The sequence below is a fragment of the Chenopodium quinoa genome, unplaced genomic scaffold (genome assembly GCF_001683475.1).
Source record: "Chenopodium quinoa cultivar QQ74 unplaced genomic scaffold, ASM168347v1, whole genome shotgun sequence".
Classification (NCBI taxonomy): Eukaryota; Viridiplantae; Streptophyta; class Magnoliopsida; order Caryophyllales; family Amaranthaceae; genus Chenopodium; species Chenopodium quinoa.
Window position 1 is genome coordinate 3,171,114 of NW_018744616.1, and position 72,089 is coordinate 3,243,202.

Here is a 72,089-nt window from a genome sequence, read left to right on the forward strand (position 1 = left end):
TTGAAACATGGCATTCATTTTTTCTTAGAAATTTGAGGAGAGAATAAATAAGACATGAAAAGCTTGAAAGAAGAAGAAGGGAGTTGATTTGGTGTAGAAAGGAATGAATACCACTTTTTTTTTATAGGAGTGGTGGTAATAGAGCCAGGGAGAAAAGGCCGAAGGAGTTTACTTTTCCGAGAACTCAGTACAAACCACCTGCTGTTTTTGCATCCGAAATCCATAAATTGTGTTTTTTTTTTCAAGAATGATTGTTATTTTTTCTTCAAGCTCGTGCAAATCGGAGTTTTAATCTTCTGCAAGGTTAAACCAGTTTTTCAACTACACCCAAGCCAACATTTGTGTTGCAACTGAGTGAGAATTTCACTCTATGTTTTTTTTTTCTCTTTCAGCTAGTTTTTCAACTGCACCTAAGCCAACATTTGTGTTGCAATTGAGTGAGAACTTCACTCTATTTTTCAGCCAGTTTTTCAACTGCACCTAAGCCAACATTTGTGTTGCAATTGAGTGAGAATTTCACTTTATTGTTCAGCCAGTTTTTCAACTGCACCCAAGCCAACATTTGTGTTGCAATTGAGTGAGAATTTCACTCTATTTTGTAGCCAGTTTTTCAACTGCACTCAGGTCAATGTTTAAATGAAGATCAATTAGGATTTCTTTTTTTTTAACATACATCAAAATTTTGTGTCTTTTCTCAAACATTGATTATCGTTTTATTTAAACTCAATCAATGTGGGGCAATCTGTAGACACCAAATTTTGATCCTACCTCTTTAATTATCACTATTAATTATTTTTTATTACTATAATTATTGTTTTTTTTTTCAAATAATAATTATTATTTTGCTAATGACGTTTGTTTTATTACATAAAACGAAGGAAACGAGTAATAATAATGATTTTTATTCATAATTTCCAAAATACATGTTACAATTTGTACTTCTAAATTACTAAATTACAAAATATTGAAGTACAACTGACACTACATACATTTCTACCCTGCTCCACCGAAGTAGTTTTCGGGTTTTTACTTATGGATTAACAAGTAAATTAATACAGCCATTAGGAGGACCACTAGCCCCACAATGTACATGAAGTACACCCTTATCATCCTCATGTCTTCCTCAAAGGTCAAGCCAGGCTGATCTTCCTGGTTTTCTTGAAACATGGTGGTTGAGTTTAATGGTGGTTTTTGTTTGATTTTTTTCGAGTAAGGAGGAAGATGGAAGAAGATAAGAATTAAGTGGTGAGTGGAGATTTTGGATAAGGGTAATTTCTTTTTATAGTAAAAGTAAGTATTTTAGACCGTATTTTTATACGTATATGTATAATAATCGTATAGTATAAAGTACAATAATTTTTGTTTCGCCAGGGGAATATGTCATTTTCCTTATAAGCAAGTATCGTTTAACCCTTTAGGGTATAGTAAGTATATTAATATGTTCACTTAGACTGTTAGAGTACTTTTTTATTTTATCTAGTGTTTTTTTTTTTTGTTGTTGTGATTTGTGCACTACCCTATTATATGACAAGTTTACCTAAGCTATAAGGTCCACTACTCTAAAGACTCATGTCCAACCAAGGTAGGGAGATGACAAACATTCTCTTTCTTGAATGAGCACTTTTTACCATTATGAGCTATGGACTAAGATAATACCACTTTATATATATATATATATATATTCCTTCAATCTATTTTGGATCCGATAAATTTCAATTCGGGTCAATTGTACCAATATTATCTAACATGATAGATACGTGGATGTGAGTAAATTACGGGACAGTGGGATTTTGATGGTTAATATTACGCGTACAATGAACGGTGCAATACGTATTTTAGTAATTATGTTGAAGCAATCATATATTGAATGCAGCGCATACTACGGATCTTGTAGTATACTTTTCATCTTATCTTGGTTGTTTTGTGCACACCATACCACCGTAGGCCATGGTGGTATGTAACTTTTTTTTTTTTCTTTTCTTCTTTTTTTTCTTTCTTTACTTTTTTTTTTTCCAAACATTTTGTTTTGCTTATTTAGTCTAGTTTGTGTGTTCTTTTGTCAATGTTTTTTTATGTATGATTGTCAATAGTGAATTAACGTTACTTTTTTTTAACCCTCGCGGTTAACATTGTATCCAATAGATTTCAATTTGGACCAATTGTATCAATATTTATCTGACGCTAATTGGGACAATTAGATTTCATACGCGTCAAAACACTATTTGACACTATGCAGACACTATTTGGCACTATTCCAAATAGTAATTTCTGTTATGATAATTTACTTTGCCGACATGAATTTGGCTTCCGTTTTGTTTGTTTTCCTGTTGTTTTGATCTAATTTTGTATCTTTTGTCTTTTTATTTACGACTATGATAAATATAAATTTGTATTTTAGTAGAGTAAAGCAAGATAAGAGTTCACTTTTTTTTAAGGTCATTCGGTCAAGGGAATATTTTACTCTTGACCACCTTAAATTTATGTTGTATGACTTAATATTGTATGATGTATTTTTCACGTTGGTCATGTCAATCTTATAACCTACTTTTTTAGTAAGGGTTATTATTTGAAATGCTCATATTTATAAGGTTTTGTCGTATGTTTAGATGTTCTTGAGTAAATTTATATGTACTATCTAATAAGGGCAGGGGTTATTTTTCTTTTTACTTTTTTTTACTTACTCTGAAATATTTTGTCCAACCCTATTAATATTGTAACCTAATGTCTTTGTGTATTTTTTAGAACTAATGTTTATTTTATAAGTGTTGTTTTAGTATGATTTGCTAGTGGAATTATGATTTGCTAGTGTCAAATTTTGAAGATAGGGACGTTCGAAGCATACTAGCTGTTCCTTTGAGCTCTCGTAATCAGGTGGATGACTTAACATGGGCCTTCTCAAAGGATGGCTATTACTCGGTGAAAACAGCTTATATGCTGGGGAAGTCGTGCAATTTGGATGAATTTCATCGGGTTTGGGTGGATATCTGGAGCTTAGACACAATACCGAAAGTTAAGCATTTCCTATGGAGAGTTTGTACAAATTCTCTTGCAACTCGTGTGCTTCTTCACAGCAGACATATGCTGGACACTAATGCATGCCCATGGTGCCCTTCCTCACCTGAGACTTTGCATCATACCTTCTTCGAATGTCCAGCAGTCAGTGACTTGTGGCGTGAGTGTGATTGTTTGAGCCTCCTTGATTTTGATCCTACTGAAGACTTTAAAGATACCCTGACACATTGGAGGAAGACGGACGCCAAGAAATGTGCAGTGGGGGTGGCGCTAATGTGGTTCATTTGGAGTAGGAGGAACGAAAAAATTTTCAAGAACAAGGACATCCCTCATCTGATTATTCGTGAGAGAGTTATGAAGTTGGTGGCTGATTGTGGCAAATATGCAGCTAGCATTTATGGTGCTAATCCTTCTCGAAAGAGTAGGAGTCCGAAGAAGTGGCTGCCCCCACCTTTAGACTTCATCAAAGTAAACTGCGATGCAAGCTTGAAAGACGATGGCTGGGCTGGTCTTGGTACAGTAGCGCGAAACTCAGCAGGCGAAGTTCTTTTTGCAGGGGTCAGACGTACTCGTGGCTTTTGGTCCCTGAAGATTGCTGAGAGTAAGGCGATTTTGCTTGGTGTTAAGTTAGCTCGTCGTTATGGCTACAAAAAGGTAATAATCGAATCCGATAGCCAGGTTATCATCTCTCGTCTCTCGAAGGGTGCCACTTTCCTCTCTGATTTAGATACAATCTTGGATGATATTTTATTTCTCAGCTCTAGTTTTGAGTTTTTGTCGTGGTCTCATGTATGTAGGGATGGAAATTTTGTTGCCCATCACCTCGCTAGTTTAGTACCATTTGGGGTAGAACAGGTTTGGGAAAACTCTTGTCCTTCTGTAATTACTCTGTATGTTCTCATGGACAATTTGTCCATTGATTAATAAATTTGGTTCTAAACTTTCTTTCAAAAAAAAAAAGTGTTGTTTTAGTACCTTGGTGAGTATAATAGTCATTAAATAAATTTAGGCACTCTGATATTGTATACCATGTGAGTATTATTTTATTTTTTTTTGAGTTGTCACATGACTTGGTCATATAATTTCTTTTTTTTTATCATGGCATTTTAGAACCTTTTTTTTAATATGTGAATATTAGAGTTGATTTTATTACGGTTTTCTTTATTTTATCAGTTTAAGTGTTGCAAAACAGATTAGCAAGTTTGTTACATGTAAAACAAGAGAATTTAATATCAAGATTCTCATTATTACCAAAATCTTGATATTTACCAAAATAATCCTTGAATTTTAATTTATTTACTTTCTTTTATTTACAAATTAACCCCTTTATTTTCCTATAAATACCCCCTAATTCTCAAATTTTAAGGATATCAAAAAATTCTTACAACTTCTCTCTCTAAAAATTCTCTCTAAAAATTTCTCCTCTAATCTTTGTTTTAGTTAAAATCTCTCTAATTTAGCTTTATTTTTAAGTTATTAGCTTATTAAAAGCATCTTATAATTAAATTGCTATTTTTTTTATTTAAGTATCGTTAATATCTTTAATTCCTATAAAAAAAACACAAAAATATTTCAAGTTCAAGTATTGTTGTTATTATTATCTTTGTTAAAAATATTAGTTTAATTGCTCAAGTATCCTAGTCTATATTAAAAAAAACCAAAAAAAATTTCTTTCTTAAGATTTAGTTTTATTTTTCAAGATTATTTTCTATAATAATAAAAAAATAAAAAAAAAGGTTCTTTAGCTTTATTTTGCATTAATTTCTTTTAATATCTCAAAATTCCAAAAAAAAATCACTTAGTCTCTTTATTACACTTTAACTAAGGAGTAATCATCTTTTCATTCTTGATAAGTAAGAAGGGTTATCCAAAAAATTGCTACATCTAGTTCAAGGTATTATCTTTATTCCTTTCTTAATTTCCTTAATTATTATTATTATGCTAACTAATGTGTTTGTTTTCATGTGGTGTTACCAATAGGGGTAATGACGATATTAGGTGCTAAATTAGCCCTAAATCTTTCATTACTCCACATTAGAAAGCCAAGCCTATTGGTGAGGTGATAGGTTACAAAAGAGGGGGGTAATTGCATTTTGCATTGCATCCCTTTCTAATGCATTTTAAATATGAAAGGTCAATAAATTCATGTGTCTGCCTAAAGAATATTTTTTTAGAATTGTTTATTTCTTAAAGTGAGCTTAAAGACCTAATGAATTAAGAGTTTATGTAGAGGATGTTCAAGAGTAAGGAATTACTTACCACGTCCCAAAGATGGCCTATGAAAGAACCTTTACGATCAGAATCAGTTCCAGTTCTTTAGCTCAAGTAATAGAACTTTTCAAGAGATTTCCAACCATATCTCACAATAATTTTTTCGATTTTTCTATGATTTTTAATGATTTTTTTAGTTCAAACTATCAAAAAGATGAAATATGCACGTTTTTCTCTTAATTGCTTTTTAAAATTTTTATTAATGGTGGTATGAAACCTATATTACACTATATTATATATTTACTTCTTGACTTATAAAGTTTTAATAAATTTTTTTTTTAATCTTATTTTAAAAATGATTTTAGAAATAAGAGTTTTAACAAGCCTTAATTCTAAGTGTTATTTTAAGAAACTTTAATCTTATTTTAAAGATGACTTCAGAGATAAGAGTCTTTAATTCTAAATGTTGTTGTTTTTAAAATCTTTAATCTTAGTTTATAAGATACCTTTTGAAATAAATGATGTCTTAAGGACTTTAATTTTCTTTTAAGACTTTAGAAATAAAAGTTTTAACAAGCATTATTTTCTTTTATAATTTTGTGAACCTTCTTATTTCAAACCCTTTTGTGAACAAGAATGAATCATAACTTTGATTGTTTATTTTTTAAGGTAATGATAGTTAATATGAGGTTATGGCCTCATTTCCAAACATGAGGTTAAGATTAATTATTTAGTTGTATAAGGTTGTAACAATTATCCATCTCCATAAAAATAAACTTACATTCCATTATAATTACCCGATGGATTAATTGACAATCAGATATGATTAAATAGTTAATTGTTCCCTTTTATTTGGAAGTAAGGCTTAGACAGGTGTCGTGTTTTGTTTGGTCAATTCCATTAAGCCTAAACACATAACCCTTAAAACTTTACAAAAATTATCCTTGAGTGAATTTAAACCCAAAGTGACATTATATAGTGAACCCTTACAGTTTCGCTCCAAAAAATACCTTGACCCACTAAAAAGTCGTCAATTGGGACGCATTTGTTGAATTGTCTTATTCAAAAGACATTTTTGGTGATCACTAATCGGGGTGATTTTCCTCAACCAAGGTGGTTCATTTTACTTTTATGAGTGAATCCGTCAAAGATCACTAAAATCCCACTTACGAAAATGACATTTATGTCAACAGCCCAAATTGAAAACCCAATGGAATTGGTTATTTAAAACATGGCATTTGTCCGAACTACGAAGGTTTTGATCCGTGAGTGAATTCAAAATCTCACTATGATCGGTACGTAGTGCAACTTTGGTGCTCAAACCTACCTTGTATTAATTTTTTTTTTATGTAGTTAATATGTCTTAAAACTTGATTTTTGACAACGCAATAGTAAGAGTCTGTTCCATATAACGGAAGAGAAGACGAGTTCCAGACGTTCGATTCTCTTAACCTAAACCCCGAACCCTGTGCCTTATTTCCTATTATGGAGTTAGCAGTTGATTTTTATTAAGTTTTAATTTCTTAAAATTGACTGTTCAAAAATTCGTCCTTATTCGGATAAAAATAAGGTGGCGACTCTAAGTTTTGTTTATAATTCTTATCAGACACCTAAGTGGAACCTTTTATAGACTAATTTATGTCCACTAAAAACCAGGTACCACACATACAATTTTTTTCTCGTGTACATAGACACTTACTTAGATCATTTCTCATGCTTGAAGCATCGATAAAAATTATATGAACAATAATAACATTCCCTTTTAATATTCTAATCTAAATTAAACATGTAGTTTAATTAAACATGTTTTCTATCATGCCATAAATAAAAGTATTGTTCATATTCAACATTCCAAACTATTATTTTCCAACCATTAATCCATCACAAATAAATCATGCATCATAATTCAATCACCAATAACAACAAAATTACAATTTCCATTCCAAATCTAGCATGATACTACTTGTAATCAATTAATCACATCTAGCATGCTACTACATCATAAAAAAAAATATGCTAAGTACGCGAACGTACCTTGAATACGATCTTAACATCGCCACAACTAATCTAAATCACTCACTTCGAAGTCTCCTACAATTTAAAATCATAGAAGAGTATTAAAATCCTCTCTACACGAATTTCCACCAATATATTCTATTATTAAACCCCTCATAATTTAATTAAAATAAGCTGAAATAATATTAAAAATATCATATTTTAATCCCAATTATGGGTAATTAAAATTCCTTAAAGAAACTTGATTTTTAATGTACTACCAAAAATTCCAGCACTATATACTAATGAAAACTTGTCGTAATTAGGCTTTAAAACACTTAAATCAAAGGTTTAAACCATCCTAAATCATAATCCTTCAATAATTAATAATTTATGAATCTAGGGTTTCAAAATTGGGGCTTTTTAATTAGAATTAAAATATGAAAATTAAATTACATACTACTTATAATCAAACATCATATTACTAATCACAAAACCCGTATTTAATAATTAGATCTAGGATTAAATCAAAATTTAAAACAAAGATTAATTTTTATTTTTTTCAAATGAAGAAGGGCAGCCGGACAGCAGGTCGGCGCCACTGCTAGTGGCTTTCGCTGCTGTCGGCTGTGGTGAAAGCCGAAAAAGGGGAAGGGGTAAAAGAAAGAAAAAGAAAAGGAAAAATAAAGGAGAATGGAAAGAAAATTTACCTTGGGTTTTTCTCCACTATGGGCAAAGTTCGATTTGCCCCAAGTGTTGAATATTTTTACCCCTTCTCTAGAAACCCTTCTTTCTAAACTTTCCTTTTTTTTAATATTTCCTAATGCCTTTCCTAATAAAACTTTACTAAAATAAAACTTTCTTAAATTAAACCCAACTTAAATAAAATTACTAATTAAATAAATTTTTCTTTTATAAAATATTTCCAACTTATTTAAAATAAATAATTAAAATACTATAAATAAAACATTTCAAATCATTTAAATACTTCACAAAATACTTATTTTGAATAAAATACGTATAAAGATACGAGGTATTACACGATGGATCTGGGTCTGGGTTGGATCTGGGTCCGCCTCCAAAATTTCGGGTCTGGGTCAGGGTGGACTCGACCCATTGCCATCCCTTCTTAAGTATTGTCCTTGCAATAGTTAGGACGAGCACACAATATTCTATGGATCTAATCACAATCGGGGTCACCCCTTACACTGAGTTGTCTTACGAGTGGGCCAAGTATTCTATTTTTTTTTTTTTCAAATGCAATGATCATCACACAAGGCCAAACAAAAGTCATATCCATTACAACACATTAGATGCAATAGCATTATAACCAAAGTTATCGAAATCGAGATTCTACTTTAATTTGAATCGAAAGGATCTCTTTTAATTGAATCCTAGAATCGTACAGACATGCTTAATCAAGACGTCATATCCAAATTTAATTGAATATATATTTGAATTATAAGTTAAAAACCTAATTATTAATATAATAGAAAATAGTTGTTTATCCGCTAAGCAACCAATAATTGACAACATATATTTATAAATAACTTTGTAGATATGTTTTAAACTTCAAGGTTTTCCCTAGTTAAGAGAAGTATATAAAATTAAGTAGAATCGTAAATCAACTTGAAAGGGAAATACATAAATCGTAAAATCGTAAGATTCTAATTTTAGATGGGATTTTTTTTTTTTTTTTTTTGAAAACCTAGATGGGATTTTTATAATTATGATTATAACAAAAAAAAAGATGTAAAAAAAAAATTCCCAAAAAAAAAAAAAAGATGACTATTTAAATAAATTTGAAAGATGATGGAAAATTTTTAAATTACCACCCAAAAATGTAACCATTTTCGAACTACCTACCCGTTTAATTTTTTTATTTTAAATTACCACCCCTTAAATTAAATAAATGCTCAGATTACCATCCATTTCAAAAATCCGGAGGATTTTCCGTCTGTGGACCCGATCTAACGTTTATTTGACCCTTTTGACCGATTTTTTTCCCCCGATTTTTCTCTTTAAAAATGCTCTCTTAATTTTAATTCACATTTTTCGCTTTGAAATTTGTTAGAATTTGGTGAAGGAAATGTGAATTAAAGTTTAGAGAGCATTTTTAAGTGAAAAATCGGGGAAAAAATCAGGCAAAAGGGTCAAACTTAGTGTTATGCGGGGCCTACAGACGGGAAATCCACCGAATTTTGTAAATGGGTGGTAATTCTGAGCATTTATTTAATTTAAAGGGTGGTAATTTAAAATAAAATATTAAACGGGTGGTTAGTTCGAAAATGGGTACATTTTTGGGTGGTAATTTAAAAATTAGCCTATAACTTATAATAAAACAAATATAATAGTGACAATACATAAGTTATTTAAGTGAGAAAGACCTCTTGAAGCAGTGGTCCAGAGGCCGCCTCACATCCTTAAGGTGCGAGGTTAGATTATCATCAAACACAAATCCCTTCACCCTACCCCCTCCGGGCTTTTCCAGCCAGACTTCTTGTGATAAGAGGATTCGATTGGGGTCCAGTTGACCTTACTGTTAAAAAAATACGTCTTCAGGAACAAGAGTTTCCGCTCTTTTAAAAAGGGTGCCAAAAAGAAGTTATTACCATTATTGCCTTGTCATAAAAATTTCATATATTGAAACACAAAAAAAATCACCCATCTCTTTAACTTCCTTTATATCATTTTAGAGGTTCTACAATTTGGAAAGATATACTTGTACTATTTAGTTGGTGGTATTGATAGTTCGTCAACCTCGATAGACATTTTTAAAATATCTATACAAGCTTGAATGTCAAATTTTTTTTTTCTTTTGGCACTACCAACACTTCCCTCACTCTTACGTTTTTCCTAAAGATGGTTTTAAGGGGACTTTTTCTCGCTTCACCTTATTAACATTGTTCCTAACATAATTGATAGGCTGTCATCGAGCTTTCCAATTAAGATAAACCTATCTTGGTCTAACTAAACTAATAGCAAGGGTAAGAAAAGGGTTGAACCCAAGAGAGGTATTGAATCATCCACCGATATGTTATCATTTGAATAAGCTAAATCAAGTTAAGTTTGGTTTGGGTTTTTTAATAACTACTAGTTCAAATCAACTAAAGGCTAGGAGGAGATTAACAATATTAAGAGAGGCCTAGGGATCAGGCTACACCACTCAACCTCATCACAAACCACAATAAGCATGCATAATAAGGTAAATTGGGGGATAGATTAGGGGAGGTCATCTACGGTAGAGCTGATCATTGGGGGGTAGCCAAGGCCAAAAAAATAAGCCCATTTCTCGAGTCGGGTCGGGCCAAGCTTTGGGCTAGAATTACGTGCCTAAGCCCACCCAAAATGGCTTGGTTGTATGGGCTTTTTTGGATCATTTTTGGATCGAGCAAAAAATAATCAACTAAAATTGCATAAATATCCATTCCCAAGCCCCCCCCCCCCACACACACACACACACAAAGTTCCCGACTAAAAGTTCTTATTCTCATGGTATTTTAAGTCAATTAAGCACAAGGTATCTAATTCAATTTCATCTCTCGATCCTTCGTTAAGAAAACTTGTATTATTAGTTCTAGCAGTGAACATATACAGAACTAATAAGGAAACCACTTAAGCTCAACTAATTAACACCCAACAATAACAAAATTAACATATGCAACAAATTATCTATGACTACATTGAGGGTTTACCCAAACCTTAGAAATTAGACTACTCATTATCCATGGAAGAGAAAGAAATTAACAATCATCTAGAAGTTCATGAACAAAATCAAAATTAATGCTAAGGAATTTAACAATCTAAGAAATTAGTAGCAATTAAAGTACAGAGAAGATAGAAGAGTAAGGGAATAAAGTATTACTAGAAGGTTCAAACTTGAATAACAATGATGGAACTTGCTTGTCATCTACAATGATTGAAATTGAAATTAACATTTCTAACACAACTAAGATCCAACCTGGTTACGTCTAAATGGATGAAGGTTTGTCCTGGTTCTCACATGTTTTCAATCTCCAGGAAATTAGAAGACTTGAAACGCTCTCTCCTGTCTTGGTGTGTTACTCATAAGAAGCAGTGGGGTATTGATTGGCAGGATTTACGAGCCTCTATTGATGTTGACCTTTTTCCTTTATGTGACTCTTCTAATCGAGAGTCGTTTCTACGTCTTCGTCAGCAGAAACTAGATCAAGCTCACACGACCTTTCTTTTTTGGAAACAGCGTTGTAAGACGAGATGGGACGCGTTAGGGGATACTCATTCTCATTTACTTTTTCGCTCGGTTCAGACTCGTCATCAGAGGAATAAAATTATGAGCCTTAGGGATGAACAGGGTATTTGGGTTTCAGACCATGCGGGTATCTCGTTTATTTTGGAAAGTCATTTTTCGGGTATTTACAATTGTTACAGTTCGTCCCCTCCACCGGCTATCTGTGATTGGGACAGTCTGGATATCCCATCTTTATTGCCGTTGGATTGTCAATTCCTGTTGGAACCTTTTTCTGCCTCTAAGATTAGGAGAGCTATGTTTAATATTGGTGATGACAAATCACCGGGCCCTGATGGTTACACGGCGGGCTTTTTTAAAGCCCACTGGAATGTAGTTGGTTCTGACATTGTTGCGGCTGTTCAATACTTCTTTGCTCACGGTTATTTACTAAAAGAATGGAACCGCACTTTTTTGGTTCTTCTGCCAAAAGTGGAAAACCCAGAATTTCCTTCTCAGTTTCGTCCGATTGGTCTTTGTAATGTGGTATATAAATGCATTGCTAAATGCATGACAAGTAGACTTCGTCGTGTTTTGCCTTCATTGATTTTAGAATCTCAGTCAGCTTTTGTTCCAGGAAGACTATTGTCAGATAACAGTCTCTTGGCTCATGAATTGTTATCTTATATGACTAATTCATCGTCTAAGTTATGTTCTGCGGCTTTGAAACTGGATATGAATAAGTCCTTTGTTCGCTTTATCCCGAATACGCCAGATGATTATAGGGAGTTTTTATCTTCTGCTCTTCAAATGCAATCTAGATCATCTATTGGTGATTACTTAGGTATGCCAGTTGATTTGGGGCGGAGTAAATGTAAAGCCTTCCAGTTCATGGTAGATAAGGTGGTTAAGCGCTTGGCGTCTTATGCTACGTATCAATTATCAGCGGCAGCGAAATTGGTTATTATTAATTCAATTGTGGTTGCTTCTTTCAACCATATCCTTTCAGTTTTTAAAGTGTCGGCTTCGATTTGTGATCGTATTGACTCCCTCCTTTCTCGGTTTTGGTGGAAATCTGCTAAGGATTCTAAAGGTTTAGCTTTGTCTTCTTCTTCGATACTTCATTTACCTAAGGGTTTGGGTGGTCTTGGGATTCGTCAATTTCGAGCCTTTAATTTGGCCTTGATGGGAAAACAGACTTGGCGGTTAATGCATAATCCTCAGTTTCTTGTTTCCAGGGTGTATAAGGCTAAGTATCCAAGGCTTCTTAATCCTCGGCCTAGTCTTTCTTGTTCTCGACCGTGATGGGGTAGTCGGGGTCTGCTGGATGGGGGTTTAGTCATTTCTACACGTACTGCCTGGAAGATTGGTCAGGGTAATCAGGTTAGTATTTTGGGGGATTGTTGGCTTCCTGGTGTTGATGTTCGTTTCAACCCGGATATTCCTCAGGCTGTTAGGCCGTCCATGGTGTCGAAATTAATGTTACCAGATTCTTGCTCTTGGGACTCTTCTTCTGTCAGGCATCTTTTTCCGCAGCATGTAGCTTCGCCTATTTTGGGGCTTGATCGGCCGAGACAGAAGATTGATGATTTTGTTTACTGGAAATTCACTCGTGATGGTTCCTTTTCTACAAAGTCGGCGTATTCAAGCATTTGGACCACCGTGCGAATTTAACTTCAATGCTTCCCGGTTCTTGGTGGAAGCGTTTATGGGGTTTACCCATTCTCCCAAAATGGAAGTTATTTTCTTGGAAACTTCTATGTAATTCTATGCCAACGTCGGCTCTGCTTGTTTTAAAAGGTCTTCCCATTGATCCTGTGTGTGTGCTTTGTGGGGCGGCTTCTGAGTCCAGGGAACATTTGTTCCGAGAATGCCAGGTTACGACTTTTCTTTAGGATGCTTCACCATGGGCTCATCGTTTGAGATTGGGAATTGCAACTCCCTTTCATGTTTGGTTTACAACCTTTGTGTCTGAGGCTGCGAAGGTTAAGAATTGGGGCCTTTTGGATGATTTCTTTGGTCTATGTTGGGCTATTTGGCTGACTAGGAATAACGTCAAATTTCGTTCTGAGGTGTTTTCTCCTTCTTCTGTTCTTCATTTAGCTTCGAGTTGGAGTGTCCGTAGTAGGGAGGCTCGGTTGCTGAAATTGCCCCATTTAGTCCTTCCTCTTCCGGAGTCTGGTCGTCAGTCGATTTTTGCTCTCAAGGGTAATTTACAGGATATTTGTGAGATATCCTTGTTTTTTGATGGTGCTTGGGAGCATAGGAATCTATCGGCGGGTACAGGTTGGTGTTTTCAAGAGCCTGTTTCTTCCCAGATAGTGGCTGGTGGGGCTAGAGCTTGTATGGCTTCTTCAGCTCTACATTCTGAATTGCTAGCTTGCTTTTGGGGGCTTAAACATGCCTCTCATTTGGGGTTTACGCGGGTTTTGTTGTATACAGACTGTGCAGCTATTCCTGACATGCTTTTAAATTTGGGTCTTAGGGATATTTCGATTGCTTGGATTCTCGCTGCTATCCAGGATATGTTTGTGGGTTTTTCTACGTGTCATATCAGAAAGGTGTCTAGAAGTTCTGTTGCTGATGCTCATGCCTTGGCAGGGGCTGCTCGTCGTAGGGACTTACTTTGTTATTAATTTTAATTGTTGTTTGTTTTTTTTGTTGTTAGTCTCCTTTGTCAAAAAAAAAAAAAAAAGGATCCAAGTAATAATTTGAAATTTTTTTATAAACTACAATTGCTAACTAAGAGAAAAACAATGAGAAATTGGATATCCGTACAAAAGAAGCTAAAGAAGTATTTATATCCCTCCAAATTACATACTAATCTTTGCTCAAAAGTTCGCTTGAATCAACATAATAAAAAAAAAAGAGTGTCGTTGGGAGGGCTCTCAACCACACGGATAGTTCAATGTGCCCATCAACGCCTAACCTTGAGATGTGGATCATCCAAGGCACATTAGCGCCCCCCGCTCGTTTAGTTCAACAAATGTTGTCATCCGGCCTGGACAAAGCCATATCTTTCAATCTTGTATCTTACGAAAGTGCATGAACTCCTTCTTTGGTTTGGAGCAAAATTCCCTCCCGGGATGAGATTTCCCGAAAAAAAAATTTAGTGCCCATTTCAAGAAAAGACGGGCGCAGCCACGCCATGTGGAGAGGTCGTGCCACTTTAGGTCTAGTATAAGTCAAGAACTCCAGCTCTAGAGTGGAGAAGGCTCTCCAAATAGGTAGAGAGAATACACCTCCAAATAGGTAGAGAGGAAGTGTGATAAACCGCACTATACTAATGGAGAGGACGCGCCACATTCTAAACATCAAAATTGACTTTGGGTAGGAAGGTTAGTATTATGTGTGAGAGGCCCTCTTCACTAATCAGGAGAGATAGTGCCCAATGGAGAGGCAATGCCCTTCAATTCTTTGATGAAAAGTTTATTTTTGATCTTTTGCTTCTTTTCATTGTCTTCTTGTTTCCAGCTTCGGTTCTTTATCCATAGGCTTTAGTTGGTCGTCTATGGACCATAAATCTCCAAAAAAAAAAATAACCATGAACATAGGATACACAAAAATCGTATAAAAGTAGAGTAAAAGTGAAGCAAAACGTTTATTTATCAAGAAATTAAGGTTCAAAAACACTCTAAAATCATGAGCAATTAATAAGGAAAATTTGCCAATTGCAGCCTTTTAAAATTAATATTTTGCAAATTGCAGCCATTTAAAAAAAATATAAATTGTAACCCAAAACTACTAATAAATTGAAAATTGCAACCCAATTCAATTATTTAATTGATTTGCGTGTTGAAAATATTTTGGTGAGGTTTTAGGAGCTAATTTAGCCCTAAAATAACCAAAATGAACTCGGAATTGGCAAAAAATTAACATAAGGGCCTCGTTTAAACATCAAAAAATAGTTGCACACATTTATACAAAAAATGAGACACTTACGTAATTTTTTTGCAAATTTCAAGCTCAATTTAGGTCTTTAAAGGAATGAAAATGACCCCTAAACCGTAACGGAACATTTTTCGACACAAAAATCAAGAAAAAATTGACTTGGGTTGCAATTTATAATTTATTAGTACTTTTGGCTGCACTTCCCAAATTTTTTTAAATGATTGTAATTTACAAAAATCAAAATTTAAATAGCTGCAATTGTCAATTTTTTCTTTAAATAATGTGGTTTTTTATAATCATCACCAACTCTTTTGTACTAAAAAATACACAAAAGTTGAAAAAATAATCTAATTTTAAAAGATAGTATTTATTAATTTATTTTGAAGGTAGTAATTACTGAGGTGCCTAATTTGCAAGGTAGTAAGTGACAAACAATTTTCCTTAAAATGTGGACTAGTATAAAATATACATTACCATTTTCAACATCAATTGAAACAATTTTATTCAGTACAAAACCATCATCATTAGGAACACTTTTTCAATTAAAATGAAAACGCATTTACACACAACCATCATTATGAAAAAAAATATATATCATGGTTTAGAAAATAGATTTCACGTTTTAGTAATGAATCTCATCACAACTACAATAGTTGCTTTTTAATCAGTTAAAAAATGACTAGAAATGCATCTTGTGTCTTAGACAACTTAGCTACTTCAATTTTATCTAATTTCTATTAAAATTATTATCATTAACATCACATCAATATCAACAGGTTATCAGTTTTCTCAAGTCACCAATTAACCCTAACTCCAACATTAGGACCACAACTCAGTTTACTTGCAATTGATTTGAAATAGCCAAAATTCAGACTTTAACACCTACACCAACTAAAATGCAACATAAAACACTTCAAATTGACATTATTATGGACGGCAATCACTCAAAATTCACAATTCAATCCATCATATGTTTATACTAAGTTAGGGAAAAAAAAAACTGTACCGTATTTGCGCAATTAGGGAAGCAATTATTGTCACTTTCATCATTCACTCCATTGCAATGTCCTTGTCAAGATGACGGGGTTCTTAGGAAATGTGGTTGAGTCTTCTTTTATGGAGAGAGAGAGAGAGATTTCACTAAGAAAAAATTAATTAGCTTAGGAGAAAGCATTTACTAGTAAATTAAGCTCACTTGTCTTACTAAACATGTACCCATTATAAAATTGTCAAAAACAACTTTTTAAAACTTTTTTTTTGTGGGTAAGAACACACCTAAATCCAGATATTTTTTACGAGATAACACCTTGTACCAGTTTCAAGGCGTTGATCTTGCTTCCCGGGTTCCCCATGAGGGTCACGTGCTCAAGCCCTCCCTTTCTTTTTTTAATTTTCCCTTTTTTCTCCAATTACTAACACCATCACATATAAACCTAGCCTCCATCATCGTCCACCCAAACTCTAAACCCACTCGAAAAAACCTCCGCCCACATCCAAAACCACCCACGTCCTACCCGAAACCACCCAAGTCCACTCGGAAAAAATCGTACCCTCCCCCCCCCCTCAAATCCACTCGGAAAAAACCGTACCTCCCCCCCCCCCAAAAAAAAAAAAAAAAAAAAAAAAAAAAAAAAAAAAAAAAAAAACCAACCTCACTTGAAATTAACCCCTCACCCCCCCCCCCTACACCATCCATCACCTTCCAAAACCAGTAGACTAATCGAAAACACCAAATTAAAAAGCCCTTAGCATCTTCATAAACACCACCAACCACCTTATTAACAACCCTAAACATCCCGAAAACAACCCTTTACACCTTAAAAACAACCAATAAAGAGGAGAGAAGAGTGTTGGTAGCGATTTTTTCCCCCTTTGTCCCTCCAATTAAAAACCCAAACCTACGGTAAATTATAAACCAATTAAATCAACAATGAATCAATTTCATTCATTCTAACAACTTACCTACCTCAAAAGTAAGTTAATTAAAGTAGTTCTTTGCAACAATTCCAACAAAACACTGGATTTGCCCCATCAATTAATTGAATTCGAGGGTTTATAGGAAGAACAAAGGAGAGAGAAAGTCTAATTGGAGGGAAAAAAAGAATTAAATTGGATTATTTCGGGTGGGTTTAGAGTAATTTGGGTGGGCGGTGATATCAACTAGGTTGATGGGTGATGGTGTAGAGGTGGTTCTAGTGGCAGCTAGTCAGGGGCGTCGGCGGATGGGGTTGGTTAGGCTATGGTTTTGGTGGTTTTGAGGAGAAAAATAGTAAATGGAGGTAAAAGGGGAAAAAAGGGAGGGGTTGCGCACTGATACTCATGTGAGAATCAACGCCGGGAAACATGGTCAATGCCCTGAAACGGCCTAAGGTGTTTTCTTGCAAAAAGTATTGTGGCTTTAGGTAATTCTTAAAAAATAATAATAATAATAATAATAATTAATAATAATTAATAATAATAATGATAATAATAATTATTATTATAATAATAATAATAATAATAATGATGATAATAATAATAATAACAATAATAATAATAATAATAATAATAATAATAATAATAATATCTTCACTAGGGTAGGATTTGCTATAGCTAGAGGAGTGGGGGCCCAGATTGTATCTCGGCTTCCCACTAATTTATTGTAGGTTGTATGACTTTTGTTTTTGAAATATAATAATAATAATAATAATAATAATAATAATAAAAATAATAATAATAATAATAACAAAAGTGATATAAAAGGTGGTTTCTTTCAAATTCCTCAACTTAAGCGTCATTATACAATGGTTACATACTAAACTAATATAAATCTTAATTTATGAATGTAACTTATAACTTAACACTTGAAATTTTAATAAACTCTCTAATCATATATGAATTATTCAAAACTATTGTGAGAGATTAATTCATTATAATAATATTCATTTCAATATTCGCTCCGATTTTTAAGTACAATAATTTGACTGCAAAAATTTGTAAACGTTTGATTTGAATTTATTAAAATAATATGTAAGTCAGGTTGTATGGAAATTAAAAAATATAGAGATAAAGGGGTAGATATTTTCAAAACCATTTACCCACCACCACCGTTACACACCCTCATTATAAACATTACCTCTACAAAAAAAAAAAAAAAAAAAAAAAAATCCAACCCCAAGGCATGAAACAAAAGCAAAAATAATTAAATAAATAAATAAATAACTACACCTAAATGCGGAATATTTTAACTTTTTTGCTTCTTATTTTAGTAAAATCATGGGAGCAAAATGTAGGTTGGTAAATTAAAGGGATGATAGTTAAGATAGGTAACCATTACTAAATAAATATGAAACACTCTATTGGTTGTTATTACAAATTACAACTGTAACTGGTAGTGTGTGGTTACTTAACATAAGTGCAAACTAATTATTTCTAGTATCAATTCGAGTTCCCATGTACACAAACTCTCTTCCTGATTCCCTCTTAAATTAAATATGCATATTCAAAACAATAATAATACAGATAAAACTCATAGCCGCTCATATTGTTAAAATCTCCCTTCTAAACATATCAGCAAAGAGTAAGCGTAAACCTGATAAGGAGAGCACAAGAGCGCCAACCATGCATCTGCAGCAGACAAAAAGCTGTTAAGAGTCTAAAGTGGGTCACCAAATAAAGAAAAGCAGGGAAGAAACCCCGAACGCTAAAGCCACAAGACTTGCAACGATATGAGTAATAGAACTTACAAAATCTGCAACAGGTTACTCCCGTCTATCAGCGAAAATTGGGATGTTCCCAACTACAAATATCTAACACAAGTTGCTGCAAGAGGCATACAGAAATGCAGAACCAGTCAGCAGAAATTCACTTAACAGAAACCAGATGATAATTTCCGTGCATATGCTTAAGGAAAACGGGGATAAAGATACATAATTAAGTTCCACAATTCCAATAATATCTTAAAAAAAAAAAATACCATAATTCCTTAAAATACATAATCAATATAAGGAAATATGAACTAACTACTGACTTCCTAATTCTAGCAGCCAACAGACTAAAGGGGCAGTGCGATGAACCAACTGCCTGCACAAGCACAGTTCAAAATGCAGCTAACCCATGTCATGAAGGCATATCAATGTCTCGGATAGTAAATTATACAGTTAGCATATATATTTCTTGGTATCACCAGATAATATAATGCCAATATCTTAGACAAATATCTTTTATAGATTATTAATGTATCTTCTAGTGAATGAGTTTAAATCTCCTGTAACGCAATTTATAGTTGTAGACTTATACCATCTCAACAGTATTATTAATCTTTCTCATAAATCTATTATGATATCACAACCTTAATCTTTCTCCATTTTTCCCTATCCTCCCCATTTATTCAGCTGGTAACCCCTTCATTATCTCTCTCCATCAATGGTAGTCGTAAAATCTTCACTATCAAACTAGCCAAGCTAACGAGCGTGGTAGTGAAACACTTGTGACCACCAAACGAGCCAAAATGGGGAGAGCTTCAAACTCAAAATTTCGTCTTAAGTCCCTTTCGACACACTGTAGTTAAGGCCTACTCGCCTCACCTACCGGTCTAATAATTCATACAAGATAAGATAAGATAGTGTTAATAAAGGCTAATATGTTGGATAAACTACTAAAAAATAAACAAGGATAGAAGAAATTCTAGTATAGAGAAGAACCTAAGTGTTTGTCAACCACTTGTCTCCATTCTATAAAACCTTTAAGTTTATATATATTCAGATCTATAATCTATAATATTATAAAAGAAACATCTTAACTTGTGTCATCCTTCCCTCAACATGACTTGATGCCACATGACCAATGACATGGCCAGTGGCGGATCCAGGATTTTACGGGTGCTAGGTCACCGTTACCCATCGACCGATACCAATCATAATTAATGCATTAATATTCTAAAAGTTAATTAAAAAAAGACATTCCAAAAATATTAAATGTTACCGGGAAGGAGAAGGATATGACAAGTCACTAATGAAACTACCAAAAAAATTTCTATAAAAAGACATTCCAAAAATATTAAATGTTACGGGGAAGGAGAAGGATAATGACAAGTCACTAATGAAACTACCAAAAAATTTTCGAACAATGACTTTAACAATGTACCAGTTTGACAACTAAGTAGGTAGTGGTAGATATATGTAAAAAGGAAAAAAAAAAAAAAAAAACATTGTCCTTAGGAATCATACCCATAACCTTTGGCAAAATTTACAATGTCTCCCACCATTACAACACTAAGCACTTACTTGTATAATTGCATTGTTAAATGTTTATATATTACATCTTCTTAATGCAAGAAAAAAGGAAGGAAAGTAGCTTCCCCTAGGAGTCGAACCGGTAACTTTAGTCTAAAAATATGAAGCCTCCACCATTGGACTACGGAGTACCTATCATTACTAATTGCAATATTTAATATTTAAACCTTCTCTGTTTTTGTGCTAGGTCACGTGACCTACCGTGCACAAGGGTGTCTCCGCCACTAGACATGGCACACAAGTCTTGTATTCCCTTTCACCTTGCAATAATTGCTTCATTCTCTTAAAAAAATAAAAAAACAAATAAACTAATATTACACTACAGTGCTGCATTTTATATTTGTTTCCTTTCCATACAATCACCCTAATTTTTATTATCTCTATTTTTCTAAATGATAATCAACTATGTTCATTAAGGCTGTTCACTTCATCTTAAGAAAATAATATTAAGTAAACATAATTTCAATTAAGTAAAATAATTTATATACAGTAAAAATAAATCTAGTTTGGTAAAAATTATTCCAGTTGAGTATAATTCAGTATCTTTAAAGAAGAAATATAGTAGAAAACCTGTAAAAAAAAATAATTTTGGTTCAACCAAAATAATCTCGGTTTCAGCAAATATAATTTAAGTTAGCATTACAGTAAAAATAAGTCTAGTTCAGTAAGAATAATTTCAATTCAGTAAAATTCAGTATATTTAAAGAAGAAATTTATTAGAAAATCGGTAAAAATAGTTTCAGCCGGAAAAAATAATTTCAGTTTCATAAAATTAATTTCCGGTCAATAAAAATAATACAAGTTCAGCAAAACTAATTTCTATTTGGTTAAAATATTTCAATTTAGGAAAAATAAGGTGAAATGAACGAAGCTTAACACAGTCTTTATTTTCTACTTCGTATTATTCTTCAAAACGCTCAGAATTCATTTTTTGAAGTAATTACATCTCTCTTTTAAAGTTTGGTTATATTGTGTAATTTCATGATTGATATAATATCTAACCATTATATCGCTAATTCATTCATAATTCAGATACTTAATGACGATTTTGATTTCATGTACAATGACTCAAGACATCGTACAGGCCAAACACTAATTATTGGTAAAACATAATATATAATTTTAAAAATTCAATTTTAGATTCATTAGTGACTTGTATAATTTTTGTATATATATAATTTTTTATGTCCTGAATTCCAAGAGTGGACTTTCCCTTTCTTCAATCATGCATCTCCTCTCTCAAAAATCATCAACTCAAAACAATATCATCGTAAGCCACCAATCAAGCAATCAATGAGTATTCATCTTGCAACTCAATTCCAAGAGTGGACTTTCCCTTTGTGTCCACCTGAAATTCATGTAGAAGATATACCTCACTCAAGATTGATATCAATAAAGTAATTGCATTATAATCACCTATATATAGGCAATATACCTTGGATAAACCATGGTGCTTTCTTAAGTACCATAATTATTCAATGAAACTCACTAATATAATAAAGGCTTCTCCAATTCCTTTCTACAATCTTTAGCATAAATCTATTATGATATCGCAGCCTTCATCCTTCATTTCCCACCAATATTCTGCTACCCAACTCTCACTTAATATCTTCTCTATTTATGGCACTAATCAAAATTGCTACCCCCTATAATGGCAATAATTTGGTGGTTACACGTATCAAAGCAAAACTTTGACCATTAATATTGGCAAATATATATTAGTAAGAAATATTAAAAGTTGATATGATGAAAATATAAATAAATATTGATCCAAAGAATACCAAGTATATATATGAACAGTGAAAAAGTTAAACTCTTGCGATTAATGAGGTAGTGCCTCCAAAGAAGCCAAAAAAAAAAAAAAATAAATAAATAAATAAAAATAAATAAATAAATAAATAAAAATCCCTTTAAAACACAAAACTTTTGCTCTCATCTTGCACCCCATTTTTTATCAATCATGTGGTGCCAACCTTTAATGTATTTGTTTAAACTTTTATGGAGAAACTAATACTTCAACAATGTCTTATTCTCCAAAACTAAGATAACCTTTAAAATTTTAAACTACCATCACCACCATAACATATTTCTTTTACCTTTTATGTGATGAAAGAAGGAATTGATTCACTTACAAAAAAAAACCATAAAAGTAAAGTGATACACTTACAAAAAAGGCCGCAAAAGGAAAGTGTTGTGCTTACAAAAAAAAAAAGTAACTATTAGTGTAGTGGTTAATAGTATGAGTAATTGATAAAAGTAGTGCTTAAAATATTAAAATACAATAAAATCGGTACATATTGTTTTAAAAGTAACCAAATTTGATAAACACAACCTACAAACTTTGAACACTAAAATTTTTACTTTCAAGACAAGCTAGTCACATGGTATCTCTACCATTAACCCCGCTACATGAACCACCACCTTGCCATACACTTATTTTATATTTCCTCCGTTTTCCTAATCTACTCACTTTCCGTTTTCATCCGTCTTTCTAAGTTCTCCTCACTCTTACTTTATTCCTTATATGTCAATAATTTATGCATTTTTTATCATATAAAGCCTCACTTCATGGGGGTCCAGTTATATTAAATCAAACTTCTACTCTTTATATCCAAATATATTTAATTAAACTCCTACTCTATATCTCTCCTCCTTAAAGTAAAATTATCCACATAAAGGATCTTCTATTTCACCTTTCCATAGTTTGCGTAACTATAGTTTCGCCGAGGAAAATGAAGGGAGCAAAACTTAATCTACTATCTAGAATGTTGTTACCCAATAGAGCCTATATTCTCACAAATGAAAATAAAGAGTTCAAGATAAATAAATAAATAAAATTATATTTTGTTAAAAGATGTCATCTAAAGTTTTCCAACAAATGAAAACAAAAGATGCAATTTATTTCGAAAATAAGATATGCATGTGAGATCTAATTTTTATTAATTAAAAAAACGAATAAGACTGAAGTTTTTTTTATCTAATTTCATGGATCAATCAAACCACAACATAGCAATTAAAATGAGATTAGAGATTTCAATTATATGTACATATATATATATATATGTACATGTACATACATACATATGTACATGTACATATATATATATATATATATATATATATATATATTTGTGCATAAACAATCATTTACTAATAGGACATAAAAAAATTATAAAAAATAATAAAAAAAAAAAAAGATGTATATTATTTTAGATTAAAAATTTTAAAAACTAGCATTTTGGGACCTTAAAGTTACGGTTATTTGTTAACTAAGACCTTATCAAAGATCATCCTTGTGTTGGTATGTGAAGCAAGTTGTGAGTCCTCCTCGATGCACATCAAGTCGGTGGTTGAGGACCTTTACCAAGATCGATCTATTAACATAAATATTCCAACAAAAATTATTTGTGTAAAGCACATGCCTTGATTTACGCCTCCTTGCCTAAACACACCACCAATTACGCCTTCTCACATTGCAAATAATCGTTGATGCCTTCTAAATTCTAATGTCACCATGAACCATGAACCAAGCCTAGGTTAGTCAATACTCTATAGGAACAATTATTAGTTCTAAAAACAAATTTAGTTACACTATACTCCACCAAGGGATAAGGTGTTACAAATGGTCCCACATCAATTTGTGACAAGTTAGTCGCCTAACCTAGAGGTGGGTATGGGGTTACATCATAGGCTATGGTCGAATATGTGATTAATTTTCATTACAAGGCTATACCATTGGCTTCGACCAAATATGTGGGCACTTTTTAAGCGCAACGAAGTTATCAAGGTCACATATCATAGCTTCAGAGATTTGATGTACTACACATAGTATATACATATGACTATGGTTGGGCCGAATTGAGACGAGGTCATATTTGTGCAAACTTGATTATTACTGTATGATCCAATTTTGGACCACTTTTGACCAATTAAAGCTGCTTTTGTGATTTTAATATTAAAATCCTAATTTTTTTTAAAAAAATAAGTTATAGTAAAAAAAATCAATAAAATACAAAAATTATAAAATTCATAAAAAAATCAATAAAATACAAAAATTATAAAATTCCAAAATTTTATAAACCGGAAATTTAATAATCATATTGTATGAATTTATAAAATGTTATGCAACGAACAAATAAAATTTAGGATTTACATTTTATATTGCAAATGGTTGTATTAATAATAAAAAGGTTAACAATTAAAAGGAATTAAAAAGATATGCATATAAAAATATGGATCGATTTCTAGTCAAAACAAGAATAATTCGAGATGAACCCGGATCACAACGAAATCTCAAAATAGCATATGTAGCGTGAATTACATATGCTTTTGGATGATCAAAAGTTATTAGGGGAAAAGGAAATCTCTAGTGTAGTAGTGAAATTAGGAACCAATTTCAATCAATCCAATCGGGTCCAATCAAGTCTGATTTTGATCCGATCATAGGTCTAAGTATTCATTTGCACTAGGGGTGAGCATGAATATTAGGTACCCAGTACTGGACTCGGAATTAGTTAGGAATCGGTAGGTCCGAACGCGTAATTGGACCCGTCGAAACCAATTCCAAATCCAAAAACTAAGACCCGATTATAGCCGGTACCAATTCCAATTCTTAGAATTTTGGACCCGGTGCCCGGTACTAGAAAGTTTAAAATATCTTTAACTTGAATTTAGCCTAGCCCACCACGTACTATTAATACAAACCATAAAATATAAATGTACTACATAGTTTGCATTAAGCCCAACCCATTTATCCTACTAACCTTAAACCTAACTCACTTACAAACACGCAGTCATCTTTTTTTTACCCATCTTCTTGTAATAATAATACCAGTAGAAGACTTCAGTTTTCTTACTCTTTTTTTTTTAATAATTCTTTTCAACCCTTTGCCTTTTTCTTCTTCCATCAATGTTGAACTTCGTCTTTAGTTTATCATTTTCTGAAAAAATTAATTAATTATTAGTAGATCTACAATCTTTTAAATTAATATGAGTTGATTTGAAAATTTGATGATTAAGGTTTTTTTATACATCTTCTTGTAACAATAATACCATTAGAAAACTTCAGTTTTCTTACTCTTTTTTTTTTTTAATAATTCTTTTCAACCCTTTGCCTTTTTCTTGTCCATCAATGTTGAACTTCGTCTTTAGTTTTTCATTTTCTGAAAAAATTAATTAATAATTAGTAGATCTACAATCTTTTAGATTTACATGAGTTGATTTGAAAATTTGATGATCAAGGTTTTTTTTTATACATCAAGAATTCATCCATGGTGCTGATGGTTGAGTTTCTAAGTGGCTGAGGAGGTTGACGGCCAGCTAGACAGGGTTGTACCGGCTACAGACAGTGGTGATTTGATGTGACATAGCTTGGGTTTTTTTATTTTTATGTACACATTGACATTTAAACGGGTACCCGGTTTTGGAAACGGTTCCCACCGAATCTGGGACCAGTTCTAAAAATCTAGGACCTGATTTCACAAGTTCCGGAACCAGTTTTAATTTTCCGGACCCGGTGTTAACCGGTTCCAAGTATTTGATCGGGTACCCGGATATGCTCACCTCTAATTTGCAAACCCCTACCCATACCAACAATATGTATCTTTCATTATGAGAGCTTATACATTTAGACACTTGAAAGTTTCGCTGGGAGAACTACTAGAATGGGTTTATCAAGGTGCGCATAGCTATGATAAGCACCATGATAAAACTTGTGTGGTGAACAAGATAGTTATCGATCCATGTATTTTTTGTGAAAATTTGAAATTAAATTAACTTCACATAAAGTATTTTCTTTATATATATATATATATATATATATAAAGGAAATACATTATCTTCGAGTGTATCGATAATATTTGTTTATTTCTAAAACAAATAAGTTATTTTCACAAAACAGATCTTATAGGTAAGAAATAAATAGCTTTTCTCTAACAATAACAACAACAATAATAAAAACAACAAAAACAAGACTATAATAAGCCAAAAGCAAAAAATAGATTAACAAAAACAATTTTTCAGATTGTTTTGTCCTAAAATAATTAGTTAAATTTTGTACTCCAACAAAGCAATACAAAAGTCAAACCACTAACATAAATTTGCTATTCCTACAAAAATTTATAATTATCATAATAATCAATCTATAACATATAACTATACACTAGATAGCAATATCAACACATGTTGATTCTTAGGGCATTTTTCCCCCACCATTTAATTGGGTTTTTCATCAATTGTTTTGTTGAAAATTATTAAATGATATACAAAATAAGGGTTTTTTTTAAAAAAAAAAAAAGTCAAAAGATAATTTAAAGTTTAAAAAAATACCATACAATTTTAGTTGATAAAAGAAAGCCTAAAGATATGCAATAAAAATATCAAAATTGCTGAAAAATATAAATATTATCACAACGCAAATTTAGAATAAAACCAAGTTAAAAACATTTATAGTAGTTATATAAAGAAAGACAGTTACACAATAAATAAATGACATGTAATTTAAAAGGATTGATAAGTGACACAATGCCAAAATATGAAGAAAAATATGATTATATACAAACAAGTATCATTAAAATAGAAGAAATAAAAAAAAAAAAAAACTGAATAAAAAATATTATGATGTTATAACATATATGAAATAATATTATAAATTACTTGGTTGGGGATGAACTACGAGAGGGTAGTTTTAATAATGAGTAAAAAATAAAATCAAATCACAAGATTAAATTAATTATTAAATATATATAATTTTATAATGCAAACAAAAGCAGAAGTGATAACTGAACATTACAAAAAAAATGCACATAAGATTCGTTTCATTATTTAAATATGTTTTAAGCTAACTAGCTACTTAATGATACTTATATTTTACTTTAATTAAACAAAAAAAAAGTATAATAGTAATTATATTTTGTTAACTTAGGTAGTAGTGCTTTACGACTATTATTTTTAATTAATACTCCCTCTGTCCCTATTTGATAGTCACTTATTCCATTTTTGGTGCCCCAAAATGTTAGTCAAATTTGCTTTTTTCAAGTACCATTAATATTAGGGGTCGTTTAGTTGGGAGTATTCGCACCCTGATTCCCTTTGTTGTTGTTTGATAGTCATTTTTCCCTTTTCCCTTTACCCCCTCAATTCCCCCAAATCCTTCTAAGTTCATTCCCCACCCCCCCCCCCCAAGGTATCACGCTGCCCATGTTCGCACCTACCTCAACCCTCCTCGCCGGCGGGGATGGCCGGAGAAGGGAGGCGAATGGTGAGGGAGGTGCGACAACCTCCGACGAGTAGACACGAGTAGACTTCAGATGGATGTGTGGTGGTGGTGGGTCTCAATCCCTTTGTTTTCAAAACAAAGGGCATACAAAATTTTACGTATTTTCATTCCATTCCTTGTCTTTCCCTTTGTTCATTCCATTTTGATTACCGCGTGTGAGCCAAACGACCCCTGAATTTTTACCAAAATTTACTTCAATTTGCAAAAATATGTGTGCAAATTTAACTTTCCAATGTAAATTTTGATTTCTCATGAACTTTAATTACTTTCCCTCTCTACTAAATTTTTTAATGAACTTTTGCTACTTCTTATTCATGTTTATTAATTCCCATGAAAATTGTCCAAAAGTGACTATCAAATAGGGACAATAGGGACAGAGGGAGTAACATATTTAAATTGATAACTAGTATTTAGCCCAAGCAACAAGAGAAAATTTTTTTTTTTTTTTTTGGGTGGATCTAGTTATGCCTACCTTTAAAAATAAAAATGAAGAAAAAAAATTTAACGAATATATTTATGAAAAATAATTCCATTTAAAAATTAACAATAATAAAACATCAAAAGAATTAATACAAAATACAAATATCTGCTTGTAGAGTAAAATATAAACTATAGAAAAAGATAATTTTGTAAAAAATCAAACTAAGAATAACAAAAGGTAAAAAAAAAAAGTTATAGAAAATTATAAAAAATAAAGCGAAGTTCATCAACTTTTAAACAAAAGATTTTTCACAACACCAAAAAAATAAAAAAATTAAAAAAAAAATAAAAAAAAAAAACCTATTTTAATATGTAAATTAAAAAATTATCTAAATCCTTAAATTTAATTTGTGGACCTAATTTAAAATATAACCAAAGCAATAATATGTAAAACAAAAAAAATAAATAACGAAAAAAACAAGCAATGTTTTTTATGATTTTTTTTTTTTATTTTTGTATATAGTCCAAGAAAAGTAGAAAACAATAAACCAATTCCTTTAAGAAAATCCATATAAATATTAAAATATTTTTCTAGATTTTCGAAAAAAAGAAACGAAATTATAGAAAAAATTAGGATTGAATATAAAACAAAAATAGCAGATCTTTAAACATAGGAAAAAAAAAATAATATATATATATATATATATATATAGAGAGAGAGAGAGGGGGGGGGGGGGGGGGGGGGAAGGCTCTCGTGAGAATTTTTCTTATGTGAGAACACTCTTTACGTTCTAAATTTTTACTCGTATGTTTTAAATTTTAAATCTAATGTTCTAAACTTTTCTTTAGGTGTTCTAAATAAAATCAAATGTTCTAATTTAGTATTCACATGTTCTAAACCATAAATTAGTTAAGTTTGATGTCATAAATTTTAAATAACTTGTTCCAAAATTTTAATTTATATGTTCTAAATTTTAAAACATGTTTTCTAAGTTTTTTAATTATATGTTCCAGATTTTAAAGCGCAAGTTTTATTTTTTTACACTTATGTTCTAAATTCTTTACTCACACGTTCTATATTCTATATCAGTTTGTTCTAAATTTTTATTCACATATTCAAAATCTTAAATCAGATGTTCTAAATTTTCCTCATATGTTTAAAATTTCATAAAGCAAATTTTATAAATTTTTAATCACTTATTCTAATTCTTAAATCAAATGTTCTAAACATATTACTCACACAAATGTTCTAAATTATTACTCATATGTTCAGAATTTTAGTTTGAATCACATGTTCTAAATTTTAACTCGCATGTTCTAAATTTTTACTCATATGTTCTAAATTTTAAATCAGTTCTCATATAAGTATGAATTATCACATATGAACATATTCTCACCGAATCCCTCCCATATATATATATAAAGCTAGATGAGAGTTCAATACACAATTCGTTTAAATCATAGAAAATGGATAAAAGAAAATTTCACGTACAACTTTGTAAAGATTAAATTACAAAAATCAAATTTTTGTTTTTAAATTAAAAAGTGTTCTTAAATAAAAACGGAAACATAAAACAAAAATAAAATAAATAAAAACTACAAATCTAACTTTGAAAAAGTTAAAGAAAAATTAAATTTGAATAAATTTTCAAAAAATAGCCATACAAAATTCTAAACAACAATTTGTTTTGAAAAATAACTAAACACAAAAAACATCTAACAAAATAAAAGCATTTTGTTCACAAATTGGAAAAAAAAATATATAAAAAGTAAATAAAAACCAAAATGTTAATGTATAGGAAATATAAGTAACAAAATTCTTTTTTTTTTTTTTAAAAAAAACCTTTTGTTTAAAAAAAAAAATTATGCATACCTTTTGTTTCAAAGCACAAATTATAGAGATCTAAACATAAAATTCGGAATAAAATATAAAGGAGAATTCGAAAAAGAAATAATTAAACATAAAATCATCAAATTTAAATATAAAAACTAATTTCGGAAAAAATTTGATAAACTTAAGCTTAAAATAAATCATAAACAAAGTTACAATAAAAATTATAGATTGAGGGTTAAAGGAGGAACAATATAGAAAAGGAAGAAACAAAGAAAAGGGCGAGGTGAAAGAAACTAATTTTCAATGTAATTCTTATATTGAAAGTTATAAGAACCAAGAGACACAAGTGATTTTCATTAGTTTATTATGATTTTTTTTAGAATTGAACTTTAAGGCATTTGAGACAGAAAAGAAGATTTATATTAATTTATATTAGTTTATTTTTGTTAGAGGGGATTGAAATTAAAAAAGAAAAAGAAATATACTTCGAAAAGGCATGATTAATTCAGAGTATACATGGGATATAAAAATGTTTCATTGAATTTTGGTCAAATAAAAAAATTAAAAAAAGATTAATTTATAAAACTAGAAGAGGAAAAATGTCCTTCCAACTTCCTATTTTACAATATTAGTATCGATAAGATCAAAAATTTTGATAGCCAAATCAAAATTAAAAGTTTTAAAACTAACTTACGAGTAAAATGCTTAAAACTTAAAAGTTTTGGTTTAAGTTACAAGTCAAAAGTTCGAAGCAATATGGGTAATCAAACAACCGTGAAACAAGGAAATAGCAATCCGTTGTGAAATATAAGTAAAAATTAGGTTTTACAACTTTTGAAATAAATGTATCCATAAATGTAATCATTTATACTTCTAAAATATTTTCATTGCGCTTTTTTCTTTCTTAACATAGTACCACATCAAACCAATCAAAAAGTCAAGCCAAATTTTTTTAAAATAATTTTGTATCCGAAAATCCTCCGTGTACAAGTAACATAGGCCACTAGTTGTTAGATGATATCATGTAGACTACAACGATTCAATCTTTGTTCATCCAAAATTTCCAAGTCACAAAAACATATGATACAATGAGGTCACACCCAACACATTCCATACAAATGCCAAGGACAAGAGTCAAGAGGGGGAAAAAAAAAAGACATGCTTTGCAAAGAGCTTTGGTCCTCTAAGTTAGTGAACTCATTCTCCACATATCATTAAGTCATATTAGATCTCTTTGATTGTTGTCAATTTGCCATGCCAAAAAAGACATGCTTTACAAAGAGCTTCGGTCCTCTAAATTGCATTACCATTGATGGACCATAAACCAAAACACAACAATTCCACTGATGCAATGATCAAATGGCTTGCCACCTGAACCAACTCAGGGACATTACTGCTAAACTATGAAAAGCACATAGTTGCCCCTTAGTAACTAAAGTGATACAGCAGAGAAGGTATAGGGACTAAACATAGACAATAGTGGTGTGAGGCACCCTTAGAACAAATCACCCTTGAAACATAGTTCAATAAATTTGCAATTCATAAACTCAGATACAGCTTAATTTAATTTAATATTCAGCACATAAGTTAGAAGCACATGTAGCTACCAACACAAAGCAACTGAAAATCAATCCACCATGATTGAATGAGAAGCTAAATGGCATAAGCCACATTATAGGTGAGCATGTGCCACATAATAGTGATAGTACTCAAGATGTTGCAGCACATCAAACTATGATAAGACTAGTACTCATGATTAAAAGATTAAAAACATGTAAGGTCTATGTACATACAAAGCCACTCACGGTCATGGATCTAAAGGTGATTACTAAAAGATAAAAGGAACGGACTTAAGGCTTCCATTGATTTTCATAATCTGAGAGGGCAAGAAAATAGAGAAAAGCATGAGAAGCTGAAACACTATCTGTGTATAGCAGTGAGAAACTGAAAAAGAACCATAGCTCTTCTTGGCCAAAAAAAAAGGCAAGGCAATCTCAGATCAGAGAAGATTGTAGAAAAGAAACATGCTCTCGCCAACAGAAAGACACTCAGAGGGGTTGCAATTGACAGGAGAGATCTTCTGCACAAGGGAAGTAGAAGATGTATCAGCTACGATGTCATTTACAAGGGAACAAGTTTGTAACAACAAAATCTGAAGGAAAAAAAATGAAAGTAGGAGTCAATTTAGAAAGAAGAAGATGGTTAAGATGCGCAATTGTGCAACCATCCAGGTGCAGATGAAACTAGAGTGACATACTCACCAACCTTACGCAGAACACATATTTTCAACAACCTTCATCGCAAAGGAAAAAGTGTCTTAAGAATAATATGACTTTTGGCCGGTCTTACAAATATAAAACAACCTTTTAATTATCCTATAATAATATGACCTTTGGAGGTATCTGAATAAAGACTAAAAACCAGAAACCTGTTTTATAGGTTCAACCGGACACGCATTGCATTTTGATTGGTTAAGAATTTATATTTTACATTTTTATTTCACTTTTAATAAATTGATTTTTCTATTTTAAAAAACATTTTTTATTTAAAAAAAAAACAATTAAAAAACCTGCTTCCCCTAACAGCCAACTCCACCTGACCCTAACCCCTTAGTCACGCAATCTAATCACCACATCCCCACCACCATTTTCTTCCATTCCTCCATCCTTACCACCACCACGAAGTCATCGAATGTGATTAAATGAATGAGGTGTTGCGGTGTTGCCTGAAATTGCAAGGGGGAGAGAGATTTGCTTTGCAAGGTTGAATGAGGAGAGAGAAAATGGGTGAGATTTTTGTTTGGCAGCGGTAGAGAACATGGGGCGGGGAAGTGAAAGAGGAGAGAGGTATTAACCTTGCCACAGCAAAAAAAAAGCCATAATTAGTGGAGGCATAGGGTTTTGGGCTCGTGAAGGGGTAAGTGTGGAGTTTTCGGTCTGGTGGGGTATCGGGGTTGCAGGACGGTTGGGTCTGGTGGAGGGTTGGGAGTTGGGGTTTTAGACTAGTGGAGGGTAGGCTAGGCGAGGATTTCGGGCAGGTGGGGGGGGGGTTGGGTGGCAGGGCAAGCGGGGGCCGGTGACATATAGGTATTTGATAGGATGGGTGTTTGATTTTTTTTTTTTTTTTTCTTTATCAAATTTCATTAGATAAAAATTTGTAAATATTTTTTTTTAAAATTTCTACCAATCACAATGCAGCACGTGTCAAAATAAACCTATTAAACAGATTACCATCAAGTCACATTCTTTTAAGAGAGGATAACCATCAAAGGTTGTATTATTTTGGGAAAATCAAAAGGTCTGTTTTTAGAGGATCGGACAAAGATAGTGTTATTACCGACAATTTTACCATGGCAAATTGGCAATGGCCTATAAGCTCTATTAACAAAGTACCCTTTATTTAAAGTTTTTATAGCTTTTTCTTTACAAGTCAAATCACAAGTCAAACATATCACTCAAATCTCAGTTCATTCTTGTAGGTGAGCCAACAAAGAATGCAATGGAGTAATGGACCCACCACCTGTGTTCCATTCTAACTGCATATTATCACTATGAGACGGCCTGCTATTTTATTAGATTTTCAAGACTTCGTATCCACTAGTTGTTTCGCTTGCTCTTCCTGCATAATTTCTAGGCAACAGCAGTGTTGTTTGGGCAGAATGTGCTAAATACATATCAAGTTACTCGTATGTTTTATTTGACTAACACATAAACCCTGCCAAATGAAGCAAATTCACTCAATAAAAATGCAACAGATTACCAATTAACTCACCAGCTAGATAAAATTAAAACTCATGTCTCCACATTAATTTTAATAGATCTTAGAATCCTAAACAGCCTTTCACGGTACAGTACAGGCCCCACCTACTAAGGTCTTGAATTTTCTCAATGGTAGATGGAAAACATTTCTATCCTTGTTCGCCCCCAAATCCTACAGCTTAATTAGCAACCAGCCAAACTCTATAGATAATACATAAAGTAAAACTGGTCTGATAAGTAGTACAATCCTTGTTTCCACTCAATGAAGTTCTTCTTTATCTAAAAATTCTAGGATTGTTGTCATCTTTAGATATTGAACCACATAGATCTTTGATACAATCATTCAAGCATGTTCAGTATTCCCAATCCTAAATAACATTTTTCAACCATTCTGAAGGCTTTCATTCAAGATACCTAACAACACAGCAAGCCAATAATTACACAACCGCAAAAATAAGGGTAGCTTCTAAATCTTTTTCAATTTTTTTGCTTCGCTAATTGATTGTCTTCTTCTGATAATTAAAGATGCCTCACCACATGCAGAACAAGGAATGTTCAACAGCTCATTAAAATATACATAGTAAAAAAATTAATAAAAAAAAAAGATACTCAAGCCACATACAGTTGTCTTTTAAATTTTAACATTTCAGGCATCTCCATAGGCTCAAGTCAGCAACAACATCACCCAACAAAACTGCAAAAGATCTCTGATCTTTGTTTATTGTCTCCTTCCTATCCTACTATTTTACTCCCTAACATGTCCAACTTCTCTTCAAAAATTCATTGGAAGTTTCCAAACATATACCAAGCAATACCCATAATCATAAGAAAAGGCTACTCAAGACTTAAAGACTTCTATAAGCTAAACACTAATTATTCTTCAAAGTAATAGAAGTCACAACCATTACTCACGATATGTATTCTCTTCCATCACCAAGTAATATTAATGGAGTCTCTTTGCAAATCATAAAGTCACAATGTTGTACCTATATCAGATGAACTTCTTCATTTGACCATAAATCTCTATTTTGAACTTCAACTACACTTTTGAATTATTGTAACAGATGCCTTTACACCGCTTCTAAAAAAAAACTAGTATCAGCACTTGCCTTATTCAAGGTAATAAATATAAACTTGCACACATATAAACATTTAGCAGCTGGAAAATACAGTGAGGATAATCGAACGGGACATCTCAAGAAAATCACAAGGTGTCTTCTTTCCCCTTCCACAACTACACAACTCCCCTACCCACACAGTAGAAAAAAAAATGGAAAGCAGGATAAGTCACAACATCTTCAAAGATTTTATCTTCAGTTTAAAAAGTGAAAATCGTCATCCAGAGCATCTCAAAGAGCAAAAGTTACAAGGGAAGAAACAAAGTTGGTATGTGCATTCACTTACAGCTCCTATTCTCCCTTCCAATCTATCAGCTCACTGCGAGGAACATATAGCTTAGCAGCCTGCTGCTCAGCTTCAATATCATTAACTACTCCTCGACATCTTTCAGCGCCACAATAACATTTAAGTTGCTCATCAATAGAAAAGAACCTGTATCATTAAAACTCAAGCTTACAGGCCGCCAAATAAACAGGATGAATAGCAAAGAAACGAGCTCACAAGTCAAACCTGTAGTCATAAGTCAGTTCCTCCCATTGTTCAATATCTCTTTTTGCAAAAATTATTATATGCTCGTCACCACTAACAGTTATAACTCTAGAGTAACAGTTGGGCTGCAAAAAATACAAAGCAAAATTACAAAACATTCTTGGCATTACTGAATCTAAACAAAAAAAAAAAAAAAAAAAAAAAAAAAAAAAAAAAAAAAAAACAATATCACCATGCTTACAGAACAAACACATAACCCTTTCCAATGTTCAAAACCTCAAAACATATTTATCAAAAAAAATTTAATAAGCCTCCTTTTTTCCAAGGCCCGTTTATTATATTTCTTAAACCAGCTTTTGTAAACATGCCAGGTGACTGAATGCCTAAAGAAACCATTAATGTATTCGCAATAATTGTTACTTTAGGCATTCAATGGTGATTTGCTTAAAGTAACAATTAATGTATTCAATACATTAATTGTTACTTAGGCATTTGGTAACTTGACATGTTTACAAAAGCAACACAAAAAACAGAAAGGATAGACTAGTGACATTTTAAAAAATAAATAAAATGAATATAGAGAATAAAATCTTATCAAACTTATGAATGATGCAACACAAATAGCAATTGAACATGTTGCAAATTAGACTTATAAAACACTTCCAGTCTATTGCCATTGGTGTTTCATGTGATAATTTTGAAAATTATAAGATAGAAGCAAAGAGCACCAAGAAGAAATAAGAAATTTCCCATGAGCTGGACGGCATTGCATAGAAGAAAGGACAAAATAATTACTTCACAAGAATGGTTTATTAAATGAGCAATACTTCCAGCGCGTGTAGCATCAATGACACGCTCGTCATCAATCCTGAACATATAAGTCCCAGCACCCTGCATTGAAAATCAGTCAAACTGACGCTAATCTCACAGTAATTAACAATTGAAAATGGCTATAAAGGCGCAAAGCTCAAGAAAACTAGTAACAAATAATAGATTAAGACAATGGAAACTCAAAAACAGAAGAGAGAATAATACATCAGTGATAGCTCAGAATCATAGCTAATTCCACACAAATGGCAACATGTGGCCATGATAGCGTCAATATTGTTTCCAAGATGATCAACATCATACAAACAAATAATTGCCAACTTGAATTAAATCAAAGTGTACAAGTAAAAAGATTAAATTTGACTTACAACTAAGGAATTATATATTAAGTGTTCTCTTCGATCAGCCACTGGCGGCCTTACAAGTTCACCGGTATATTCGATCACCTGAATCAAACAACACAAGTGACTAAATTATCCAGCTATACTTTTATATAAGTGAAGAGGCTACAACAAATGGGTGTGTATTTACCATGTCTCCAGCTTTATGTGGCTGCTTCGCAAAGATCCCAAATCCATGTATTCTAGATTTTCCTACATAAAAATACTAGCAATCAATACAAATACAAAAACAAAAACAACAACAATAAAAAAAAAATAAAAAAAAAAAAAAAAACATATATAGTTCAACACTACATATTCTCAATAAAAAAAATACTGTCAGTGTCCTAACACAATCTACACAAATCCAACCTTTATAAACTAGCACACAAATTAATACCTTAAGAATTTCATGTCACGATGACCAGGTAGTCTTGATATAAATCACAAAGAAAAATAAATCAAGGTAAAAAGTCAAGGAACATCCAAAAGCTTATTCAAACAGATAAACATACAAATTGTAATTGGAAATAGTAAGCTCACGCACTTAAGTATTTTAACATCATATACATGCTTAGCGCTGAATATCCATAAGGCATCAGAGACCTTCACAAATTATCAATCATAAGCAATACCAAATAGCAAGAGCTACTCTAGTACATAAAATAACTACACACATGATTATATGAATTATTTCTCCATTTTCCTGGTTGTCCTCATTGATTTGGCAAATTTGTCTATGCCACAACTTTGACCATTACGAATTTTAATTTTCTATCAATAAATAGATGATATATTAAGTTAGTAGATTGAAAATTCATATTATGAAAAATCTAAAAAGATCCATTTTCCTTAATGATAATCAAAGATGGTCAAAATGGGAATATGAACAATGAATTAAATCAATATGGATAAATAGAAACTATTGACAGTACAATTTACACATTAACTAAAGGTAGGCCAAAAGTCCAACGTCGCCGAAGTAACCCAGCCTAAGATAACCTAACCCAAATCAAATTATACCCAAAACTAGATTACCCTACTTCTACTTGGCCTGAACCAAACAGACCCAAACCAAAAATCATATTAATTAATTTTTTGAGATAAACCAAATGACAAGACAAAAATATGTGGCTATAGTAATAGTGATCTTGATATAATCATGTCAATGAGAGAACATGTTAGAAAACCACAAAGGCAAAAAAATTGTAATTTATAATAATCAACTACCGAATCAATGCCAAAAGTATCACATGTTAAAAAAAAATTGACTTTTAGGTAGTAAAAAATTAAAATTCTTAAGATTATCTTCGCCAAAGTTGCCTATATAAACCATTTAAAGTGAGATGCTTCAATTGCCAAAAAAAAAAAAAGAGTTCCACGAACTAAAGCTCTCCTGTTGGAAGAGAACTTGCAACTTTCGATCCAGCAATCTTTGAATTGCTTCTCTCTATGTCTCTCTCCTCAATTTACGTATAATTATGCAGACTAACTTTCATCGAAGGTTGAATTGTTAGAATGATGCCATGATCTATTTTTAGAGGTGAGAGATAGGAAAAAAAGGCTACAGTCTTTTTATGCATGCCTTATTTCTAAACACTTTAATCTTATTTTCAAAATTAAAAAGCTTTAATTAGGTATTGAATGACATGTATTTGTACTAACATTATTAATGACATGTACTAACTGTAAAAAAGGATAAATGGCCTGGGATTTGCTAAAAAACTATGTCTTCCTATCTCCTTTTTTCCGCTTAACTTTCTTAATATTTGAAACGCTTGCTTTTTACCTCCTCCGTTTTTTTTACTTGCAAAACTTCAATTTTCACGCTTGCCAATGCATTATTTCAATTGTTAATATCTTTAATTACCAATATGTAAAAATTATAAACATTGGAAATTAATATAGTATAAATTGAAACGAATCTAACAAGATCCCACATGACTATATTTTTACTTAAATATAAATCATCAAAGCTAGACAAAGTGAAGCAAGTAAATAGTGTAAAAGTCAAAGTTTTGCAAGTATATAAAAAATAAAATAAATAAAAACGGAGGTAGTATTATATTTGCCAAAAGAGTATCACTAATAAGTAGAACAAGCTGACCTACAAGCAAAAGCAGCTACTACAGATTAATCCAATTCCTAGGTTTGAAACTTGTGGCAAGCTTCTTTGATGCCCTTTCTTTTTATCTTTCAAACCCTTGGATATTTGGACTGGAAAACTTATACCACCTCCTCTAAGATTAAAATCCAAGTTCTACCATTGGCTACATAAATTTTCCTTGCCAGAAATCATTGAGAATGAGATACCTAGAACTTTTCAGAATACAAAATTATAAGTAATGCAGATATTTCACAGGGATTGAGCATGGTATCAACACATTGATGAAGTTAACTATGTAACTCATGAACATTTAAACTTACCAAATGATAATCGTTTCCTAGAAGTCTCCCTCATGTATCTATATTTATCAGCCATCGAAAGTATGCTAGGCAGAGCTTCCTGATTTGAAGATACATTTTGAATCACTGGAGTTGACTTGGAGCCATTATCCATATTGTCCTCCACTGCCATGCGAGCCAAAATCTCATGCACGTAGTAACAACCAACCAGGTGCGGCATATTAAGCAAAAATGAACGTTTTGCAGCAAGGATTTCTGGTTCTTTACGTCCTCTTCGGGCAGAATAATCATAAGGCTCTGTTCATGATTGCAAAAGAAAATCAAAGAGCAATTGATGAAAACAACCTTACCATAGAAAAAAAAAAAAACTTAAATAACCCAATACATGAGCACCACAAAAAGATATGATGTTAAGCAACACGCCAACACATTAAAACATAACAGAAAGGTAAAAAAATTTACAGCAAATTTGACTTACACATTTGACTAAACCTAGTTTTAAAGGGCGCAAGGCGCACCAAGGCGCAAAAGTCCTTGGAGCCTAGGCACAAGGCGCAAGCACGCGCCTTTTGTAGGTGAGGTGCACTTTATTCATATAGAAAACAAATAATATCTATTAAATAAGTGTAAAATTGGAATTATGTGATAAGGTGAAAGGGCCATGTGATCAATAGCTAGGGTTCTTCAAATCGAATTGGGGGATATGGATTCTTCTTTCCTTTTAGAAATTAATTAACCTGCCTATCACAAAGTCCCATAGCGTTTTATAGAAAAGAAAAACTTACAAAATAGCTATTGATGCTTAACAACATAAGGCGCAAAGGCGCAAGAAGCAACCTAGAAAAAAGATGCAAAGGCACGCGCCTTTTAAAGGTCTTTGAGCCTCACAAAGCTAAGGCGCCAACTCTTGAGCCTCACTGTGCCTTGCGCCTAGGCGCACTTTTTAAAACTAAGGTTTAAACTCCAACTCTCTAAGGTAATAAGATGAGTAATTTAGTGGGCTCTTTTGAAAACTTCAAGAAATTCGGGGATATAAAGCTATTTAATCTAACCAAGACTAAATTTGTAGCCTTCTCAACATATATCATACTACGTATTCTCTTGCTAAAACAATCCATACGTATTGATCAGATATAACTCAAAACTTCTCTAACATCATCAATGAAAATGAATTACTATTTATAAGCAAACATCCTATGCCATTAGGATAACCAAAAGATAAATTAAATAATATAAGATATAAATAGTCCCAATAACAAAATATATATCTTCGAATAATATTAGAAAATAATATCTTATCAATCTTACTAATTCTACTACAACCCTAATTCGATTAATCATGCGTAACTCTTGGATTGACGCCACTAAACCTCAGGATTAATATAAGACTCGACATAAATAAATAAATATAATATAATGATAATATTGATACCTTGGAATTGCATCATAATGCGACAGAGAGCATACATGCCATTAATATTTGATACTATTGTATTCCCATTTATCCAAAACTTAAGCACGGCGTAAAAAGAAAAAAAGTTGACTTAATAATTCCAAATACTCACTGTCAAAAAAAAAACATAATTTCCAGATACCAGATATGCAGTAACCTACCACAGCGTGCACAGCCAGATTCATTGGATGGGGGGATGTAGCTCAATTGCTGACAAGACTTTTTCCCATTTGCCTCATCCGTGATTGGACGGTCATTAGATGGCTGCTTATGTCTTTTGCAGAAAGAAAGTAGGCGAATACACTGTTCCTCCTCATCTTCATCTACAGAAATGAGATGAAGTTTGTCTTCATCTTCAAGCTAAGCAAAATGATACCCAACAGAGGTTGCAAAAGTAAAATTACATGAGATATTATTTCTGATGTTGAAAAAAATTAGATAGCATTCCAGAAGAGGCTTCTAATAGCATCCTCACAAAGCAACCACTAAAACTAACAAAGTAAGATATACCTCAGCACAATAGCCAGAAACACGTGCACAGAGTGGATGATATGCAACACGGCAGGTGTTGTTAGAGCACTGAAATCAAATGGCCAAAATTTTGTAAATTTCATAGTAAGAAAACAGAATAATAAACGCCAAAAAAATGACACATGTCCTCCAAATAAGAGTCAATATTAGGTCTATAAGAAAAATGCAATATTAAGTCAATTGGCAGAGACAAGAATTGGGACACAAGGGAAGAAAAACAACAAGAACAACAAAAACGGTAGCCCATAGCTTGTCTTTCTTGCCCGTGCTTTAAAAAAGGAAATAAGGATACCCATTGAAGTCCAACTACAAAAACAGAGAACAAGATGGCCTCTAAAGCAATCAAACAGTCACAAAGTTTCTCCTTACGCTAGATTGTAATACTTTGACACTCATAGAAGACAGGTGAGACATCAGAAACATGTAGAGCAGAAATTGCCTGTGAATGTTACTGTCATACCATAATTAAGCAATCCCATGATTCCCAACATTCACCTCATTCAAATAGCTCAATCAAAGTTATTCAGAAAAAATCAGAAGCAAAATTGTCTCATCCCAGTTAAACCCTAGTGTCTCATCCAGGTTAAACCCTAGTAGGTGGACGCTTTGGACCAGTCATACAATAAATTGGGTATTTCACCATTCCTTACACTATATTTCACCATTCCTGACCTATGTTATCTTGCTTTGAAACAAGTTAAGATTCATACCCAGGTTGGCATGACCCAACACCTATCCAAGTATGGAATCCATAGTCCATACCAGATCCAAAGATCAGTCAGACATGGTATGACAAAAGAAAGAGAGATTGCAAGAGGAAGGACTCAATTCAAGTATATTGTTTAGTTTATTAGCCCTAGGTCTGTATATTTTGGGGGTAAAATCCAAACAGACCAATGTGTTTTTACAATACTAAGGGTTCAAACCGCGCAATACAGCTAGATCTTTTAGAAGAGTTTTCGTAGTTGGTGTTATTTTTTATGGCCCTTTGCATGGTATTTTGTTGTAACTATATATATAGCTAGAATGTAATGTGTATTCTTGTTTGCTATGCAATGCTCATTGTACACAATATACAACTATTCTTCCAATCACCAAATGATGTCTAAGGCAAACTCAAGCCAAACAATTGTCAATCCCTCATAATTTGTATTGTAGTCCAACCTTTTTGCTATGTCCTAGCAGATGGGATACATTGAACAAAGCTAGAAAAGAAATTAACACATTAACAAAATATATATTAGAATATAAGAAAATTGTGCTCAACTTTACCTGATATCTCACTTTAAATCTCACTTTCATTGTGATGGGATACTAATCATTTCATGCAACATTGGTGGCTACTTATCTTTCAGTAAGCCAACATTAGGATATAGTTTCCTTAACTTTGCTAACAATCTATTGTTTTGATATCAGCCCGTCTCTCTCCCTTAAATTTAAATTAATCTTGGTGGAGAGTTTAAATAGGCACTCAAAACACACCTTAAGAATTTGGTCAGTAATATCATATCGAGTGTGATTCTTGGTCATCATATTAATGATATGGAAGAATTAGAGGGTATAAGGGAGATGAATCGGTGTAAAGGGGGAAAATGGGAACTTAGAGAAATATAAAGAGGTAGTGATGACGCATTGCATAAATCTCTTCATCACACTGATTTACAGGACTAAAGGAGATAGACAATAGGTAAAATAGGGTGTTTGAGTGGTTAGGATCTATAGAACATTCCTCACGCATTGCATAAATCTCATCATCACACTAATTTCCAGTAATAGTCTTTTTCATGTTGTTAGGGATTGTTGACAACACCCCAGCCCCACTACTCACCTTCACAACCCCCTCACCCAAAGCCTAAAAATGAAATCTCAATTAATTTCAACAACGAACAACAATGACACTTCTCCATTCAAAATTAACAAATCTGTATGAATCAGGAAGAATTGAAACAGTAAGAGGGAGAAAAGCTACATCGGTTGGCTGCAGGCTATTAAAGGGCTTGTTTGGTACATGGCTTTTCATTGGCTTTTTGGCTTTTTCATTTGGCCAAACATCCAAAATTTGTGTTTGGTAAATGGCTTTTTCAGCCTCGCTTTTAAGCCAAAATGAAAAAGTTACTTGGAGAAGAGTAGCTTTTGGCTTTTGGCTACCTAAGTTACTAATAACATCAAACAGCCAATTTTACCAAACATGTTTTTAGACTAATAAAAAGTCAAACAGCCAACAAAAAAAACCAATACAAACAGCCAGCCAATCAAACCAGTCGACAGCGAACGCCAATTGTCAAGCAAGGCCATAGCCATAATTTTTACCTCCGACTCATTAAAAAAACCCCATAATTTACCCCAACTTAATTGTAGATTTACTTTTAAAAATAAAAAAATAAAAAATAAATAAAAAATAAAAAAACTTGGCTAGAAAGTGAAAATAAAATAAAAAGAGAAAATGAATTAGATGATGAAAGATGAGAGGGTCTGCCATGGAGGAGTTGGAGGAAGAGAAAACGAATAAAAGAAACGTGATTGAGACATGAGACAAGATGAACCAGACCGAGCTCCACAGAAGAGAGAGAAGAAAGGTTTCAAAATTTTAATGGGGGCAAATATGTAAAATAACATATTTACGGGCATAATTGGAGACACACTATTCATAAGAGTATAGTAATAATTTTTATAAAGTAGGGAAGTAGGGATAAATTACACCAATGGTCTTCCTAGAGTCATGAGGCTTGGTGAACCCGTAGGAACTGACATGCTGTTTGCAAACTCCACAATAAGTCTGTTCAACTTTCTCTTTCTAGTAGAATAGAGATAAAGCCTGAGAAAGTGGAAAGACTAGAAACCCAAATGTAACTTTTACTATTATACTTTTTTCTTCTGTTTTCATACTATTTAGTATTTACACCTGCACTTTCCCTTTCTTTTCTCATTTAAATAAACTATCCAAGTCATTGGTAACCTTTTCCAAGAGAAAAAGTATCATGTAGTCATGAAAGTTGTTATTAAATTTCTAATACTTTTTTATTTAGACGTCTGGAAAACAAACAAAATAAACTAAATACTCCCTCTGTTTTCTTAATATGTGCCTCATTGTGACATGACATACATGCCGATGCAATAATTTGACCAATAATATCTTTAATTATCAATAACTATAAATTATAACAATTGATTTTTTTTATTTTTTATTTTTTTAAGAATGTAATCATTAATGTTTTTGGGTAATGCTATATGTAGCCTTAAGGGCTATATATAAGCATTAAATATACTCTTGGAAATTGTATAAAATTAGGAATTCATGAAAAAAACACGCGTAAATCAGTGTTTATATTTTCATGATTTCTTAACTTTTTACGATTTTCAAGGGTAAATTTAATGCTTATATGTAGCCCTAAGAGCTATGTATAGCATTTTCCAATGTTTTTTTCTTCAAAAAAAACAACAATTCAATATTAATAATCTACTCGTTCAGACAATTCCAACAAGTACCCCACAAGAGTATTTTTTTCTTATAATTCACAAACATTGGTCAAAGTAGGCCTAATAAATAGTGCCAAAACTCCAATGGGGCACTTTAAAAAAACGGAGGGATTACAAATCATCCTCAAAAGTAATCGCAAGACGGATTGCTAGCTGAGCCCGGTTATGAGCATCTACCACCAATTCCCTATCAACCTTGTGAATAGTACAACAGTCAAAAAGCTGTCTTCTGTTGCAAATTTCCTGAATCATCCACCTATTTCTCTTACAGTTCAACAGCAGTTTGTTTTTTTATTATTAAAACAATCATCATATCTCCGTGCCTGTGTCTTAGATTAGGGAAAGCCGACAAGGTCTCCATGAAGTAAAATTCTAGCTTTGTTGGGTCCGACACTAGAATATATACTCTTGTCCTAACACCCATACCCATGTTCGTGTAACATAGCACCTAACTGAGCCATTTTTCCTATCTCTCCCACTCGTTCTTCTACTACTAATTAGTAGTTTTCACCAATCCATAAGAAATCAAATGAAAGATAAGTGATCAACTACCCTGTTAGCATAATGGCTTCCTAAGGGAAGTCAGTCGGCACTCCACAGATCCAATTAATGCAGGATCCACACTAGATTATAGCTATAGCTGATACTTTACCAGTATATTTCCCGTACTTGTTTTGAGCGTTGCACAAAAAATGTAAGTTTCCGAGGTCAAAATCAGAAAGAATAAAAAAACAAAAAAAAAAAAAAAAAAAAAAAAAACCCATTCATTCCTTAGAGACGCATAACAACTTAACACTTAAGCCTGCTGTCTTGAAGCTGCCTCAATTCCCACAATCTCAAGTAGTGTATTTTTTAAAAATTACCAGAAAAAAAAAAAAAAAAGAAAAAGAAAAGAAAAGAAAGAAAAGGAATACTCCTTCCATCTCAATTCAGTTGCCTAAAGCCATTTGCAGAGGAATTCATTCAGGTGAGAAAAAGAGAGGAAAACAAATAGCTTAAGCATGGAACCCAACCCAAGAGAAAAAGTAGAGGAAAAAAATTCTAAAGAGGAAACAGGGCAAGCAAATTGGGACAGCCCAAAATGGAAAATGAAGCAAGTAATCCCAACTCATTTTCAACAAAATAAAATATTTTACTCAGTACTTAGAAATGTTAGAAAATTTGAAGACAAACATATATGATTAATAATAATTGAAATATACAGCATAAACCGCTTTTACCTGGATGCAAGCTCCATAAGGGATATGACAAATACTACAAATGAGCTTCCAGCGGTCCTAAAAGGAAAAGGCCTCAGAGAAAGTTAGCAGTAGAAAAGCATTACGGCATCCATACTACAAAGCAAGCAAATACATACAAACACTAACTACCTTATTAATCCTGCTAACGCCATCGATGGGCTCCATCTTCTTGATATCAGATAAGCACGTTTCTGTAAGGGGTTATAATATGGTCAAATAGGAAGAAAAAAAATGCTGAAAGAGCAAGACCACATAGTGCACAAACGAACCAGGAATCCAGATAGCACAAGCTAGATGAGCCCAATGACCATCAGTTGTGGGCTTCATAGCTCCACCTGTATAAGGCATCAATTACAAAATTAATATGTGACAGTCATGTGTTTATTTAACCATCTTCAATGCAGCTATATGTACCTACAACAGGGCAGAGACGACAAGGTGGAGTAGATTCAGGTGCACCAACTCGACACAGATTACACAACCAAAGTCTACCATCAACAGACTCCTCCCCGTAGCACCTGGCATGAACCTGAGAAAGAAGCATGCTATCACAAAATTTTTTTCAATTCAAAATAGTTTCCATGAGTACTAGAGACGTTCAGGCCTCAAGGTATGCTTGGAATGAGGAATAATTGATACAACAATTTTGGGGGTATATCATGCAGATTTTTGGGATTGGAATTAATATAAAAATTCAGTAAGGGTTAATACATACCCCTGTAACAGGGAACCTATACCCCGAACCTATACCCCAAACCCACCCACCCCCCCCCCCTCTCAAACATAAAAATTTCTACCTCCCCTATCCCATCTCAATCATCTCCACTATGCAATATCAACACCACCTTCAACCAAGGGTGAACCCACTTATGGTCATAGTGTGTCAAGTGACACTTTTTTTGGAAAAAAATTACTACCTCGGTAAGTAATAATCACCTCTAGTAAATTAAATTTTCATCTTTCTGTCTTGGTCCCCACCACACTCACAACCAAAAACATTTTCAATTCCCCAAACTCTCTTTCTTACTTTAACAATACCCCTCTGGCCCTCTTCTACGCCCTCTCTCCTTTCACCATGCCAATTCACCAAGTCAGTAAAACCCACTCTTACTGATTCATAAAGAAATAAATAAAACCACCAATTCATATTTCATATAAGATGAAAATTCATTTGAAGAATTGAAGTCCCTAAAAGGAAAAAAAAAAAAAAAAGGAGAAGATGTGAATAAATAGTACGAAGTATTTTGTAAAACGAAGAGTAAAATTCAGGTATGACAATTAACAAATTGATGAAATTGCAGATTAAGTTAAATATAAAGAAGAGAAAGAACACTAGTTTATAAGTGAAATAATGGAGAAAGAACCCTACCACAAAAGCCGTAGCTTTTACAGAAGTTTGCGGTGGATGTGTGGTGGTTGCAGCGGTGGTGCCATGAACGAGGGGATGGGGGTCATGGTGGTGCAGATTGGGAGAACAGGCTAAGAGGGTATTCCTTCTTTCCTCTCCTTTCAAATTAAATAGTCAATCTAATTGCTCATTGTTGTTGAATTATTATTTGCTGTTTACTGTGCTTTTCATTCAGAGAATTAAAGATATTGTTTTAAGTTGATGATTTTTTAAAAAAAAATTTTTTTTTTTTTTTTAGGTAAAGGAGAGGGGCTAGGCCCTAAAACAAAACAAGTTAAACTAGTAAATAGAAGCAGCAAAACTAAAAGACAACGAAATAGAAAGCAAAATAAAAGGATTAAAAGCAGCAGCCTTACAGTAAAATTATAAATTATAAATTTCTCAAATATTAATTTACAACTGATACGGAAAAAATTGATTGGCACTGAAATTGTTTGTCAATTGATATTTGCCGGAAAAAAAAAATTAGTAGGAATTAGTATATACGATAGATATCAAAATATGAAATGTTGTGAGCTATATATAAGTCTCAATTTATAATTCGTATATTTTATCCATGCCTTTGTTATTCATTGTTATGTGGTCGGTGAACATTGGTGACACACTATTCCTTAAATCCAGGATCCGCCACTGGCTTCAATGATCCCCATGAGTCAAACAACCTTCTAATCTTACTAAAAATTTCAGGCATACCCTCTAACGGAACAAGCACATGGACATATGCCAATGACTATGTGCAAAATACATGCATATTAGGAGTATCAGGCCAGAAATAAAGATGGTCAAAGGGAAAAGCGATAATCTAATGGATGCTCACCATCATTCTGCATTTATCACACTGCAGGAACAAGTTGTTCTCGTACTCCTATATAAAAAACAACAGCATATTACCACATTGAGACAGATAATAAAAGAGGGTGGATAGATTAAGAATTTAATGATTTAATTCCTCACCTCATCCATGTGGCACACATTGCATCTATCAAGATCTTTCCAATTAATACGAATAGGCCAATAACCATTGGGCATGTTCTGGAACCTTTCAGGCAATGATTTACGTGAAGGGAGTTTAATTGGCCCTTTTGAAAATGAAAAAACCTGCCAATACCATACATTAATCATAATTCATTCAAATGTTGCATTCAAATATTAAAGAAGACATAACCAAAATAAAAAATTTTAAATACAACTAATTTCTTCAAAAAAAAAAAAAAAAACTTTTGACAAAAACCATAAAAGATTAGTGTGATGCAAGATATTCACACATTGTTTTGCTGTGTACAACTTCTGCAGAGTGTAATTTTAATACTACATCACCTATACTATACGATCCTGTTCATCATCAAAAATGTTAAGATTAACATGCCACATTTCAAAAGCTTTGAATAAGAAATAAACCAACTGACATGATGCTAAGTAAACCGACAGAATTAATTTATACGGATCAGTAGTTACCTCATCCTTCATTGAAGCTTCATCTGAATCAACAGTTTGAACATCCATGGATACACGCATGTTCAACATGCTTTTAGGAAGTTTCTGCACCGTCAAGTACCTGATAGAACAGTATGTCTGCAAGCTTAGTATGATTACTAAATGTCTCATTAAGTAGGACCAAAAGCCTACATAAGGAAACTAACTAATGATAAGAAGCAAGAGGATCATCAGTAGACAAGGAGATCTTAAGTATCAGTACTTTGGTGCTATGAGAAGATCTAAACAAGACAGAGGGAACAATCACAAGCCAGTATTTTCAGCCTAAAATTTAGATTTAATCTAAGAAAAAACATTTATTTAGCTAAATCATACTTGACCTCTACCTTAAAAGAGGAAATTCAAAGAAAAAAAAAACAATAAAATAAAAGTGAACAACATTAACATACACAACCAGAGTTACTCTGTATAATCAGGCTGTATTCGAAAAGATATAATTTACAGAATTTGAAACGTAACACATAGTACCAAACAGGATTCCCACTTCATACCATCTAAAATGCAGTAAAAACACAAGTATAACCCCTAATAGGATCAAGAAAATTAATGAGTAAGCTAGATAAAGATGCAGAATACAGATAGAACTGCAACATTATACAGCCCAATAAGGCTTCCACATAATGATGCAAGAAACAATAATGCGATCATGTACTTTTTTTAAGAGAAAAATTACATTGAAGGTTTTCCATATGATTCAGATGCAGCACAACAAAAGGTCAAATATTAGACCATTGGAATTTGGCATGAAGAATAGGCAGCAGCAAGGTAATGATATTGCAATACTCTTAACTTCTTAAGGAATACATCCACTCCCTGCAGGAGATAGTAAGCAATGATGCAAATGTCTTCCTTCTACACTAGAACTTTTAAAATGCTTCCAAACTCAATAAAGGTTTCCAATTGAACAGAAAAGGCAATAGAGTCAAAAGATGCTCCAGATAAGCCTATCTTAACAAAATCAAAAGAGGATTGCATGGATATGCATTTCTCAACTCTCATTGTCAAAACACAGGACTAGTTTTCTTCTACAGTAATTAGTAGTCCTACAAATGGATATCATACAACTTAGAACTTAGCTCATTATATGTGGAATTAGCTAATTATATGTGGAATTAGAACTTCCAAAAATAAAGCCACCTAATCAGATCACAAAGCACAATTAAACATTCTACAAAACTACTTGGGAGAAAACAGATATATGCTGACGATGCAATTTAGTATCTATTGAGGTAGTACTGTTCTTGATAGTGAATTTACTCCACTAGCCTTGCTAACCAGATCAAAAAGACCACTGTACCCCTAAAATACAGGTATTTTCTCTATATAAGTCAACGGTTACCAATTGATTTTGGTGCATCCAACACCGTAGACGTTGGTAAGAAATTTATTTTAAAACCAACTCTCTTTTTCTTTGGACCAATTTATCTTGCCACATAATGTTTTTTTTTAGACAAATTTATCTCGTCATGTATTTATTTTAAAATCAATTGTTTCTGAATTCCAGGATTTACCATTAATACACCAAGTAATCAAGGTACAATACAGATAGGCATAACGTAGTCGTACATAAATTATGCAACAACCTAATACATTTGTATCAAAAAAAAAAAAAAACAGGCCATGTTAGCAAGACATAGTCAGTTAATAAGGATGAACTATGTTGGTAAGAAAAAATTTTGTGGCCCTAAAGGTACAGAAGCAGATAGAGAGAAGAAGGGATTTTAATAACTACCCTTGAAATAAGAGAGAGAGAGAGAGAACTAGCAAAAACTTACGATTTTGCTTCTTTCAAGCTTCGAAGAAAGCGTGTGGACTTGCACTTCAAATGAAAACAAGAAAGCAGTCCTTTTACAAAGGATACTATCTGTTTCACCTGTATTCTGATTGTCAACAAGAAATTCTTAGGAACATATTAACTCAGTAACAACAAAAATTTCCTGCAAACTACATTCTACTTCCTCCGTGTAAAAAAATTGCAACACCTTGCCCAAAAAGATCACATAATTAGTCAAAGTGTTAGAATTTTTTAGAAACGGAGGAAGTAATCATTAGAAAAAGAGCAAAAGCCAACCTTGCAAAATCATGAGTTCCAAAGAATTGCACAGGAATTGATCTTTTTCCAGAGCTGTTGTTCAATCCTTTGCGGTCACGAACGAGTGATTCATCACTAATGACAGCCGGCCACATTGCATGACCTGAAAGAAGATAAATTAACACAAAATAACAAGAATGCATGTTTGCACATGAAGGGTCAGCAGCAGCTGTTTACTATTTCACGTAACGCTGTGCAAACTTGTGTTTTTTATAATACTGTAAGCATAAAACTGTATACACGAGATGATCTACAACAACATAATACAAAATGGTGACAGTGAAATTTAAATGCAAGCTTCTTCTCTTCACTTCAACACAAGGTACTACCTTTTAGTCGTTCAAAATAGATCCATCAAAGATATGAAGTCCAGAAGGACATAACATAAGTCAATACAGCTCCTTACTTTCCAGTTTGCTCATACTGTTTCATATATATCTTAGTAGCTTACTCACCTGTAAGTTTTGCCCAAATTATATCCCCAGGCTCAAGGTCTCGACTTTCATCTACACTAGCAGCCAGACCCATCAACTGACTGTAATCAGGATCATCGTCAGCCGTATATTCTTTCCCTTTAAGATTTTTGTTCTGCATTTCCTCTCTTGACATATAAAATTTTATCTGTTCTTGTGATAAAATCAGCTCTTCTTCTTCACCATCCTCATACTTAATCTGCAATTAAATTTGTATACATGCATTACAGAAAGCTCCAACCAATATGAAAAACACTCCGACCAAAAAGCAAACAAATAATAGTGAAAAGAACATACATTGTGCTTTTTCGATACCGCATCATAGCCAGATACAGACCCTTTATACCAAACATCATCCAATGGCCAATAAACCTACATTAAGCACAAAATCAAGATATTTTTTTCCCATTTTCATTCAACCCTACTAATTCATCAAATCACAAAAGGAATAAAATAATCAACTTGCCTCGCATTTCAAGCCATCAAATACCATAGGATCAACACCATCAAAAGTTAACCTGGTGCATAATACAGTTCAAATCAAACTAATGTAAAAATCCTCATAAAACATAAATAAACACATAAATATATTATGATCTCAAAAGCCTCAAATTAGAAAACAAACAACATACAGAAACCATTTTTTTGCCCGAGAATCATTGTTATTCTTTTGATTAGCCGAAGAATTTTGCTTCCCTTTCTTTACAGCAGATTTATTAGTATTTACATTGTATTGAAACCGCGATTCCCTCAATCTGGGGCCATTCAACCTACACAAAACACTCGAATCCACCCCTAATTTCACAAGCTCCGAATTCCCGAGTCGCCTTTTCTTATTCGGGAACCCCACAAACACATCCCCAACAAAACCCTCCTCCTCAACCGGCTCCTCTTTCACCACAATTCCCTCCCCCTCACCGTCCAATTTCTCCACCTTGGAATCACAACGCTGCAACGACGAATTCTTCTTTCCCCGGCGAGAATAAACCCGGATCACCTGCGACGAATCCGATAAGGGTTCACCCTTAATTTCCTTACTAACCCCTTCCTTCATCCCCTCCTTCTCCTCCCCTTCCTCTAACTGATGACAAATATGATCGCCCAAGCAGTCGTCAATTAGGGTTAGCTTTCGAGCTCGAACTTTCTTGGAAACGACATTGGAAGAACCACTAGCACTAACACAAGGAGAAGTAGCGGAGTAAACATGGCGAAGAGGAAGAAACCTAATTGGAGTTCCGGCGTAATGATTATCGATATCTTCAGCACACCCCAATTTCTGCGAATCTGGTAAATGTTCCTGCTGCTGCTGCTGTTGTTCGTGAGTTTGTTCATGGCAGTTTTCCTGCATCGAATTTTGCGACGCAGGAAACGCCATTGAAGAAGAAGAGGAGAGAGAAAATGAGGATGAAATTGTGAGTGACAATGTTAATCTAGGGTTTGAAATTGGGGATTTGGGGGTGTTTTGGAGGGATGAAGATTTGAGAATTTCGGCCTAAAAACTTCCGTTTTCCCGCCGTTTGGAGAGCGTGCCACTGACTGAGTGAAGATGTAGAGAGAGAGAAAAAGAGGGGGTTTTGATGTTGGAGATTTTGCGGTTTCGTATTTTATACCCATCCGAGTTACATGTGTGTGCTATGGAATTTTTTTTAAAAAAATAATATTATATATATATAAAGTAGAACACCTAGATTAATTCTCTCTTTATCTCTAATATTTTCACTTTATTTTATAACACGTAATCAACACCAAATCTCGTCAATTAAGCAAGCCGACTATGCAAACAAACAAAAGAAATCAATAGCACGTAATTTTTGATATAAATACAGGTTAGGTTTTTTCTTTTTTATTTTTCTTGAATAAATTCCGAATGTAACTTTCTGTTTGATTTTAATTTTTGTCCAATTAAATTAGCTATGTGTGTGTGGAATTGGATGAAGTTATGCTTTCATTAAGCTACTGGTTAATCTATATTATTGAGAAAATTATTTACATGTAATAGTATAATTAATTAAACAAATTAAAGAAAATAGAATAGAAGTAACCGATTATTGATGAATGTTATAAGCACCGAGGCATTCTTGTATGAAAAAGTTGTTAATTTATTCACGAAAATGTCATTATGAGAAACAAATTTGTTTCTCACCATGAGAAACAGGGAATTTCCCTTCTTGTATCAACAATAATCCATTAGATGCTATAAAGTTGAATAATGAATTATTTGCAAGTTTCGTAGTAAATGTTTGAAGCAATTCAAGATGGGTCATGAAGTACTTTATAATTCTGATAGACTTTTATGGATTGTGCTATCTTGATGTTTCGTCAAGTTAAGATCTATTGGGAATATTATATTTTAGGAAATTATATGATAATATTTAGTTGCTATATTTTGTGCCTAGAATATAATCTTTTGAGATTTTTGTGATATTTCCTAATTTTATCACATTAGGGAAACCTTGTATTATATATTGGCTATGGCCGTATCAATGGGAGGCAAGTGATTGAGTTTATTCAATTTATCATATTCTCTCTATAATTTAGTATGGTATCAAGAGCAGGTTGAATTTTTTTTCCACAATGGTCGGAGACACGTCTCCATTATTGTCACTTCATTATCTCGAAATTACAACCAATACACCGTTGTCCCTTGAGTTGCAAGGTCAACCTAGGAATTTTTTAACTTCTACCCAACTCAAAGCTACCAATTTCGATGATAAATCAGATAAAATTTGCAACAAAAGCTGCCATGTGGTGGCCAATTGTGATTTTCATGCATTCCCTCCACTACAAACACATCACAATACCATATACATGGCCGAGCACCATCCAGACCCACGAAATTTGATTCGTGCTAATGCCATTTCAAGTACTACAGTTGAGACAATAACAGGATTGTTCGATAATGTTCATATGCCCGAAAATTTTTTGACAGGAAAATTTGATGTTACCTCTTGGATAATTGACACAGGGGCAACTCATCATGTTACCGGAGACAAATCTTGGTTATTTGATACGCAGGGTTTTGAGTGTCCTGTTGGTCTTCCCAATGGTGACACCGTATTGGCTTCTTTAATTGGTTATGTTCGTTTGCCGGACAAGCTCACCCTAAACGGGGTTCTTTATGTTCCTAATTTGAGTTGTAATTTGCTTTCTGTGTCCCAAATTACAGATGAGCTTAATTGTACTGTCCAATTTAACTCTTATATGTGTGTTGTACAGGATCAAACGAAGGAGTTGATTGGAACGGGAGCTAGGAGAGACGGACTATATTATTTTAGCAATTCAGATTCGGTGAATCATGTTGATGTGGGTGAAGTTACGTCGACCTTGGAGTTGTGGCATCGTCGAATGGGTCATCCTTCTGAAAAAGTGGTTAAGTTACTTCCTCATGTCAGTGGAAATAAACATAATCTTGCTAAAGGGTGTGAGGTATGTATGCGTGCTAAACATCCTAGAGATAAATTTCCTTTAAGTGATGGTAGAGCTTCTAGGATTTTTGAGAAAATACATTGTGATTTGTGGGGTCCGTATCGACATGTCTCATCGTGCGGAGCTCGTTATTTTTTGTCTGTCGTTGATGATTATTCCCGAGCTGTTTGGATTTACTTGTTGGTTGATAAAACTGAGGTGTTTCGAATGTTTTTAGCATTTGTTGCAATGGTTGATAGGCAATTTTCTCAAAATATTAAAGTTGTGCAAAGTGATAATGGTACGGAATTTAATTGCTTGCATGATTATTTTAGTGCTACCGGTATTGTTTTCCAAACCTCTTGTGTGGGGACTCCACAACAAAATGGGAGGGTTGAGAGAAAACACAAACACATTCTTGAAGTTGGGAGAGCTTTGAGGTTTCAAGCCAATTTGCCTATTTATTTTTGGGGGGAGTGTGTCCTTGCCGCTGCTCATCTAATTAATCGTACACCCACTCCCTTGTTACAAAATAAAACTCCATTTGAAATTTTGTTCAACAAACCACCTTTGTTTGATGCTCTCCGTACTTTTGGATGTCTTTGTTTTGCTCATAATCAGAAAACAAATGGGGACAAGTTTGCCAGTCGGAGTAGGAAATGTATCTTTCTGGGATATCCCTTTGGGAAGAAAGGATGGAGATTGTATGATCTTGATTCAAAAGTTTTTTTTGTGTCACGAGACGTGAAGTTTGTTGAAGGGGTGTTTCCGTTTAGTTCCCCGGAAGATGTAAATATAACTTCTCCAATTTCTGATAATAATGATGACATACATGAGGATTTTTTGGGATATGACAGTGAGTTTGAATTGGGTGTTAATGGAGGTATGTATGTCGAGCAACAGGCAGCTCAGACCTTCGAACAGTCTGCCCCCAACACAGTGCCCACTGCCACACCGCAGCCTTCACACGCGGGTGCACCTGCGGCTGAGCAGACTGCTCCAGCTTCCCCCGCAGAAATTCCTACGGGCGCAAGGTATACTCCACAGCCATTGAACCCAGCTGCTTCCTCAAGCGCTAGAATTCCAGCGACAGCTGGGTCTCGTATTCAGCCCGACAGCAGCAACACAGAGGCCGAGCAGCAACTTGATACCTCCAAGCAGCCTCAACCGGAGGTGTTAGGTAAAGGTCATCGTGTGAAAATTCCATCAGTCAAGTTGCGTGATTATGTGACACATTCTGTTTTTGCTAATAGTCCGTCTTCTTCCTCTCCGTCATCTAATACTCCTTCAGGTACGCCTTATCCTTTGGCCCACTATATAAATTGTGACATGTTTTCTGTAAATTATCGCAAATTTCTTGCAGCTGTTGTTTTGGGAAAGGATCCAAAATCTTTTAGAGAAGCCATGAAATCTGAAGGTTGGCGACGTTCTATGAAAGAAGAAATAAGGGCTTTGGAGGATAATGGGACTTGGACATTAGAGCATCTTCCTCCCGGTAAGAAAGCTCTAGGTTGTCAATGGGTGTACAAGACAAAATTTTTGTCTAATGGTGATGTTGAGCGTCTAAAGTCTCGATTGGTTGTTTTTGGTAATCATCAACGAGAAGGCATTGATTATGGTGAGACCTTTGCTCCGGTTGCAAAAATGACTACTATTCGTGCTTTCCTTGCTATAGCGGTTTCAAAAAACTGGGAAATTCAGCAAATGGATGTTCATAATGCTTTCCTACATGGTGATCTAGAAGAGGAATTGTACATGAAATTACCCCCAGGTTTTGAGAGTTCGGATTCAAGTTTGGTGTGTCGTTTGAGAAAGTCTTTGTATGGGTTGAAACAAGCTCCGAGATGTTGGTTTGCAAAACTCACTACGGCTCTAAAAGGGTACGGTTTTATTCAGTCTTACTCTGATTATTCTCTCTTCACATACTCTAAAGGCAATGTTCAGATTAATGTCTTAGTTTATGTTGATGATATTATTATTTCTGGGAATGATTCCGCTGCATTAAATGTGTTCAAAGCTTATCTTGGTGATTGTTTCAAGATGAAGGATCTTGGTCCTTTAAAATATTTTTTGGGCATTGAAGTTGCTCGTAGTAAATCAGGTTTGTTTTTGTGTCAACGAAAATACACCTTGGATATTGTTTCTGAAGCAGGGCTATTAGGTGCGAAACCAAGTGGTTTTCCGATTGCGCAGAGCCGCAAGCTAAGTCTTGCTAGTGGTGAGTTACTTGAGAATCCCGAGTCTTATCGTAGACTGGTAGGGCGATTGATTTATCTCTCGGTGACTAGACCGGATTTGGCATATTCGGTTCATATTCTTTCACAGTTTATGCACGAGCCACGGGTTGAGCATTGGGAAGCAGCTCTCAGGGTGGTTCGTTATTTAAAAGGTACCCCAGGACAGGGTATTTTGTTGAGTGCAGATAGTGACTTGACTTTGCAGGGTTGGTGTGATTCAGATTGGGCGGCGTGTCCTCTTACTCGTCGTTCGTTGACAGGTTGGCTTGTGTTCCTTGGTAAATCACCTATTTCTTGGAAGACCAAGAAACAACTTACAGTTGCCACATCCTCTTCTGAGGCTGAGTATCATTGCATGTCTTCAACCACACATGAGTTGAAATGGTTGAAGGCCTTGCTTTAGAGTTTGGGTGTTGAACACCCTAAGGCGATCAAGTTGTTTTGTGATAATCAATCTGCTTTATATATAGCTCGAAATCCAGTTTTTCATGAACGTACGAAGCACATTGAGATTGATTGTCACATTGTTCGTGATGCCATTACAGAGGGCTTAATTGATCCTTCTTATGTTTCCACTAAGGAACAACTTGCAGACATTTTCACTAAGGCGCTTGGGAAGTCTCAGTTTGATCATCTTCTTTTCAAGTTGGGCATTTACAATCCCCATGCTCCAACTTGAGGGGGGGTATTGGGAATATTATATTTTAAGAAATTATATGATAATATTTAGTTGCTATATTTTGTGCCTAGAATATAATCTTTTGAGATCTTTGTGATATTTCCTAATTTTATCACATTAGTGAAACCTTGTATTATATATTGGCTATGGTCGTATCAATGGAAGGCAAGTGATTGAGTTTATTCAATTTATCATATTCTCTCTATAATTTAGCAAGATCCCATTATTTAGCTATTATTGAGTGTTGTGTCAGTACTAACTACTAATTTGTATAGTTAATTTTATTGATCTGTTTTAACTTGAATTGCTTATTACTGAGATATATTTAGGTGCATATTTGGTTGGGTGAATATTTAGATTCACTAGATACATTTTCCTATGTTTATCTAGCTGTACACGACTTTGAGGAGGTTTAGAAAACTAAGCATATTATATTATAAATATTCTGCTCTTGAATGAAGGAGGCTAAGCCAAAGTTTATCACAATTTTACACTTATGAAACCATTTGACCATACCATACATTCTCTCTTTCTTTTTGCTAGCAATCATAATACCACCTTATATAATTAAATTATACGATATTTGTCATTGTTATCGAACTCGGATAATGCATCACAAATTTATGATTGTCATTGTTACCTTATTATTTTAAACCATGGTATAAGACATTACTGTGTGATGTTTGATTTTCATTGTTTTGTACACTTGCTTTGGTTTTAATGTAACTGATTTGAAATGTGCTAAAGTATAGATTATATTGTATATATCTTCCTTAGTTTATCTTGCTTGGCAATAACCTAATACAAAGTAAAGAAGCAATCATCAATGTGCCTGATCAGTAATTCAGCACCAAGGCCATACCCTTCATGGAGATTTCTTTTTAGCTTGTAAGATTTCTCAACTGCCACCGGAAGAACCCAATTGACTCTTTGAAGTTGAACGGTGTATTTTACTCCTATGAAAATCTCACAGATTGTTCATGTGTGTTCGCAAGTGGCCATCTATTTCTAAAACTAAAATTACTTTGCTTGAGTTATCTCTGTTAGTTTGATAGTCTACAAGAATGTGTTAAAGTTATGAACTAATTCTATCAATTTTATACTAATGCTTATTTTTTAATCTTGATTTATTAATGTTAAATTGTTTGAATTATAGGGTGATTATATAATCAGTGTTAGACTTCATTATTAGAGTGTAATCCTCTTATGTACTTTGGTATCTTGAAAATGAATTTTATTTTTATTAATTAATTTTATGTAACCTGTTTTATCAGTAATTTGGCATCACCCATATTATAAGATTATCTAAAACTATATATTGCTAGTAAGTAGTAACCTCTTCGTGTAGATTATTATTCTGTGTAAATATTATGCTTAACTTGCACTATTGCTTTGTGTAGTGAATCATATCATGTTGAATCTTGCAAAACTTGATTTTGTGATGATATCATTGGAAATAACTACTTATCTTGGGTGTAAGATGAATATAAGATTCACAAATCTTCAAGAATAATATGAAGATACATATTTTACCTAGAAATTTCTATTAGTTTCTAAAGTATGTTGCTTAAATATATATAATCTACCATTCACAATACTAATGTGATTCTATAAACACAATGTCATATGGAACTAATATTGTAAATGTTTTTAATACTAAACTCTATAGGAGTGTTAATAGGCAACTTTATTTAATTATTCCCAGAAGTGAATGAGAATTGAATGGTATGATTGAAAGGGTAAATGTTTACATGACAATTATAATTTGTGTAAAAGCTCATAAGAATTGCAAACATGACTACATATTATTCATTTGAGTAAGAAAATTATGAGCTAAAGAAATTAAGCATGACATTATAAAATTCTTAGTTGAAAATTGTATTCATACTTTAATTTTGAGAATTTTCAATATTAAGATTCATATAATGGAGCAAGAGGAAAATAATAACTTTGCTTTTTTTGATACATGCAATGCTAAAAGAATTTATGGCTTAAAAAGAGAATGGATTTAAAGATTGTTGGACTATTTTTATACCTTATAAGCAAGGATTAGGGGAGATAGTGTTTTTTCCATTGTTTTTATGTAATCCTTGCACATGAATAATTAAATATGTTAATCATCAGTTTGGTACATTGTAGACACCCATTTGTGTCTCCCCAAAACCAAACCCAGTGATGAGTACCTTTCGCGTCAAATCATAATCGAATGAAGTGAAAGTGTGGAAAGTCTAGTGTTGCGGATAGTTTTAATTTCTTTTCTCTTCTCTCTATTTTTGAAAACTTATTTTAAGAAAACAGCCAATCCATTTTGGTTGGTCCATGATATGGGTCCAATAGCAGTGTAGTTGGATGGGGCTTGACAAGAGCTTTCCAACGATATATTATAAGCCCATTTCCGATGAATATTGAGGAAGTTATGGCCAATTTACTGAACTGGGCCCTATTTGAGCCTTATATGCAGCCCAATGATCTAGGGGAGGGCCTAATATAGATTTATCATTCCTAATGCAATTAGGAATGGTTTTAGTCTTCTAGATTCTTTTAGAAGGTTCTTTTCATTCCTAATTCAATTAGCATTGATAAATTGACTTTTGTTGACTTTTCAGAGTTTTAATTAAAATCAAAGAGCATTTTTGAGGGAAATACTATTTTATCCTCCTGTACGGCAATTTTTATCTGATTTTAAGAAAACGCGTGAATTTCCAGGTCAGCGCCAAACGCCAGCTGTAGCGCCTGGCGCTAGCCTTGGCGCTTGGCGCCAGGGTCAGCGTTGGCGCTGGTTCATTTTGTTTGCGCCAGAACTCTGTTTTGATATTTTATCTTTTTGGCTGATTTTCTCTATAAATAACGTATTAAAAACTCCGTTTTCATTAACCAGTTTTAACCAGTTCTCTTCAATAATAATTCTTACCAACTCTCATCAAGATTCTCGTGATTACTCTCTCTCTCTTTTCTAAACTAGCTTTTTACATACAAAATTCCGCATTCATTAGATCTAGAAACACCTAGCCATGTTCGAAGTTGCATTCGCCCTAGACGTGAAAGGTTTAATTTCTGAGGGTTTGGTCCCAAATCTCTCTTTCGATTATTTAATTTAATTGTTTGTTTATTATTTTCCTTGAAGTTACTAACGTGTGTATTTTGTCATTAGAAAGAGTTACGAGACATCAAAGTAAGTACTTTAATGGTTTTTTTTTATTGATGTTATGATATAGAGTTCATGTTTAGTTGTTATTATGATATTCCTAGTATTATGTCTAGGGTAACTTTAATACTAAGTATGATTAAAAGTATGATGCTTCCTATGTTCTTCCTAATATTTATGATTGTTAGTATCATGTTAGGGCTAAATATTTGATCTTTAATGTTTAGTGACATGCTAGGGTTTGTTATTAATCTTGTTAGTATCATGCCTAGAATCTTGCTATTATTATGCTTTATTATTAACATGATTGTTATTATTATTATTATTATTGTGATGATTATATTATGTTGCTTGATATTTACTGTTATTGCTTGATCACGCCTTTTATGCATGTTTAAAGAGAATTTGTACTTGTAATCACACTTAATAAGATAAATAATAATCTTGTTAGGGTTAATTTGATTATAATTCAAGTGATCGCCAATAATAGATTTATTTGTGCATTAATATTCAACCAACATAGATAAAAAGGTTTAGGGTTAACCTATTGATTGCATGTTAGTCAGAAAGCGCACATGAATACGATCAGAATAAAGTAGAGGCCTATTATTAGGGCAGGTCCAATAACTTTTAGGTTGGATTTGTACCTTTATCCCCGAACCCTATTTGGTTCAAGACCTTATGGAGTTGACAATCTCTTGGATCGTTAAGGGGTGTAATCTTCACCTCGTGAACGGTTTACAAGTTCTTAAAACTTGTTGGCGACTCTTTTACTCTATCTTCTTTCCCTTTGGACGTCACCGTACTTTAGTGTATGATCACAGTGGGGTTCAAGCTAGGGGATTAACACTTGAAATATTCCCTACATACATACACTAGCATAAATATCAATGATTTAATTTAATAGAGGTGGCCACATGATAATCAAATATTTAGAATGATACCACCCTGAAGATGGATATAAATAAATGTCATTACCTATATACTAGCTATAAATGTACGTATTAAGTTGATGTCCTAGATGGGTAAGATCAGTTGCTATTGAACTAGCACACCTGAAGTGTGGTAATCCAAAGGTTACAACGATAAAAATCCTTGGAAGAGGAAAGGAGCACTAATCGACAAGACAAATTTGAGAAAGTGACACATTTTATGTATTTCTTGAAGAGATCATTTCTAATACATTAAAATGTGATATGATTATATAAAGTACTCCAGAAGAGTAAAATGTTGTCCAACAAGGTTAGCATGTATCAAGATTACAATCAATGCTCCAGTGGAGTATGAGTATTAGTTAATTGTCTTGCCAATTGTAGTAAGAAACACATTAGTGTATTTATATCACATCACATTCATGGTCATGCATAAAGTATCTCTAATAAGGTGATCACTAATATTATAAAACTGACCATAATTAAAATACTAAAGGAAAAGTGAATAGATGTGACAATTAATAATTAGGCCATACGGGGTTTAATAAATTCCCGTTATGAAAACATAAAGTTTCATTTGATATGAAAGAAATAATGTGCTGACACTCTCTCATGTTAAATATATGAAATAAATTGAATGGCAAAACATAACATTGAGATTGAGCTATAATTGGATTGTGATTTTTAATAGTTTGTGTTAAAAGAAAAGTTCAAGAGATAATATATTGGTTTTTCTGAATAATTGGTGACTAGAAGCTCACTAGAATAATTTATATGCTGACAAATATTAGGTGACCAGAAGCTCACCACGTACAAGTTATAAATGAAAATTTTAAGTAACTAGTATATATCATACTATCAATGCTTCTAGTGATCCCGAAAATCACTACCTAGTGAAATTACAAGAAAGTTTATATTTGTAAAACAATTCTCTTGATTGGGGCTATTGTATGTCAGCACATGTAGAATAAAAAATTAGCAACTGCACAATTTATTATCCCCCTATTAATATTAATTTCTAGAAGAGAACAAAATTTCATTATTCTCCAGAAGAGATAGAACTTTGTTGAATATAATATGATATGATTATTCTACGAGATGAAATTTGATGCACATGAAATTATATTCTAAGTTGGTGAATAATTGCCCCAGTATTTGAGATATTTTACCAACTTAGGGGGAAGAATTGAAGTAAATTGGCAAAATTATAAAACTATAAATAGTTGATCCCTCTAATGATAATTTATAAAGTTACATGCCAACTTTTTATCAACCTATGTTTCACATTTATAATTTGATTTGTATACCGTTATGACCCATCTAGAGGAATAGAGAGATATATTTTGATTATAGTGCTAACGTTATTATGTGCATAGATTAAGATATTGCCAATTTTCTTTAAATCACTGTACCTGAAGTGTACTTTAAATCATTTCCCCTGAAGTGTAGGTTTGTATGTTCGGTTCCAATATAAATATGTGATATATGACAAGATAGTGCAGTTGATACTTTTAAAGTATAATAATAGTATATTAATACCATAGAGTGATAAATACCCTTGATAGGTGGTATAGATATCTGAATTATTATAATAGATGACCAATTATATATGTAAGAAATGTTATGATGGTACCAACAATGAGAAATGTATTCAGATATCATTATAAAATAGGATGCGAAATGTACATTAAAGTAATTTTATGATACTAGTACACAATGAAACCGATGAATAATATGCATATGCATGATAGAATGGTCTGTTGAATAAGGGATCTAAAACATATGTCTATTATGATGTCGACATAGTGATAATCATCAAAGTTTATCATGGACCAGAAGTCCAATGAAATATGGATTTTTAAATCCACACCGTACAATGTCTTGCATTAATTTGAGTCTTATACCCATGTGCATGTGTGAGCCATAGGTTAATGGATTGGTTATTACATGTTTAGAAAGTTGTTAGATACATTACTCATCGTATATTTTGTTCAATATCTTATCATGATTTCTATATCTCATATTTCATTCACTAGCTAGTTTCTATATAATAATTGTGGTATGTGTGAATGTTTATCCAATGTATAGTAAGGTGTATATACAACATTGATGGAAATTTACAAAGAAATATTTATATTCCAATGGGCTTACACTAGTGATGAAATTATTGATGACGTCGTTCTAATAATATCTTGTTATGATTCATGTAAGAAGAGTTCCTTAAGAACTTATATACAACGTATTTAGATACCCAGCCTTACATATTTTATATTTGAATATTGCAATTATTATCAAACTCATAAAAGTCAATATGATGACTACATCATCGATTTCTCAATCTGATGTTTGAGTATGTGAGATTCAACAAGTCTATGTATTCATTGGCGAACTCTCATATAGAGTTGAGATACCATTGAGTGAGAATAATATACTTATGGTCCAGAAGAGCCATGAGCAAAATATGTAATTAGTTTGATTTCTTAATTCATATGATATTGGAAAATGATATATATGTGATGATATTAAGTGTTGCCATGAAATTATGTTTGGATAATGTGATCAATTATTGATCATCATTTTGTAGTACATATATGACCTCCAGAAGAAGGCATACATCTAATTGTTATGATAATTCGAATCAAATTAAAACTATCGAATGAAATAGTGGTAAACACTTGTATTATTTCCACAGTATGAAGTAATGAAGACGCCTCAATAAGCCCATGTGAAGATTTGAAGATTCAAGTTCAATTTGAAAGGATCAATCATCAAGAAATGGTGTTCAGCTACATTGAAGAAATTACCCAACCATATCGCATGGGATTTATTGCACTGGAAGATTTCACGTTAATACATTATGAATTCATCAGGGGGAGCAAATACGCGTTGCGCTCTTTTTCCCTTAACCATGGTTTTGTTCCACATTGGGTTTTCCTGGTAAGGTTTTTAACGAGCCAGTATCCCAAACGTATTACGAAGAATGTTGTACTCTTTTTCCTTCATTAGGTTTTTATCCCACAGGGTTAATGGACATCCAAGGGGGAGTGTTATTATGAAATATAAAAAAAACCATATATATATATATATATATATATATATATATATATATATATATATATATATATATATATATATATATATAATATTTTGTGTGTGTGTTTCACCCAATTCACCCTTTGGGCTAATCTGGCTTCAAAGATCAGTTTTGGGTGGTTGAGTTCCAGTCCCCTAATAATATGGATATGGGTTATTTGCTTTTAAATTCATCTCAATGGTTTGACTTTTGCATTATTTATCTATCGTATAAATACTAGGTTAGAAATCGTGAGATGCACGGTTTATATAAAGCCTATTTTTAATTTGTATATTTTAAAAATAAATCGCTATTATACATGAATATAAATAAGAATTATGTATATTTTGTAATTTCAAAATTTTTTATTTTAATCAAAATTATGATATGGTATCTGTTCAATGTTGTCTAATTTATAGTTCAATATAGGAGGTCGTTTATTAATGTGCTATTTAAAATTGTTTCAATTTCCTACGATAAATTGATAGGTTTTACTTGTAATGTAGAAGCTTCCATATTTAAATTTCAAAAATGTTAAATATGACAGTTCTATAAAAAAAAAATGACATCATCATTGCATTTAAGCGACAAAATTTTTATTGAGATAGCGACTCGTGGGCTATGGTGACGTCAGCAAGTTCTGTTTTAGTAATAGTTAATAGAATAGATATGTTACGTTATAACCCGTGCTGTTTTGTAATACCTGAATATTTTATGATATTTTCTTAAAATAGTTTAAATAATTTATTTAATATTATGTAACCTTTTTTTTTATACAACTAAGTTTATTTTCCAAAAGTTTTATATCTAGTTTTATATAGCCTTTCTATTGATAAATTTCTATGCTCGGCCGTCTCATGTTTGTTGTATATTATTTTTGCTCAAACTTTGATCATCATAAATATTATCATGCTTTCGCCAATTAAAGAGTTTACAATTTCCATTACTCTTGATTTTCAAATCATCAACCAATTTTGTAGCCTAATTCTTCCACCAAACTTTCTATTTTGACAATCACTGTATGAGCTCACTTATATTTTTGATTAGGGGTGGCAAATAGATCAGGTTGGGTCGGGTTCGGGTCACCTGATTTCGGGTCAGCTATCCCCAACCCAAACCTGATCCGTTTAAGTTTTCGAGTTGAAAACTTAAACCTTCAACCTGAAAATGACCCGTTTAACATTTTTAAAAAAAAAAAACTAAAATCAAGTCTGCCATATTCGTTAAGTAGTCTAGTTTTTTTTAATCAACCTAAATTTTCAATTATAAAGAAAAACTAACAATTCAATCTCAAATTCTCAACCATAAGCTAATAAACATAGTCAAATACGTAACATATTACAAAGCAAGTCTATTTAACAAATTAGGGGATTTCAAAAGCTACAAATGATTTCTACTTTACAAATTACAAGGTTTAAAATCAACAAATGGTTCTGCTCAATATTAGTGATGGTGTGCCGTCGTTGACTCGTTGTACTTGTATTCCACCTTAAGTTCCAAAGGAGGATCTATAGTTCCGATTGAAATTACTTTAGAATTTGAAGGAAAAACTCTTGAAGGAAGGAGGGATGGAGGAAAGGAGCCATGGTTGAGGACTTGAGGTAGAATATTTTACAAAGAGAAATAGTAAGAGAGTGGGAAACTGGGAATGTTGATTTGGGGGCTGATAGGGGAGAACAACGGAACAAGTAGATATTTAGGGGTTAACATTTTTTACGGTATGAATTTGGGCTTGGTGCTTGGGCCTGTAAGCCTTTTATTTACTTTAGAGGTTTTTTTATTTTTTATTTTTTTTTATTTTTATTTTTTTTAATTTTTTTTTATTTACTTCTGATTTGAGTTTGGGTTATCTTCGGGTTGACCCAACTTGATTTTGACCCATTTATTTTTTCGGGTTATGTGGGTCATTTCGGGTTGAGATTCTCAACCTTAACCTAACCCATTTAAATTTCAGATCGAGTTCGTGTTGACCCATTTAAGTTTATCGTCTCTTTCCTGTTTATGTAGCCCTGGTTTCTCTACCTCCTTTTCCCTTACTCTCCTTCTCTCCTTCCTCTCCTCCTCTATCTTAAGTAACCCATGATCGACTAATCTCGGACTGAGTAATTCTTCAAGTAACCCCTGAATGAACCCTCAGGTAACCGCTAACCAAGTAACCCCTGACCGAACTCTTTAAGTAACCCTGACCGAATTACTCAAGTAACCCCTGACTGAACTCCTTAAATAACCCCTCACTAGACCTAATCAAACCTCGAGCCGAGCCGGGTTCGGGCTGGGCCAACACATTTTTTCCTGCCCATGTATGCGGGTCGGGTCGGGCCGGGCCAGACATTGGGCCAATAAGCTGCTGCCCAAACCTGTCCCATTCGGGCATGTCGGGCTTTTCGTGCCATTCGGGCCTGATCCATATTTTTAACGTTGGAATTTTTTTCTATCAGTTACTTTTTATGGAGTAGTAAATGGAAGCCCAAATAAAATGAAAGTGTTTTAATATTTGTGAGACAAACCTGAAATCATAGCCCAAATTTCCACCAGCATCATCATCACATACGAGTAGTGATTATCAATTACAAAAATAGCTACTGCCAAATTTTTATTTTTTTTAATTTTTTTTTAATTTTTTTTTTATTTTTTTTTTGTAAAAATTACAAAAATCACAAAGTTTTGTTGATATGTCCATTTTATATAGTATTTTACCCCCGTTCCTTGGTCATTTTTATTAGTGTTTTTGGCTCTTTCGAGCCACTTTTATTACTAATTTGTGTTTTCTAGTGTTTTCGTAGTTTTAGTTGTATTTTTTACAGGAAATTGCACTCTTGGAGCATTTTCCCGAGCTTTATGGATCAACTATGGAAGCTAGAAAGACACGACCACTTTTGAAGCCCAGGATCGGTGAGAGCCAGTGATTAAGGGCTCGGTAATTGGGATCCCGAGGTATTTGGACCAAGTATTCAATACCTGAAGAGGAAATCCGGATTGGGACGAGAAATCAAGCCCAATCGAAGTCCGAGCCTCAAAGTGAAGCAAAGGGCCCGATCGGGCAAACTTGCGCCAGATCGTGCAAGCGTCTAGCACGATCGGGCGATGCTGCGAAGAAAGGAACGCGAAGAAAAAGGCGGGCCCGATCGAGCGGCCCTTCGCCCGATCGGGCGCGCGTTTTTATAGGACCTGATTAGTTTAGTTTTAATTTTTGTTTTAGGAAACGTTTATATAAGAGTTTTGTACGGAATTTTGTTTATCTTCTTCCTTAGACTTTCTCTCTCTACTTAGGATTTTTCTCTCTCTTAAATTTTCTCTCAACTCTTGTTCTTAATTATTTCCATTAATACAGATTAGTTTGGTAACTATTTCTCTTCTCTTAATCTTAGTTGTTTATTTTACTCCTTTCATCATGATTTGTTTTATTGCTTTGATTAGTTTAACTTCTATTATGTGTGAGTAGTTTTCATTCTAGGGTTTGTGGGGATCCATAAATAATATGAAGGGTAATTTATTATTGTTAATTATCAATGCTAGATTAATTTCCTATTGATTGGTTTAATGCTATGTGATTAGATTAGGCCTGATCTTTTATGCATGAGTTTGACAATATTGATTCGAGATTCGAGAGATGAGAATTGATGTTTAGTTCTAGTTTCAATAGGCAGGTTAATTTATAAATGGTTAAGTCGAGATTCGAGAGATGAGATTTAATACCGGTAAATTAATTGTGTGGTTGTAATACGTAGCGAAGGCCCTTTATGATCTGATTAATGTATGCATTGATGAATGATTATTATGTTTTACCATGGAATATTATTTATTAGTGAACCTATGCCCTAGATTCTTTATATATTATTTTCTCCCTATTCTTAATCTTCTTAGTTTAGCTTCATATTCAAATTCACATATTGGTTACTTTATAATTTAGATTACTTTAGTTAATTAGGAATAGAAAGACTTGTTTCCCTGTGGAGATCGACCCTACTTCCCTATCTACTTTACTTAGAGGACTTAGGTATTTAATTTTGATTAGGGGATACGACTTTACCCTATCAAAATTTGGCGCCGTTGCCGGGGAAACGGTTTTATTTTTATTTCTGATTGTTTTTGTAGTCTAGATTATTTTCCTTTTGTCTCAGAGAGCGTTAGTTCTCTGAGGCAAATCTCATATTTTCTTCTAGTTTTTGTTTATGCCCAGGTGTTCTTGATCAGGTTACATCCAATTCGATCCTGAGATCGAACATTCCTTCCATAGACAGAAAAATCTCTACAAGCAAATCCTGGCGGATTCTGGTGATAATAACAATAATCACCGAAATCCTCCAACTGGTTCTAGCGATTAAGAGGTATCATCAGATCCAGAATCAGAGATGACGGCTCCAAAGAAGCTTAGTGATTACTCACAACCAAAGCTTACGGATTTTCCACATCTCACCCCTATTCCGGCTCTTGGGGTTCAATTCGAAATTAAACCTCAATTTATAACGATGATAGAGAGGAAGCAATTTAGTGGAGCCAAGGGTGAAGACTCGAATATTCACATTGCCGACTATTGTCAATATTGTAACACCATCAGGCAAGCCGGGGTCACTCAAGACCAAATCAGGGTGATTCTCTTTCCCTTCTCTTTAACTGAAAAAGCTAAATTGTGGTTTAATGGCTTAAATAGAACTACACTTGGTATAACTGACTGGGAAACTCTTGTTTTGAATTTCTATAACAAGTATTATCCTGCAGAGAGAATAGCCGTACTACGGAGTGCGATCCAGAACTTTGCCCAAGAAGCCGATGAATCTTTATATGAGGCTTGGGAGAGGTTCAAGGATTTACAAAGAGATTGCCCTCACCATAATTTAGCGCAATGACAGTTAATCCAAGCCTTTTATAATGTCCTTGGAAATTCTTCTCGAATAATTTTAGATTCTGCAACTAGTGGGAGATTTATGAATCTTGATGTTGAAGATGCAGGTCAGGTTATTGAAACACAATTCCCAATATGGGAACCTTAGAGGATTCGCTAATAAGGGGAAGCATAGTGTCGACTCTGTATCCTTTTTGCAAGCTCAACTAACCTCTATTTGCCAAAAATTAGATAATCCGAGCACTGATAATGTAGCTAATGTTTCTGCAATTAATAATAATTCTAATGAGGCTTTCTGTGAAAATTGTGGTATTGTAGGTCATTGGGAGCAGGATTGCAGGAGTTCCGTGGAGCAAGTTAATGCCTTTCAAGCCTATAGGCAGAATAACCCATACTCCAACACCTACAATCCTGGGTATCGGAATCATCCGTACTTTTCCTACCAGAGCACTAATGTTCAAAATCCACCACCACAAGACCACAGGCGCCACAACAACAGCAGCAGAAATATTATCATCCCAATGCTGGCCAGAAGAACCAACCACAACAAACCTCCTCATCTTCTGACTCCTCCCTGGTGGAAATTAGAGCAATATTGGTTAATATGCAGAAGCACATGGAGAGTAGAGATGCGACAATTGATCACATTCTAGCACATAATAAAATTGTAGATAATCAAATTGCGCAACTCTCTGCTACTCTACAAGCCCGCCAATAGGGAGCTCTGCCGGCACAGCCGACCCGGCCTACGGATCAAGAATTTGCAATTACTCTAAGGAGTGGTTCAAACTATGAAGGGTCCCCTATGCCCAGAGTTGATGAACCTGTTTTATTAAATAATGCTAATCTTGATTCCGTTAAACCAAACAATGTAGTTGATAGCCCTGCAGGGCTAAAGGATAGTACTAACATATCTAATTTTATATTGCAGGATACGACTCCAGAGAAGGTGGCTACTCCAGACAAGAGCAATAATGCTCCAAAGCCAATTATCAAACTCCCGTTCCCCAATCGTCAATTAAAGACAAACTTGGATAAGCAGTTTGGTAAGTTCCTGGAGGTGGTAAAAGATTTGAAGGTAAAAGTTCCCTTCACCGAATTAATCACACAAATCCCCTCGTATGCAAAATTTATGAAAGAAATATTGACGAGGAAAAGGTCTATTAGTGAGTTAGAGACAATAGCTTTCACTGCAGAGTGTAGTGCCGTACTTCAAAATAAGTCTCCACCTAAATTAAAAGATCCGGGTAGTTTATCTATCCCTTGTCATATTGGCAATCTCTTGATCGATAATGCATTATGTGATTTGGGTGCTAGTGTTAGCGTCATGCCACTATCTGTGTGTTCTAAGTTGAATATGAGTCAATTAAAAGCTACCAATATAACTCTACAAATGGCTGACCGTTCTTTCAAATACCCCTTAGGTGTTTTAGAGGATGTCCCCGTTAGAGTAGGAAAATTTTATATACCTGTAGATTTTGTTGTTCTTGATATGGCTGAGGATATGCAAACCCCAATTATTTTGGGTAGACCATTCCTTAACACTGTAGGAGCGGTCATAGATGTAAAAAGTGGTAAGTTAACATTATCGGTAGGGGATGATAAAGTTGTTTTTAATCTGAATAATTCCCCTAAAAGCTCCATGACTGAGGAAATGTTTCAGTATTAATGTGGTTGAAAATTATTCTAACAAGCCCCAAGCTCTTGAAAAAGATCCCTTGGAGGCGGTATCTTGTGTTGCATCCTTTTCAGATGAGATAGACAAATGGCAGAAGGAAGTCGATGAAATCGAAAGAGCACTCTACAATGTTGGTCTTGGTTTTGAGGATGAAAAGGTGGAACCGATCAAGGAAGTTGTGAGATTTGAGCCTACGGTAAGTGCTCCGTCAGATCGAGTTGCAAGTGTTGAGTGCAATGACAATTTGAAGCAACCTTCGATCAAAGAACGATCTTTGGTGCGTAGCATTGAAGAACCCCTTACCCAAGTCAAGGAGGATCCACTCGATAAAGTGTATTGGCGTCCCACAGGGCACGTCAGGAAACCGCGTCATAGCCTAAACACCGCTAGACCGGGTGAGAAACCACCCGATCAAGAGTTAGGCCAAGGATCCTAGTTATTTAAAATGTGGTAAGAGGGTCATGCGGGACCTAGATAAACCAGCGCTTTGCGGGAGGCAACCCGTATTTCTTGCTTTCTAGACTAGTTTTCCTTTTCTCTTTTTATTTTTTTATTTTTTTATTTTAGAGAGGCGAGAAGAGTGAAATTTTACCGTTTATAAGTGTTTTTGTACAGGAATAGGTTTAAGAGGTCAAAAGACTTAGAAAAATTTGAAGACGAAGAAAAAGTTAAGGACATCTGACTGGGCACGGGCCCGATCGGGCGAAGCTCGCCCGATCGGGCGCGCAACCAAGGGAAACTTTCAGCTTTAATTTCGCCCGATCGGGCGAGGTTACCCGATCGGGCGCGAAAGGAGAGTTGGAAATCGAGCAAATTTCGCCCGATCGGG

At 33.4% G+C, this 72,089-nt stretch overlaps 1 protein-coding gene across 2 annotated transcripts; it reads right to left on the reverse strand.

Annotated features, from left to right (window-relative positions):
• Nucleotides 1–18,636: 18,636 nt before the first annotated feature.
• On the reverse strand, nucleotides 18,637–52,858 carry LOC110700055 (histone-lysine N-methyltransferase ATX1-like). Of its 2 annotated transcripts, XM_021877555.1 has the most exons (23): nucleotides 51,901–52,858; nucleotides 51,735–51,786; nucleotides 51,566–51,640; nucleotides 51,251–51,467; nucleotides 50,775–50,898; nucleotides 50,479–50,583; nucleotides 48,665–48,764; nucleotides 48,164–48,307; nucleotides 48,027–48,074; nucleotides 46,216–46,330; nucleotides 46,071–46,136; nucleotides 45,931–45,992; nucleotides 45,781–45,837; nucleotides 41,063–41,131; nucleotides 40,714–40,912; nucleotides 39,121–39,396; nucleotides 36,845–36,906; nucleotides 36,682–36,759; nucleotides 36,281–36,376; nucleotides 35,507–35,610; nucleotides 35,282–35,428; nucleotides 19,042–19,117; nucleotides 18,637–18,922 (listed from the first exon to the last, which is right to left on the reverse strand). In XM_021877555.1, the coding sequence occupies exons 1-21, from the start codon at nucleotides 52,641–52,643 to the stop codon at nucleotides 35,287–35,289; spliced, it is 2,934 nt and encodes a 977-aa protein (XP_021733247.1). In that variant the 5' UTR covers nucleotides 52,644–52,858; the 3' UTR covers nucleotides 18,637–18,922; nucleotides 19,042–19,117; nucleotides 35,282–35,286. The 2 variants fall into 2 exon arrangements, with proteins under 2 accessions (XP_021733247.1, XP_021733248.1); XM_021877556.1 differs by lacking the exons at nucleotides 18,637–18,922; nucleotides 19,042–19,117 and adding an exon at nucleotides 31,956–32,199 and having other exon boundaries at nucleotides 51,901–52,643.
• Between the last annotated feature and the right edge of the window lie 19,231 nt (nucleotides 52,859–72,089).

Excerpts from the sequence above, each read along its gene's own strand:
- LOC110700055 (XM_021877555.1), bottom strand. The coding sequence starts at position 52,643 with ATGGCGTTTCCTGCGTCGCAAAATTCGATGCAGGAAAACTGCCATGAA. Across the intron at positions 51,468-51,565 it reads CGGTATCGAAAAAGCACAAT|ATTAAGTATGAGGATGGTGA; the intron begins GTATGTTCTTTT and ends ATTTAATTGCAG. Across the intron at positions 50,584-50,774 it reads GGAACTCATGATTTTGCAAG|AATACAGGTGAAACAGATAG; the intron begins GTTGGCTTTTGC and ends GTTGACAATCAG.